The sequence below is a fragment of the Dermacentor albipictus genome, chromosome 5, assembly GCF_038994185.2.
Source record: "Dermacentor albipictus isolate Rhodes 1998 colony chromosome 5, USDA_Dalb.pri_finalv2, whole genome shotgun sequence".
NCBI classification, from domain to species: domain Eukaryota; kingdom Metazoa; phylum Arthropoda; class Arachnida; order Ixodida; family Ixodidae; genus Dermacentor; species Dermacentor albipictus.
In genome coordinates, this window is record NC_091825.1 from 36,864,881 (window position 1) to 36,936,969 (window position 72,089).

Consider the following 72,089-nt stretch of genomic DNA (forward strand, 5'->3'; position numbering starts at 1 on the left):
GCCCATACCATTGTCGCGACTCTGACAATGCTATCCTGCGTCTCTACCTTAAACGGTAAAACATGTTTTCACTGGTGATTACTCTGACCGGCTTTACTGAAAAAGTTTACCCAAAGGCAATAAAAGCAGACTGCTGAATATCTAATACAAATATGCGCACCAATACGTAAAGCCTAAATGAGCTATTGAACCTGGAATTGCGCGCATCAACCACTTACTACAACCCCTAAACAAAGTGGACACCGTTCATTGCTATGAAAGGCTTAGTTGTGTGCCCGTAATCAGACGGAATAATGTAAATATAGCAATCCAAAATTGTTAAGTCTGAATGATATTTAGGTAATGTTTCTCCACTATAACATTAATCGTTTCGAGACAATGCCGCCAATACTTCCTTGGTATTTTATTGCATGAAATTTATCCCAGTATTAGGTGCTCAGGACAGCTGATACGGCTGCCACCCGAGGTATCATAAAAATCTATTGACAATTTCGATTGTCTTGTTTATGATCTCCCTTATAACAGTCTCAGCTACGTTTTGTATAGCGTCTTTGAAAATTGTAGTGAACGTGTCCAGGAGCGTGTTGACGGCGGGGTCAGTCAGCTTCAATGCTTTCAAGTGAACATCGAGGCCCTGCATCGTTTTTATCTGGAATGACTTCAAGGACAACTTCGCTTTGCTTGTTCTGGAAAAAGAAAAGAGCTATATTAGGATGCTTCATGCTGCGCGCAGTAAACCTAAAGAAAAGGCATGATCATGCGTATACTCAAAAGCAGAGGCTGCAATTTTCTTGATGAATGTGATGAATTCATGTGATGAATGTAGTCACGAAACCTCTGCTTGCATTCCGCTTGAAGGGGCTCCAGCCAGAAACCCTGTATTACGTCAATCCTAAAGCCCCACGCACACATATTTATCCCATATATTTCCATGTGAGATTTGAAAAATACAGCGGTTCAGTTTTCTCACTCATGTGACGATAATCGGCACTTGACGTAGAAGTGCCATCTACCTTAGAGCACTCGTTATTGAAGACGCAATTGTTGTTGTTGATAATTTGAAGCACTTTCTGCGATCGCTTACGTGAGTTCATCCTATAAGAGCATCTGTTTGTCATGTAAGAGACCATTCGGTTTCTTGCATAAGACTGTGGCGGAGCGCCGGTCACGCGCCATCTTGATCACATAAGCCATATGTGAGTATGTTCGAATGCAATGTCCAAGCACCCTGTAATTCGATAGTGCTGAAGTTAGCTGCCGTTACGGGCCCACCCTTATATCTCTCCGTGCAGTTTTCCAAGTGAGACAGATGTCTGGCACGCTCCTTACTACTGACTGCATTGCTATGAGCGCTTTGTGACGGGTTACGAGCACAGCCAATACCAGAGACCTGACTGGGACTACCAGGGCTCGTCACGAACACACCGGGCCGACTACGCCGTAAATAGCAATGAGGCATCGTCGGTTGCCCACCAGCAATTGATTGAATAGCTCGAAAGCCTTCTGACTCACCGTTACCTTCCCGCTGCCTTTTTAAATTACGCATATGATGCATTGGCCCAACACGAGACCAGCGCACTAGACCTCACACAAAAGACTAATTAAACCATGAAATTTGCGGTTCCTGCTAGTTAAAATCAAAAGTTCTTTCACTGCCAGCCTGACAGAAACGACGCCATGCTGGACCGATTGACACACTGCAAAAGGAAGAGCTAGGTTGGCCACCATTTGCGGATGCAGCACGGTAGCAACGCAACAGAGGGCCAAAGCTGTAACCAAGGCAGCAACTGCTAATTGCAAAGTGAGCAGAAAAGTTGTCAATCTAGAATATCCCAGCGATAGTCAAAACTTTACTGCTTTTGAGCACAGAGATACCGAGGGCTCCGTCATCAGCCCAGTGTTCACAGATAACTTGCCTGTCGTTTGAAAGCATTTTGTGTTATACAGAAACGGGACCAAGAGCAAAGGTAACTACGGCTAACAGAGGCTCCTGTTTCTGCTCTAGGTACAAGAAAACTTGGAGGTTTAGACTACGACCAAGAACGTCATGGCCTAGCCCTCGTATTCCAACAGCCAGAGGTGACCTAATAATGTCTGCTAAGAATCTTGGCACACCGATTAATGTTACGAGAGCGGACTTCCCCGACAACCTTCGTAATCCTGACGCAGTATTGACGCAAAGTTACGTGAGGCATGCACTTTCGAAACCATACGCCTGAACTCATTGAGCTAAAATCAAAGTACACAAGCCTGTTTCTGAACCACGCTATACCACTATCAGTGTGATTGAACAAATTGAAGCTGCAGTGTACACGCCACTTTGTGTCACCGTTTTTCGTTTTTTGTGTATCGCAATGTCCACATATAGGAAATGTATCACTGAGGATGACAAACAAGTCTTTTTTGCGTGTAGAATCGCCGAACTCGCGGAAGGGAAAGTGATCTAGACTCTTACACTCTTCAGTCAGGAGCACAATTGCCTTCGTAAAAGGACGGCGGTGTCATTAATATAAGAAATTATCAAATTAGCTGTATGCTTGCCATATTTAGATTTTTTTTCTCCATTCACGTCGATGATCGTAGATCACTAGCTGTGTAGGTATTATTCTAAACTCCCATTTACTAGTAGTTTGCAGCTCTACCGAAGGTACGAGGCGCACACAGGCAATATTCTTGGTCACATAAAGCAGTTGCGTGCGAAACTGTGAATACTGTCAAGATAACTGCGTTTAGCTTTTGCTTGGTTCAAAAAAAAAAACATTACAGCAGTAGCTTACATTTATGGACCTTCTCGCATGCACGCCGTATACAGCGAACTCAGTTGCCATTGAGTAGATAAACGATAAACGATTGAGTAGATAAAAGATAAACGGTACACGGTTCTTCGGTGTGTTGTTTTTTTTGGTGCAAAATCTTTTCAGTATGCAAGATCACCAACTAGCCCAGCAGTTAACTCTTCTAAAGATAAACGACCCTCGATGAATATTGGGTTTTTCTATTTGGTAAGGAGTGCAGTGGCTCCCACCGTGATGAAAAGGACCTGTGAGGAGCAGTTTGCGTCTGCTTAGATATGAACAACAGCTCCAACACATTCTCCTACAGCACAAAGATTTCTTTTCGTCGCTTATGCAACACTAAAAAAAGTTCGTCAAAAGTCATTTCGCGGTGACTGTCGAACATATTGCGTTGGCAGTAGATGAATATTAGCACACAACGTATTGCCGCCGCCGTACTAGTGGGACTTGTCTTTCGCGCTTCCCTGCCTACACTTAGTAAAATCTTGCACTGCCCCCACCAAGCCTAGGGAGGTTTCCTAGATGCATGCGGCCGCGGTGCTAGAGAACTGAGAGCATCGTCATTAGGCAATAGGGCTCCTTTGTCGCACTTCTTTCTATGCACAATGCACCATCTAGTTGTGTTGCCGAGAAGTCAGCGCGTGGCCACCGAGACGAGAGGCATGACACGCCGGTGCCTGAGAACGTTAAGTGCTCCCTCGATTTCATCGCGCTCACTTTTTTCATTGATGACCGGTGCATACCCAGGTTATTCTAGGCGCCACTCACTAAAACGCAATGAACGACGTTCATCGAAAAGCGGCATATCCCTTGCAAAAATGACATATGGCTGTCTATAGAAAGTCTATAGACATTTTATAGACGACCTTGCCTTTCTATAGATTTGAACTTTTGTTCATACAAAATCCATAGACTGTCTGTAGGCGAAAGTCGAAAAAGTTTCTATTTCTTTTTGTCTATTCGCAGTCTATAGATGGTCTATAGAAAAAGATAAGATGTTTGTTTGTTTTTTGTCTACTGTCTCTCTCTAGACTACCTATAGACGAAAGTCGATAGAGCCTCCATTGATATCTCATTACTATTCCTCTATAAACTTTCTATAGACGAAAGTCGATAAGATTTCTATTTCCTTTTGTCTATTCGCTGTGTATAAATGGCCTATAAAAAAAGTTGATGCGGGGTTTGTTTCTTTTTTGTCTACTTCCTCTCCATAGACTACCTATTGACGAAAGTCGATACAGCATCTATTTATTTTTCTCTATTATTTGTCTATAGACTTTGTATAGGTGAAAGTCTATAAGATTTCTATTTATTTTTCTGTATACGCAGTATATAGACAATCGTTACAAAAAGTAGATATGGTGTTTGTTGCTCTTATGTCTACTTCCCTACAACAGACACCTATAGACGAAAGTCGATACAACTGCATTGGAAAAACTTTAATAAAAGTCCTGCAGGACGCACGTCAGCGCGCAGTGGGCGTCTCCCACGCAGGGACCGACAGTCGATACGATCTCTACTTATTTTCGTCTACTGTTTATCTATAAATTTTATATAGATGAAAGTCGTTAAGATTTCTATTTCATTTTGTTTATTTGCAGTCTATAGACGGTCTATAGAAAAAAGTCGATAGTCTCCATTTATTGTTGTTCATTCGTCGTCTTTAGACGAGAGTTGATAAGATGGATATGTCTTCTCGTCTATTCCCACTGTCCGTTACTCTTCACACACAAACACACACTCACACACACACACACACACAAACACAGACACACACACACACACACACACACACACACACATATATATATATATATATATATATATATATATATATATATATATATATATATATATATATATATATATATATATATATAGTACCCTGTAACCATGCGCAGGTACCGGTGGATAATACGGAGCTGCGTTTGATATAATCCACTGAAGTTGTATACTGCTAAGATTGCTGTAGTGCCCATTTGTGGACTATAGTATAAGCATAGGGTATGGCTCGGCATTTGGTGACCCCATGTTATGATCTACGTAGTCGCTTTCAGCAACCCCAAGACAGCCTTTACAGTTGTGATAGCATGACTTTTGCGGCAGTGCAATAAAGAAAGCAGATAATAGATGTTATGAACGCCAACTTTAGCTATAAGTGGATTCTAAACGGGCATCAAGCTCACAGCACAGAGACTCGTAATGTTTGTAGCTGACAAGGCGGAATTTGTGAGTGTGCGATGAGTGTATGCGTCGTGTGTCGTCCGATTCTGAGATATTTTTCCCATTGTCTTCATATCTGGGATGCATCACTATCATCGGGCGCTTTTTTTTTACTGATATCTTGCCCTGCAAACTCACGAAAATTTCTAATTCACTGAAAATATGTGCAAAATTATCTGAGCCAACCAGTATTTCGCAGGCACTGTGCCTGCGCGGACACGCACATGAGTACCTCATTGCCGTACTGATAGCTTTGAGCTATCATTGGAACGAAAAATGTGCACTAACATACGTGCGGGCATCACACTTGGCGGTACGCGGGAAGATATGCTACAAATGCGCTCTATTACTCATCGTCGCTGGCGATAATGCAAGCGCGTCAAGGGCACAGCAGCGGCTTTTACAAATAGCGCATTCATCTGTGTGCGCGTTCCAGTGCGCGTTCCAGTTCCAGCTATCGCAGCGGCATCATCTGAAGAGAGGACCCGCTACGAACATGTGTGGCTAAAAACATGCAAGACAACATCTTTTAGAAAACTTAGGACTGCGTTGGTGTCAAATAAAGGTTCTGGGCCGAGTAGCATTACGGGATGTAGGGGGATGTGCTGCCGGTATGCTAGGGAAAAATGTTTCCTTCTTTCAGATTCGGCTGCCCGACACTCCAGGAGGACGCGGAGGACGGTCAGCCTCTCCCCGCATCTACCACAGGTTGGAGGATCATTTCCAGTGAGTAGAAAGTTATGCGTGCCAAACGTGTGTCCTATTCTGAGGCGACAGAATACGACATCTGTTCGCCGTGATTTTGTTACGGAGGGCCAAGAACCTAAATTTGGCTTTATTACGTGCAGTTTATTATTTACTTCTGCGTCCCACATACGTTGCCAGTGGTTTCGCAGTTTTCTTCTTAAGAAAGGCTTCAGGTCTGTGACAGGGACCGAAGCAGTAGGAATAAATGCATGGAATGAAATGAATGTGGCCATCTGGTCCGCTAGTACGTTTCCCTCAATGCGCCTATGCCCAGGCACCCAGAATATAATAACATGTAGGTTAGATATACATGCATTACACAGTACGGAGTAGAGTTCATTAATTACCGGATTTTTGTGGCTACAGAAAGACATCAAGGCCTTCACAACACTAAGGGAGTCCGTATATATAACTAATTTCTGGAGTTTGATTTATTTATATGCTTCGCGACCATCAGCAGTGCGTAAGCCTCAGCCGTAAAGATACTAGTTTCCGGATGCAGTACGTCGGTTTCCGAGAAGGATGAACCGACGGCTGCATAGGACACCCCGTCGTGTGACTTCGATGCGTCTGTGTAGAACTCCGTGCAGGAGTATTTGTGCTGGAGTTCCCGGAAATGCATTTGGATTTCAATCTCTGGAGCGTCTTTTGTAACTTGCATGAAGGATATATGGCATTGTATCAGCTGCCACTCCCAAGGAGGTAGCAGCTTGGCTGGATGCATTGGGCGAAGCTCGAGTATTGGGACACGCATTTCGTCACTAAGCTCCCTCACACGCAGCGAGAAAGGCTATTTTACGGAGGGACGATTATGGAAGAGTGTAGCATATGTCGTATCGTTAATGGTATTAAAACACGGATGCTGAGGATTGGAGTGGACTTTCAAAAAATATGTTTGGCTGATGTATGTTCTCTGCAGATGAAGTGACCACTAATTTGATTCTGCTTATAAGCTTTCAATAGGACTTGTTCTGAAAGCTCCAGTGGCCAGTCGGATTCCTAGATGGTGGACCGGATCTAGCATCTTTAGTGCGCTCGGGGCTGCAGAATGATAGATCACGGCACCATAGTCCAACCGTGATCGGATGAGGCTCTTGTAAAGATTCATTAATTTCCTGTCGCTGCCCCATGTTGTTTGGGATAACACTTTAAGTAAGTTCATTATTTTGAAGCATTTGACCTTGGGGTACTTTATGTGTGGAATAAACGTTAATTTCGAATCAAGTATGATGCCTAAGAACTTGTGTTCTTTGTTCACAAAAATTCGCTGACCATACATTTCGATACTGGGTTCTGCAATGAGTCCTCTCTTTCTTGTGAAAAGCACAGAAGAACTTTTGTTGGGGTTAACTTTAAATCCGTTTTCTTCTGCCCATTTGGACACTTTGTTCAAGCCCTGTTGAACTGGCCTCTCACATACAGTAAGGTTGCAGGATTTGAAACCTATCTGTATGTCGTCTACGTAAATAGAATAAAAAATGGCTGGCGGTAATGAAGCACGAAAGGTGTTCATTTTAACGATAAAGAGCGTGCAGCCAAGTACACTTCCTTGAGGTACACCAGTTTTCTTTATAGAAGGTCGCGACAATACATTGGCGACTTTCACGCGGAATGTACGGATGGACAAATAGCTTTCTATTAGGACGAGCATATTGCCACGGATGCCAATTCCCGACAAGTCTCTCAAGATTCCATAGCGCCACGTAGTGTCGTACGCCTTCTCCATATCGAGGAATACGGATAGGAAATATTTTTTATGTAGAAAGGCGTCGCGAATGTTTCCCTCAATGCGCACAAGATAATCGTTTGTGGACCGTCCTTCTCGGAAGCCACAATGAAAGGGATCGAGGATATTGTTGACTTCAAGGAAATGTGCAAGTCTGCGGTTAACCATTTTTTCAAAAAGCTTACAAAGACAATTTGTAAGAGCTGTCGGACGGTAACTTGCCGCCAAGGAAAGGTCTTTACCCTGCTTAAGAAGAGGGACCACAATCGCTTCTTTCCATGTGGATGGGAGGTTTCCCGTAGCCCAAATAGCGTTGAAATGCGTGAGTAGTGTAAGTTTGGTGTCAGTGTGTAAGTTTCTGATCATTTCGTACATGACTTTATCAGGTCCCAGTGCAGAGCTTTTACATGTGGTCAAAGCAGCTCTCAACTGTGCAATACTGAACGGCCGGTTATAAGGTTCATTCTGTCTCGATTTTCGTATTATTGGCTTACATTCTTCTATTTGTTTGTATTTCAAAAGGATTGCGAATAATGGTTTGAACTCGACACGCTCTCAAAGTGTTCTCCAAGTGTGTCTGCCTGATCTTTCAGTGTTTCACCTTGTGTGTTCACCAAAGGAAGTAAATATGTTTGTAGCCCTTTTATCCTATTAACCCTGTTCCAGACTTTGGCCACATCTGTATAGGAGTTGATACCAGATCAAAACTTCTGCCAACTCTCTCTTCTGGCTTGTCGGCGGGTTCGCCTGCCTTGGGATTTTACTTTTTCAAAATTGATAAGATTCTCCGCAGTGGGGGAGACGCGTAGCATCCCCCACGCTTTGTTTTGTTTCTTACGAGCGATCCTACAATCGTCGTTCCACCACGGGACACGCCGTTTGCATGCCAATCCATTTACTCGTGATATACATTTAGTTGTGGCATCTATTATGAAGGCTGTAAAATATTCCACGGCAGCATCTATTCCTAACGAGGACATGTCATCCCATGATATACTAGTTAAGTTTCTGAATTTCTCCCAGTCTGTTGTCTCAGTCTTCCACCTAGGCGCCTGTGGTGGATATTCGTCTTCTTTAAGTGTTCTTAATAGTACGGGGAAGTGGTCGCTTCCGTAAGGATTGTTCGTAACTTCCCATTCTAGTTCAGGCAGTATGGACGGAGAAACTATGCTCAGATCAATTTAAGAAAACGTATTATTTGCAAGACAGTAATATGTGGGTTTTCTCTTCTGGTGCGTGCCTTCTGAATAAGTAGAAAGGAACTGTTCAACAAGACGACCTCGCACATCTATAAGAGAGTCGCCCCACAGGGAACTGTGCGTATTGAAATCACCAAGAACAATGTAACGTTCTTGCAATTGATCAATAAAGGATTGGAATTCATGCTTCGTTAATTTGTAATGTGGGGGTATGTAAAGAGAGCTAATGGTGATGAGTTTGTTTAGGAGTACAGCTCGAACCGCCACTGCTTTGAGAGGCATTTGTAGCTGTAAATGTTGACATGCAATGCTCTTATGGATAGCAATGGCAACACCGCCCGATGATGCGACACCATCATTGCGATCTTTGCGAAAAGGTATATACTGTCGGAGAAACTTTGTGTGTTTCGATTTAAAGTTTGTTTCTTTAAACACAGCACTTTGGGATTGTGTTTGTGGATTAGTTCTTGAACATCATCAAGGTTTTAAGGAGACGTCTGACGTTCCACTGAATTATCTGTGTATCCATATTGGAAAGAAATAGGTGCTGTGTGTACGGAAACAGGTAATAATTAGAGAGATTTCAGAGATTAGATTACAGAGCTCTTTCGAGGCCCTGTAACCGGGGTCTTGCCCTTTCTGGAGCGTTCGAGGGAGCCTCGCCGCTCCTTAGGCGTTTGGTGCGCCTTCAGGACAGGTGTAGTGTCCATTGCCTCTAGTGAGGCTCCAGACACGTGCTCCTGCGAGCGAGAGGTTACTAGAGAGGGCCCTGCCTTGGAGGGCAAGACCCCTGCGCCCACCAGCCTGGAGGCCGATGGGGCTCCCTGACAGATTTGGCTGCGCCGGCTGTTGGCGGCGCTGGGAGGGCCCTGGGAGGTTGGGGCAGCCTCGGCTGCGCCCACCTTCGGGGTCGATAGTCCCTTCTGCTTGGTTGGCGGAGCAGCGCTAGCTGCAGCCACCATGGGGGCAGATGGCGTAACTGCCGACTCACTGCCTGTGGGACCGACAGCCGCTGGAGGCCGTTGTGACGCTGCCCCCTGACGCGCCACTTCGGCAAAGCTTTTCTTTGGCAGGTATGCTACCCGCCTGCGTGCCTCTTTGACGTGTGGGAGTTCCTTCGGTCTACCGGGGCGCAGTCGTTGCTGTGCCTAAGGCTCCGGACTTATTCGCCATTGCGAGGAAAACCTCTCCCCTCATTTCCCTGCCCCTCGACCCGCGCGCCGTTTTCCCCGGGCGCCGCGGCCGCGTCCCGCGACGTCATGCTACGCGGCCCTGCGATTGGGTCGTGGGGCGTGACGTAGGGAAGAAGCCCCGACTGGGGACGATCGCGGTGCGCGGGGGAGTCGGGCTGCGACAGGGACAAGCGCCGGTCACGAGAGGCAAGCTGCAAGGTACGTGAACGACCAGCTATTTGTGTCCCCAACGCCCCGGCCTGGGGACGTTCACGTGCTTTGTTAGCTTGCGTAAGTGTGACTTGCTGAGTGGCTTTGCGTTCCGCCCTTGCGGTAGTCGCAGGCGCTCAGTGCGTCACATTTTGCGTGTCCGAACCGTCGCAGACCATTGTCGGTGACGGGAAGCGCTAGGTAGCGTTTGCGAACGCATTTCGGCCCGCGCGCGTAAACCATTGTTCGACGCGGCATGTAACCCGCCTTCCTCGCCATCGGGAACCGCGGGCGCCGAGTGTACTCCGTGTGTTTGGGTGCAGTCTGGTACATGTTGGCCATTGGTGATCAATAAACGCCTTAACTGTCCTGGACGCCGTGTGTTCCTGGGAGAGCGCCCATGCGTACGGCCAGAGCCGGCCAGGTCTTTCGGCTCGGTGCTCGAACCTGCGGTGGGTCTATCGCCGTGCGTCGTCGTGCCGCGTCGTGAGGCTTCACTTCTCGGGGGCCACTTGGCGACGCCGTGCGCGGAGACGTACTGTGAGCCCACATTTTGGCGCCCAACGTGGGGCAGTAACTGCCTTTGCATTGCTGCGGTGCGTGACGAGCCGGAGACCCGCTTGATCGGCCGGCCGTGCCATGTTTTCCAGCTTCAAGGAGTCGTCATTGTTGACGACTCTCGCGAATGTCGCCCTGTTCGATTACTCAGCCGATGCTGGTGTCGAGCGTGGAGGCACAGCTCAACTCCCAGAGCACGAAACACGGAGTGAAAGCTTAGTTGGCGCAAACCTACCAGATGCGTGTGATATGTCCACGCCGCTCCACGACGGGCGTGGATCTCTCAATGCAGCGATAAGCAACGATGAGCTTGCCGCCATGGAAGAGGGGAGACTGCCGCGAACCCCACCCGCATTGAGGAGCTTCGCGGCTGTGGCCTCCACCACCGACGGCGAGCGCGGAGGGAGTAGGGGGTTACCGCCTGCCGCGAGCACCGTTGTGCGAGGTGGCGAGGTGGCCTCGAGTCGCGTAGGGTTGAGCGAGGTACCGCTAACCGAAATGAGGGGAGGGTTGCAGGTGCCCCAGCCTGCCCAAATCCCGCCTGCAGACGCTCCTGATGAGACGAGCGCACCGGACGCGAGGGCGTTGCTTGGCGAAGCCACGCGACTAATTGAGTCCCTTTCGAGTGCCCTCCGGACTTCCTTGGAGTCGCCAAGGCACTCGCGGCCGGTGGTTAAGCTGGCAGTGCCCACATATCGCGGGTACGCGGATGCGGTTAGTGTCACAGACTTCCTTGACAGTTTGGCGCACTATCAGGCAGCTGTGGGGCTTGATGACCGCGAAATGCTGGCTCGTGTTGTGCCGGTTGCTCTTACAGAGCGAGCAGCACAGTGGTACAGGCTTTCCGGCCACCGCGCAACGACGCTCGAAGATTTCAAGGCGGCTCTCCGCCACGAATTTTTGCCTGTCGACTACTATCGTAGAATGCGGCGCGAGCTCGAGTTGCGGACACAAGCCCCGGACGAATCACTCCTCGAGTATGTGCGAGCGATGGAGGAGCTGTTCCAGATGGCGGAGCCGACGGCCTCCAGCGACGAGAGAGTCGAGAGGGTGATAAGGCAGGCTCACCCAACCTTTGCGGCCTACCTGCGCGGAAGTCGGTTCCGTGATCTGGAGGACATGGCCGCCGAGGCCAAGCGTATACAAGGCGACCTGCTGGCCATGCGTGCCTACCGCCCTCCACCGCCCGCAAGCGAGGCGCTAGAGCCGCGCTGTGCATGGACGGGAACTATTTTCCGTTCACGCCAACAGCAATCGCCCGCGCATTCCACCTTTGCGGTGGGCTTTGAAAACCGGCAAGCTTGGGGGATCAGCGAACGCGCCTTGGATCCTCATGCATACGCGCGGAGCGCGGCCAGTGCGGAGCAAAGGCCCAATCCGCCCCCTCAAATACGCCAAGCAATCCGCAGCAGCGCGCGCCCAGCGGAAGACGCATGTCCCGAACGGCCTGAGGGCAGCGCAGCGGGCGGAGGAGGACGACCGGGGCAGAGTGCTTTCAACCGCAGGAATGCGCGCGGCGGAGCCCGCTGTTTTGAGTGCAGTGAGCTGGGCCACATTGCTCGTTACTGCCCCAGACGCACCCTCCAGCAGGGAAACGGGGATGGGGGTCGGGCGTGAACGCACGTCCGACCGAAGTGATTGTCGCTCCCTCCGTGTGTCGTGCGGGCTTTCCCGCGGATGCATTCGCGCCATTCGTCACTGTCACTATTGCTGGTCGCGAATTTGCCGCGCTCCTCGACACAGGGGCCAGTGCGTCTTTGTTTGGCGACGATGTTTTGACCCTCTTGCAGCAGCGCTTTGTTCACTTGCGCGAATGCCGAGCAACTTTTAACCTAGCCAGCGGCTCCGTTCCCGCAGGCGGGGCAGCGAGGCTGTCTGTTCGTTGGGATGGTCGAACGAGGCGCCATCGCTTCATTCATTTGCCTGGCTTGAGTGTTCCCGTGATTCTGGGTCGTGACTTTCTTCGTAAGACCCGTATAGTGGTAGACATTGCGAACGGAGGCTATAGGGTGGGACCGTTGTCCCCTTTGAGGCTTTTCGCTGACCCTGCGGCATGTGTCGCCGCGGAGCGAGTGGCGGGCCCGCACGGCGCGCTAGATAAGGGGGTTGAGCCCTTTCTGGCGCAGTATTCTGCGTGCACTACCGCTCAGATAGACGTGCCTGCGCGAGGTGGCTTGTTCCACCCTTTGATCGCCCGTGCGGTAGGGCTGGAGCTCAAACAAAAATCTGACATGTCCGAAGTTCTGTTCAGCTATGACGACCTGTTCACAGAAGACCCAGGTTGCACTGACCTTGTACGCCACAGGATCGAGACTGGGGATACGCGTCCTTTGAAGTGCAACCCCAGGCCGGTTAGCCTGTCCAAGAGACAGGCTATCGATGGTGTGCTTAACGAGATGCTGGCGACCGGTGTCATCAAGCGTTCCGATAGCCCCTGGGCATCTCCTGTCGTCCTGGTTCCAAAAAAAGATGGTAGTTTCCGCCTTTGCGTTGATTACCGTCGACTGAACGCACTTACCCGTAAAGATGCCTATCCGTTGCCAACCATCGAGTCAATTGTGGGCAGCCTAGGTTCAGCGAAGTATTTCACGACTCTGGACGCTGCTAAGGGCTACTTGCAAGTAGAGGTGGAACCCGAGGACAGAGCAAAGACCGCCTTCACGTGCCATCGTGGGCTGTTTCAATTTGAGCGAATGCCGTTTGGTCTGTGCAACGCCCCAGCCACATTTCAGAGGCTAATGGATCGGGTTCTGGGCAATGCCAAATGGTCCCATGCCATGTGCTACCTCGACGACATCGTGATCTATTCCGAAACGTTTGAGGAGCACATACGTCACGTTGGGGACATACTTGGGAGGATCAGGTCAGCGGGCATGACGCTAAATCCGGCAAAGGCACAAGTGGCGCAAACTCGAGTCCACTTGCTGGGGTTCACCCTAGGAGGAGGCTCCATTGAGCCGAATTCGGAGAAGCTCCGGGCTCTCCTGGATTTTCCCGCCCCCAAAGATGTACGCGGCCTCCGCCGCTTCCTCGGAATGGCCAATTTCTACCGGTCATTTATTCCATCTTGTGCGAAACTCCAGGCACCGCTGACAAAGTTGTTGGGGAAGTCTGTGGAGTGGCGTTGGGAACCGGAGCAGGAGCAGGCATTCCGCGGCTTGTCCCGAGCCATCGCCGAGACAGCTCGCCTCAGATTGCCTGACCTGACCAAGAAATTCGTCGTTCAGACGGACGCGAGCGATTTGGGATTGGGGGCGGTCCTCCTTCAGGAATTCGATGGTGTCCTGCACCCTCTGGCTTTTGCTAGTCGGGCGCTGCTCCCTGCGGAGAAGAACTACTCCGTGACGGAAAAAGAGTGCTTAGCGATTGTGTTTGCACTAAGGAGATTTGACGTCTATTTAGACGGCACGAAGTTCGTCGTGCAGACGGATCACAGCGCGCTCAGCTGGCTCATGAGGCTTCGAGAACCTGCGGGTCGGCTGGCACGTTGGGCACTTCTAATACAGCACTACGACATTTCGGTGCAGTACCGAAAGGGGAGCACGAACGTCGTCGCAGACGCGCTTTCGCGTGCGCCGCTTCCCCACCCGGCTGATGCCGGAGGCGAGCGGCGAAAGACGGAAGCCGCCGACACGCCCGCCTGTGCGAGCGGTGAAGTGGCCGAGGAAGAGAGGGAGACCGTCTTCGGGTCCCCACCTATAGAGGAGACTGCGGTAAAAGAGGTTTTCGGCGTTGTACAGCCGGGCGGTGACGAGAGTTCTCCATCAGTGGGGGAAATAGTTGTAAACGAGCCAAAGGGGAGCGTTGTGAATAGATCGACCGGCACTGGTGGTAACTTAACCGTTCATGACTGTGCCTTTAATGAACACGATGTCACCGCGCATGATGTTCTCGCACGGGTGCAGAAGGAGTTAGCCGCAGAAAGACAGCCGCGTACCACGACACCGGAGAACGAGGCCTTTGCAGTATCTCCAAAAGGAAGTAATGGAACCGGCTCTCACTCTGGAGGGACCGCGATTATTTTCAGCCGAGAAGAGCTCCGAAAGGCCCAGCAGGAGGATTCATTTTGCAAGGAAATTGCTGGTAGAGTAGCGGAAACGGAGCGTCGTAACGTTGCTGGTGTTGCAACGAGCGCAGAAGTACCCGGGCCAGCTTTTGTTGCTGGTACTTCCGAAGATTCCTACCTGCTGAACCACGATGGGCTCGTGCTTAGATATATCGCTACCGAGGATGAATCAATTAACCCGTTTAAGGTGGTGATACCGAAAAGTCTGAGGCGCGCACTTTTGTACTACGCTCATGATGAACCGCTGGCTGGACACCTCAGTGGCTCTAAGGTCTTTGCAAGACTCAGCCACACTGTCACCTGGCCCGGTATGAAGCGCGACGTTTTCCGTTATTGCCGGACTTGTCACGTCTGTCAGGCGGTGAAATCTCGCGGTGGCCGTCCGCCGGGTTTAATGAAGCCGATTTACAGTCAGCGGCCTTGGCAGTTTGCTGCCTGCGACTTAATTGGGCCTTTTCCAAAGAGTAAACAGGGCTTTCAGCACCTTTTGGTAGTGGTCGATCACTTTACAAAGTGGGTGGAGCTATTTCCGCTCCGCAAGGTGACGGCTCGGGCAGTGTTGGATAAGCTAATGGAAGTTTTCACACGCTTTGGATTTCCGGAGCGTTTGATTACTGACAATGCGTCTTACTTCACTTCTCGGGTGTTTCGTGAGACGTGTACATCCCTTCAGATCGAGCATCGCCTCACATCGCCCTACCACCCCCAGGCCAACCTCACGGAACGCTTTAATCGTACTGTGAAGTCGATGCTCACGGCCTTTGCCAGGAGCCAGAAGGATTGGGCAGACCACGTGAACGAACTCGCGTTCGCCATTCGGACGGCGCAAAACCGCTCAACAAGTTTCTCCCCCGCTTTCCTCATTTTTGGCCGTGAACTGGCGAATCCGCTAACCATTGTTACGCAGCGCCGAGCAGGGGTTGAGAATGCGCCAGGGGACCTTTCCTCGTACGCAGCGCAGCTTCGCTCCCGGCTTGCCCGCGCTTTCTCTAGAGCAAGGGACAGCTTGGGAGCCGCCCGAGCCCAGCAGAAAGCTCAGTATGACAAGAGTCATCGCGACGTCTGCTTTCAGGTCGGTGACTTGGTGCTTAAACGCAACCACGCTCTTAGTGACGCCAGCAAAGGGTTTTCCGCAGCGTTGGCTCCTAAATGGCTGGGGCCTTACCGAGTGGGGAAACGACTTTCACCACTTGTGTATGAGCTGACGGATCCTCAGACGGGGAGAACCAGGGGCCGCGTTCACATTGCCGACTTGAAAGCCTACCATTGCAGGCCAGTCGAGCCGGCGCCGGAGCCCAGCGATCTCGGGTGTTCCGGGGAACAGGGTACGTCCGGTGTTTCCGACCGCTTTCGGCCGTCGCATCGATACCCCCTCAGGCGACGACCACCATTGTGAATTCGCCCTCGCGTTGCCAGACCTTTCTGGTAAAAGAAACGCGTTACTCTTGCTTTCTGCCTCTGCGAGCGAGTGTTTCTTTCCTCTCGGGATTTCCCGCACAGAGGCCAGCGCGCCACGGTTCCAGCCCGCCCTAACTAGATGTCAAAAAGTTTGCCCGTTTGTTCAGTGCTTGTATTTCTTCTTGCTTGAATAATAGGTTTAGCCTTCCTCGTGTGCATAGCCTTCTTTTCAAAGTGCCCCGCTTCTTACCCCGCATCGCCATTGTACGTAGCTGTAGAGGGGCGCTTGGTGCCCTCATTCTTTTGTTGTCTCGTCTTTGAGACTCGCCGCGTAAGTGTCCGGAAAGCGGGGGCGTGCGACCACGGGAGCGTCAGATGAGGGGAAGGTTTGAGACATTGGACGCCTCAGACATTGGTGTTGCCTGCGCCCGAATCCGTTGCAAGCCCTAAGGGCACGTGTCGCGGGTGCCTCGTGTGTGCGCGTGCAAAAGGGGACGAAAACCACGTCCAGCTGGCTTTCACCATCGCTGCTACCCCTCTCGCCTCAGACATTGGTGTTGCCTGCGCCCGACTCCGTTGCAAGCCCTAAGGGCACGTGTCGCGGGTGCCTCGTGTGTGCGCGTGCAAAAGGGGACGAAAACCATGTCCAGCTGGCTTCGCGACCCTCCATCCTGTGCCCCCCATCTCTGCTCCTCGTTGTCTTGAAAACGACTGGCGTCAGCATTTACTACTCCTGCTGGCACTGCTGCTGCCGGTGCCCGGAACTGACTTCCCGCTGTCATTCTGTCTCGACAGTCGCCTTCGTCGGTAGCTTCGAGTTGCAGCGCACTCGTGCTCAAGATGGACAAGCCGTCTGCCCTTGTCGCCCCTAGGAGCCGCCGCCGCAGCCGACGCCGGCGCTGGGTGGCACAGCCAGGCGCTCCAGCCACAAGGAAACTCCCTGCTCCAACGACTGTCCCGCCTGCCACAGCTACGGAGACCAGTCCAAAAACACGGAGTGTGGCCACCTGGACGTGCCAGGGGGGTGTATCGGCACCCCTCTGATACGTCCCCATTCGGTGAAGGCATGGCCCGCGCAGCGCAGAGTGGAGAGGTGCCAGCACCCAGTGCCCTATCCTCATTAGGGGCACACGCTGACTCTAACGGACGCAGCCGCGGACGGCGCCCACCTGCCTGGGGTTCTTTAACTTTTTTTTAGTGTTTATTTGCGAGTGTGTGTCTCTGTGCGTGTGTGTGTGTGTTCGTGTAGCAGATATTACATTTATTCTGGGGGTATTCTGGGGCAGTGTGCTGTACAGTTTTTCCTTTGAGTTATATGGTTGTGCGCGATTTTCACTGGGTTTGCTGTACGTGTTAAATATCTATGCTATTAGTGTATCTGCCCTGATTACATTGTTCTCGTTTTCTTTAATATGTGTTTAAGGGCTGGAACGGAGGCAGGACGTTAGCCGTCCTTGCAATATCTAGTGCTGGCTGATACAGGGGACTTTTCCTTTGTGTTACATGCCGCCGGCTTATTTCTCAGCTGGTAGGGACATTTAAGGGGAGAGGGATGTGGGAGTTCCTTCGGTCTACCGGGGCGCAGTCGTTGCTGTGCCTAAGGCTCCGGACTTATTCGCCATTGCGAGGAAAACCTCTCCCCTCATTTCCCTGCCCCTCGACCCGCGCGCCGTTTTCCCCGGGCGCCGCGGCCGCGTCCCGCGACGTCATGCTACGCGGCCCTGCGATTGGGTCGTGGGGCGTGACGTAGGGAAGAAGCCCCGACTGGGGACGATCGCGGTGCGCGGGGGAGTCGGGCTGCGACAGGGACAAGCGCCGGTCACGAGAGGCAAGCTGCAAGGTACGTGAACGACCAGCTATTTGTGTCCCCAACGCCCCGGCCTGGGGACGTTCACGTGCTTTGTTAGCTTGCGTAAGTGTGACTTGCTGAGTGGCTTTGCGTTCCGCCCTTGCGGTAGTCGCAGGCGCTCAGTGCGTCACATTTTGCGTGTCCGAACCGTCGCAGACCATTGTCGGTGACGGGAAGCGCTAGGTAGCGTTTGCGAACGCATTTCGGCCCGCGCGCGTAAACCATTGTTCGACGCGGCATGTAACCCGCCTTCCTCGCCATCGGGAACCGCGGGCGCCGAGTGTACTCCGTGTGTTTGGGTGCAGTCTGGTACATGTTGGCCATTGGTGATCAATAAACGCCTTAACTGTCCTGGACGCCGTGTGTTCCTGGGAGAGCGCCCATGCGTACGGCCAGAGCCGGCCAGGTCTTTCGGCTCGGTGCTCGAACCTGCGGTGGGTCTATCGCCGTGCGTCGTCGTGCCGCGTCGTGAGGCTTCACTTCTCGGGGGCCACTTGGCGACGCCGTGCGCGGAGACGTACTGTGAGCCCACAGACGATATATTCTCTTTTAACTTTATCGTTACTATTTTTTTCCTTCTTCCACGAGGGGCACGACAGTGAGTACGCGGCGTGCTCCCCATCACAGTTCACACAGTGGAGAGAGTTTTGACATGTTTCAGATAGGTGTTCGTAGGTACTGCACTTCGCACAAGTCTGGCGGCCTGGGCAGTTCTGTGAGCTGTGGCCGAATCGCTGGCACTTAAAGCACCGTAGGGGATTTGGGATCTACGGTCTCACTCGGATTTTCACATATTCTGTCTCGATAGTGCCGGGTAGGTTGCTTGAGCCAAATATAAGCATTAGGTGCATCGTATTGATTTCTTTTCCGTCACGTTTTATTTTAATTCTCTTAACATTGATCACGTTCTGATCATTCCGTTCAGCTTCAGACAATTCGAGCAGATCAGCATCCGATACAATGCCACGGTTAGTATTCATAGTACGGTGTGGGGTCACTGTGACTGGAACACCCGCAAAAGATACAAGCTTGGACAGTTTATCATATTGTTTCTGATCGCGGAGCTCTAGGAGAAGATCACCGCTAGTCATTTTCGATGCTTTGTATCCAGGACCGAAAACTTCCGTCAGAGATTTCGAGACAACGAAAGGTGAAATCATTCTCACCCTCTTCTCAGGCTTATCAGAGTGGATGAGATGAAAGCGCGGAACGTTCTGTGTACGATTGCCAAAAAACTTAAAGGCATCTTCGGTGCGCCCTCGTTTCTGAGGGCGATCAGTAAGTTTGGGGAAAGAAGTTGCCATGAAATATAAAAATTCGGCAACAGCGCCGACCGCCCACCACGGAGCCCAACGAGGGGACGCGGCAGAGCTTGCATGCAAGTCTGCACGACGCCAGTCGTACGCCGCCACTATAACCAAATATGGTGTACGCAAGGTTGGATAGCCACAAAGGGTTCACCCTTGCCGCCAAGAAGAAGGAAGTAAATAGAAGAAAGAAGGAGACAGGAAAGGTGGAAAGTAAGAGAAAGACGAAGGTTTGAGAAGAGAGAGACAGGAAGAGGCGACTACCGATTTCCCCCGGGTGGGTCAGTCCGGGTGTGCCGTCAATGTGAAGCAGAGGCCGAAGAGATGTGTTGCCTCCGCCGGGAGGCCTTAAAGGTCCAAACACCCAGCATCGGCTCAATCTCCAGGATCCCCCTTTCCCCAGACACGGCTAAGCCGCACACGGCTACACGCGGGAGGGTCCGACACCTCGTGTGCTCGGGTACGTGGTGTCGCAACACACCAAACGCCTGCTTGCGCAGACGCCCCTGCGGGGTAGATAACCCAGCGATGATTCAAATAATTTAGGGGTCATTACACTTGTTATACCCTTATCTACACACCTAAGAGATCGTAACATGTTTTAATTGATAAATGACGATATCAATACGCCCCCATTCATGTACATTCTACTGAAAGTGTGGCAACTGTATTAATCTGGAAGTATGAGAAAAGAGACTTTGCAGACTGTTCTTAGCGGAAATAAATTACCATGCTTAACGTGATTGTTCAAAACTGCGGTCACTATGCTGAGCATGTTTGTTTGGCAGAGGCATATTGCATTGACGCCTGAAAAATGTGCACAGTCCAGCCAGGTATCTTTATTTCAGCAATTATTTTCATTGGAATCGTTTTAGATTGTCGGATTTCTTTTATTTTGATGAGTACACTGTGTGTCACATGAACCTTTCATGAAACGAAACGTATTTTCGCTGGCACCGGCGACCAATACGGTTGTCTAACTGCTAATCATAGTCTAACATAACAAAACATCAAGATGGTACTCATTCATATTGCCATGTAGTCTTTAGTCAGAGGTAAACAAAGTTAACTAGAGGCATAAGTAGTCGGAGCAAATTATATAGACAACTACTATTGAATCGTAAAAATAACTCTTTGAATAGTTTTCCCTCAGATTGTTGCATTTGCTTTACGTGTATTTCTCTCTGTCCTTGTCTTCCATGCTGTACTCGTGTGGCCATCAATTACGAACTTGCCCAAGCCCTTGTCAGCTTTATTAAAGAAGACTTTAAATTCAGTTGAACCTAATACTGCATGTCAAATGACTGACGTATTATTCGTTTTATCTATGTATTATGAACTGGCAGTACTTGGCGAGCAATAAACCACAATATTTTTTGTTGCAGTTAAGATGCGGACGTAATAGACTGCCAGAAAATTTTTATGAAAACAGCCAGGGAAGGCTTCGGAAAAGATCGGGGAATTTTAAGATAACCACATAGGTATGCTGTATTGTTATATGTCATACAAAGTTTCCAGAGAATCTCTCGGTTAACTATATTTTTAAAACGTTTCGCCTGATAAAATTTGGAGGAAATTGGCCCCATTTATTGAAAAAAAAGAATGAAAGTTAAGCATACTGATATGGCATTTCCCACTCAATTTGCACTTTTTGCGTTAACTACAATTCCTGAACCTTGAAACTCTAGAAATTTACTTCATCTTTGAGAGCACCATAAATAATTTATTGTGATAGCATTCATTCAAACTATAGTATCAGTGTTGTTTCCTGGAGGTCCATATCTGTCGTGCAATGATACATAGTGCTCGCTTGGTATTTCGGGTGCTCATGTGGTATACCTAACTTGGAAACCTGTTAGCATGCCCAAGAGGCCACATTACCTGCAACAAACTAGGTAACCAGATTAATACAATAAATCCATCTGCCTTCTCTTGAAGTTATGGGCAATGATCTATTCATTTATGAGTATGATAAAGACATTTAAATGTGTGTCAAGCTAAATAAATTACAATCTTTTGCATGATACTGTGAGTACTCCAGTCACGTCTTCTGAGCATATTCCTGTGTACGGGCATGTTTAACTGCCAGCCAAAAAATTTACAGACACTGTAACTGGGTAATAAATAAATAAATAATATAAATAAATAATAATGATAAATCATTCAATAAATAAATATAATAAATTTACAGACACTGCAACCCCAATAAATATAGAGATAATTTAGGAATAGTCGTTAATGCATCATATATGAACTTGTCATAAAAAGGAACATATTATTGCTCGCACGAGCAGCAGTTGTGACTGTTTAATTGTTCACCATACCATAAAATAAAACATTGTATAATTGTACTGATTTGTATTGACAAGCATCCATTAGTCATAGCTAAACCGCATTAAGTATTAGATAGTTTGAGCAAACATATTAGGTTACTTAATTAACATACAAAGAATATACACTTGTTATTTTTGCCTCATATTGCTGCATCTACTTATTTGCAGCATAAACCTGCAGCACCTTTGGGTCTAATGACACAAAGGTCAAGGCCGGCCTGGCGACCATGCTTGCCAAGGGGAAGTAGTGTAAAAACTTTGTCTCTTTCTATAATAGCATAAGACAAGTATTTTAAGAAATTCATCTATTATATCTTGCAATAACAACAGTTAATTCATTGCCGATGAATTTGTTTTCTTTTTTGCACTGCATGATTCAGCACTTCAATTCTTTCTGTTTATGCAACATATATGACAGTACAGCTGGTTGAGGAGCATTGGTAATCTACTAACGTTAATGCATCAGTGCACATGAAAAGCAGCAGGTGCTCATGCATAAATACATTAGGAAGGTTTTGCTATCACAGGTAAACGAAAATGTAAACTAACTTGTAGATAGCAGATGGCTATGGACTTATGACATTATACACTCTTTGTAGACTTTGTAGACACAGGCATTTTATATAATGTCTGTGTCCATAGACTGTCTGTAGATTATTAAATATTAATGTTGATAAATGTCTGCAGAATGTCATAGAAACGACTGTATAGGAATAAATAGTTCTGTTTTTGTGAACTGAAGTCTATAAAATGCCTATAGACAAATGTCTATAGGTAAGCTATAGACACTTGCTTATAGACATTTTGTAGACTTAAGTCTACAAAAGTACAACTGTATATATAGTTCCACTTTCTCAGACTGAAGTCCATAAAATGTTTACAGACAAATGTCTATAGATAATCTATAGATATCTGTCGATAGACATCCTATCGACTTCACTTTACAAAATAGAACTTTATAACCCTATACAATATTGTCTATAAACAGTCTGTGGAGATTTGCCTACAAACGTGAGTTTTCATTATTCTATCGACAGTCTATGGACTGTTCTAAAGGAAAAGGCTATAGATAGTCTATAGACCTTTGTCTATAGACATTCTGTCGACAATTGTCTACAAACACGAATTTTCATAAATCTATAGGCAGTATATAGATAGTATATATTCATCATCATTATCATCATCATCATCAGCCTGATTACGCCCACTGCAGGGCAAAGGCCTCTCCCATACTTCTACCCCAGTCATGTACTAATTGTGGCCAAGTTTTCCCTGCAAACTTCTTAATCTCATCCGCCCACATAATTTTCTGCCTACCCCTGCTACGCTTCCCTTCTCTTGGAATCCAGTCCGTAACCCTTAATGACCATCGGTTATCTTCCTTCCTTATTACATATCCTGCCCATGCCCATTTCTTTTTCCTAATTTCAACTAAGATGTCATTAACTCTCGTTTGTTCCCTCACACAATCTGCTCTCTTCTTATCCCCTTAAAGTTACACCCATCATTCTTCTTTGCATACCTCGTTGCGTCGTCCTCAATTTAAGTCGAACCTTTTTGTTAGCCTCCGGGTTTCTGCCCCGTACCTGAGTACTGGTAAGACACAGGTGTTATACACTTTTCTCTTGAGCGATAATGAAAACCTTCTGTTCATGCTCCGAGAACGCCTGCCAAAGGCACCCCAGCCCATTCTTATTCTTCTCATTATTTCATTCTCATGATCCGGATCCGCGGTCACTACCTGCCCTAAGTAGATGTGTTCCCTCGCCAATTCCAGAGACTCGCTACCTATCGTAAACTGCTGTTCTCTTGTTAGACTGTTAAACAATACTTTAGTTTTCTGCAGATTTATTTTTAGACGTACCCTTCTGCTTTGCCTCTCCCGGTCAGTCAGCATGCTTGAAGAAACGAGTGCTACGAAGACACGGACTAAAAGAGGTACATGTGCATCGGACAAGGTGCTACACGTTCCTCTTTTAGTCCTCGTCGTTGTAGTGCTCTTTTCTTCAAGTATGCAAAACTAACTCGCCTACATCAAACTTCTGCTGCAGTTAGCATGCATTGCAATTGGTCCCCTGATTTACTAAGCAAGGCAATATCATTAGATAATCACTAGTTACTAAGATATTGTCCATTACATCTTATATCCACAATTCCTCCCTATCCAAGTCTCTCAATACCCCCTGTAAAAACGCTGTGAATATCATTGGAGAGATTGTATCTGCCTGCCTAACGCCTTTCTTTATTGGGATTTTGTTGCTTTCTTTATGGAAGACTACGGTGGCTGTGGAGCCGCTATAGATCTCTTTCAGTATTTCTATATACGGCTAATGTACACCCTGATCCCGTAATGCCTCCATGACTGCTCAGGTTTCGACTTAATCAAACGCTTTCTCGTAATCAATGAAAGCTATGTAGCGTTCCTAGTTAAAGGAAACAGTAGAATTAAAGCACTGCTGTGGAACTGGCGTCCATCTCGTCTACATTTATTTCTCACTTTTCTCTTCTCTTCCTCTGTCCCCCCGGTTCCCGCGCTTCTTCATCTTCTATTCGAAGGCTCATACCGCTTCACCCTTCAAGGTTTCTTTTGCTAACACCTCCTGGGGTAATACTTGAAAATGTTTCCAATCGAAGCACATTCAACTGAGCCCCGTTCACCAATGTACCACACAGTCTTCAATATTCCTTTCTGAGTGGCTGTCTTTGTCACAGAGTAAGGACCATAAAATTTGGCACTGGATTCTCTTACTCCTTTCCTAACTAGGATGAGGTCGGTGACTTGAATGTCTGGGATAGCTGAGCAATGTCTCTTGTCAAAATTTTTTTTCAATCGTTTACGTTACCTATCCTCCTGTGATTTTTGTTTCCTTTCCTCGACGATCTTGAGATTTTCTAACAGCCCCAGTTCAAGGTCTGCTTGAAGAATAGGGGTCTCTCCTGAAGAAGCGAACTGCGGGCTGCATCCCAAGCCACTGGTGTAGGAGCGATGTACACCCTGATCCCGTAATGCCTCCATGACTGCTCAAGTTTCGACTTAATAAAACGCTTTCTCGTAATCAATGAAAGCTATATATAAAGATTGGTTATATTCCCCACATTTCTGCATCACCTGATTCATAGTGTGAATACTGTCTATTGTTGAGTAGCCTTTATGGAATCCTGCCTAGTCCTTTGGTTGACAGAATTCTAAGGTGTTCCTGATTCTATTTGCGATTACCTTAGTAAATACTTTGTAGCAACGGACAGTAAGCTGAAGGGTCTATAATTTTTCGAGTCTTTGGCGTTCCCTTTCTTATGTATTACGAATATGTTAGCGTTCTTTCATGATTCCGGTACGCTCTAAGTTATGAGGCATGGCGTATACAGGGTGGCCATTTTTCCTGGAACAATCTGCCGACTATCCTTCCACAAATTTGCGGTTACTTGATCCTCCCCAGCTGCCTACCTCTTTTGCATAGCTCCAAAGGCTTTCTTTACATATTCTTACCTTTGGGATTTCAATTTAGTCTAGACTATCCTCTCTTCCATCATCGTAACGATAACGACAGTCTAAAGAAATGTCTATGGACAGTCTATAGAATTCATAGAGAAATGTCTACAGACTGTCTATAGACTTTTTATAACAATGTTTGTAAGGTATAGCCACTGCATTTGTGGCGAACCCTGCCAATGAATCAAATTTGCGGTCCTTGATGAAGTCTTTTGACGTGGACTCGGTTCCGCTCGTCACATACCTGGTGTCGGGTATGTGACAGGAAAGAATATGTGCAATGTGTGCGGCGTAAGAAAAGTACGAGTTTGCAGTTGGCGCCACAATATTTCTCTGATTCCGAGTTCTAGGCAAAGAGAGAGGTTGTTACATTAGGCGCTGGTGCCTGTAATTTGTGCAAATTTCGTGGAATATGACGAGTGTGTCTTTATTGGTGTGCTGTCCGGAGTCATAGTGTTCTAGAGTTGGGCCCGAATTTACTACCACTCGGTCCGTGAATGCTCGAGCAGCTGTACTAGCCATTTTGTTGCCTTGGAGTCCTTGATGTGCTGGAGTCCATACGAGAGCGGTGACGTTTTTCGGTGGGTGAGCGACAAGTAGAGAGTGCGCAAGGCTGTTAATGTAGCCGCTACTGAAGTTCCGGATAGCAGTCTTAGTGTCACTAATGATGACATCTCAATCAGGTAGCCCTGATGCGAGTGCAATGGCGGCCTCTTCCGCGTCTCCCGCGGAGGTGTCGTCTGTTGCTGAACAAACAGTGTTGTCCTAGTTGTGTACGACAGCTAGAGCATAAATATGTCTAGTGATGTAGGCTGCGGTGCCTACATAGTGGACTACTTCACCCTGTGCATAGCTCTGTTGCAGTGCCTTGGCTACAAGTTTACGGTGTTTGACGTGAAATTCAGGGTGCATGTTTCTGGGTAGGGGCTCGATGAGGTATTGGCCGTGTATGTTCGGAGGAAGTTGATGTCGCTTGCTTTCGTTGAATGGTGGAGCATGATGTTGTCTCAGGTTCTCACGCCCAGCTTCATTGGTGGTGAGTCGATGGAATTGCGATGGTAGATGTGCGCCAGCTAATTCTTGAAGGGTACTTATAGTGGTTGTGGCCATCAACGTTTGTGGGAATGCTCTAATTGGAACACCAACAGCGACTTTGTCAGAAGAGAGCTTCGTTGAAGTGAGGCACGTATGTATAGATTCCGCCATATTCAGTGACCCAAGTTGTTCCAAAAGTTGAGATTTAAATCCTGCTAGCACAACGATCTGATGTGCTAACCAACCGACCACGAACCTCCCAGAAACACGCATAGGTTGGAAAACAATTAGACATATATATTGTAACGCCGTGGATTAGACATACATATTGTAACGATGTGGATTCACGTTTCACGTGAATTTCGGGGTGCATGTTTCTGGGCAGGGGCTCAATGTTTTTTTTTTTTAATTATGGGGTTTTACGTGCCAAAACCACTTTCTGATTATGAGGCACGCCGTAGTGGAGGACTCCGGAAATTTCGACCACCTGGGGTTCTTTAACGTGCACCTAAATCTAAGTACACGGGTGTTTTCGCATTTCGCCCCCATCGAAATGCGGCCGCCGTGGCCGGGATTCGATCCCGCGACCTCGTGCTCAGCAGCCCAACACCATAGCCACTGAGCAACCACGGCGGGTAGGGCTCAATGTTGTATTGGCCGTGTATGTTCGGAGAAAGTTGATGTCGCTTGCTGTCGTCGAATGGTGGAGCATGATGAAGTTGCCTCAGGATCTGACGCCCAGCTTCATTGGTGGCGAGTTCGCCATTCAGCCATATTTCGCCATATTTCGTGAGCCAAATTGTTCCAAAAGTTTGTTTGGAATCCTGTTAGCACAACAGTCCGAGGTGCTAACCATCCGACCGCGAACTGCCCAGTGACCCAGATAGGCGGAAAAACGGTTAGAAATAAATGTTGTAAATACGTGGGATCGCCAGGGAAGCAGAACAGAACCACCAAATAATAGATTTTATCAGTCGTCAAAGAAAAGCAACGACTTCTTCCTCTTCAAGCTTAACCTGAAAACCTGCGCGCCTTCAACCGCGTCCCCGCTACCCGCTACATACCCGCAGTAATATAGTTGCGCAAAATACAGTTGTCCCATTTGTTCCCCCTTTAGTTAACATAATCGTCTCGATGATAGAGGCTTGAAAAACAGCGATAACAAACTGCGCAGTCTTGTCAGGCTTTATAGTACTCTTTCACACAAAGCACGTGAACGACCTCGGGTAAATGCCGTCGGCGGTTTCAACAGTAAGAGCCGTCTGGAATGACTTCATAGTTGACGTCACTGATGCGTCGGAGAACTACGAGCGAACGTAGTGTCTGCGCAGGAGTTTTCAGAGAGCCCAAGCGGATGAATCCAGAGTCCAGACGTACACTTTGTCGCCGATGTTGTGTGTTGCGGGTCTGTGCCGAAGGTTGTAGCGTCTGGCGTCACAGTCCTGTTGTTCGTGGATTCGCAGACGCGCAAGCTGCCTAGCTGCCTCGGCTCGCCGTGTTATCTATTCAGCACCCGTACCATTGTGTTCAAATTCATGAGGAAGCATTGCGTCTAATTTTGTCGTAACCTCATGGCCGTAAACGAGACTGAAGGCTGTCTTGTGAGCGGTCTTTTGAGGAGCCGTATTGTATTCGAAGGTGACATAAGGTAAGACCGCGTCCCAGTTCTTATGCTCTACATATACGTACATGCTTATCATATCAGCCAGTGTCCTATTGAGTCTTTCCACCAGTCCGTTCGTTTGGGAGTGATACGACGTTGTCTTCCGGTGGGGGGTACCACTTATACGTAGAATGATATACAAAAACATGGCCATGAACGCAATAACTCTGTCCGCGACGGCTACCGCGGGAGCGCCATGCCTTAAAACGATGTAATAAATAAATCATGCCGCCTCATCTGCTGTTGCCCGTCGCAGAGCACCTGTCTCGGCATGTGTAGTGAGATCATCCATGGCGACGACCATCCACCTATAGTCGGTAGTAGACGTTGGGAAGGGGGCCAGAAAATCCATGCCTACTTGTGCAAATGGTGTGGCCGGTGCTTGAACAGGGTACAGTAGGCCGGCTGGGTCGACGGATAGCGGTTTGCGCCGATGGCAATCGAGGCAAGCCTGAACATAACGTTTAACGATGCAGAAAGTCTCGGCCAGTAGTAGTAATTCTGCGGAATCCATGACAATGTGCCCAAGTGTCTGCACTTGGCTCGTTGTGGCAGGCGTGCAATATTTCACGTCGAAGCGGTGACGGAACAACGAATACGTAGTTGCTGCCGCTAGGTGCGAAGTTCTTTTTGTAGAGCACGTTGAGGCGCAAGCAGTACGATGCCAGCCCTCTTGCAAATAGCCTCAGTACGCTGTTGGTTTGTCCTGCCAGGTAATAAATAAGCGGCAGCAATTCAGTGTCATCCCGTTACAGGCGTGTAAGATCGGTAGTGTTGACGAGTCCCAGAAAGACAGCGTCGTCATCGTCTTGTGCTGCCGCCTCAACAGGAGACCGAGAAAGACTGGGGGCGTCTGCGTGCCGTTTTCGCTAATTGTATGTGATAACAAGGCCCAACTCTTGGAGTCGAAGACTCGAGCATGCGAGCCAGCCGGGAGGATCTTTCATGTTATTGAGCCAGCAAAGTGAATGGTGATCGCTAACGACGGTGAAAGACCGACCGTAGAAATACGGAAGAAATTTAAGAAATGCCCGCACCATTGCGAGGCATATTTTTTCGGCGGTGAAGTAGTTAGCCTCGCTTCGGGATAGTGTCCTACTAGCATAAGCGATGACATTTTCGCTGTCGTCCGGCCATTGTACGAGCACCGCTCCTAGACCGACATTAATAGCGTCTGTATTCATTATCGTCGGGACGTCTTCATGGAAGTATGCTTGCACAGGAGGCGCTTGCATGCGTTGCCGGAGCTCGTGAAATGCACGTTGCTGGTCTTCGTCCCAAGTAAAAGGGATATATTCTCTGGTGAGCTGTAGTAACGGCCATGCCACGCGCGACGAATCCGGAATAAATCCCCGGTAATATGTCCAGGGCGCGAGAAGGCATCGTGATGTGGTCGGAAAATTAGCGGTGGCAGCAATTTTCTCCAGATCAGATCAGACTCCTTGGCTACTGATGACGTGACCGTGAAAACCAAAATGGCACTGCTCAGGCTTAAAAGTGAGAACGGCAAAGCGTAGTGCTTAAAAAACAGTTTTCAGCCTCGTAAGTGTTCGTCGAACGTTGCGAAAAAAAAAGGATCTTGTCATCCAGCTACACCAGGCATGTTCGTCATTTGAGTCCAGAGAACACAGTGTCCATTAGAAGCTGAAAAGCACAAACCGAAGGGAAGTACCTGAAATTCACAAAATCCGTCACGCCTCGCAAAGTCGCTTTTCTCAGTCTCTCTCATCCACTTTGATCTGCCAATAACCGCTTGTCAAGTGCATTGACGAAAAGTAGCACGCGTGTCACAACCTATCCAAGGAATCACTATACGTAGCAGTGTATAAACGCCCTTCTTTGCGACCTGATAAGCTTCCGATAGTCGACGCAGAAGTGCCAGTTACCTTCCTTCTTTTTCATTAAGGTAGAGGTGACGCCCAAGGACTATTAGACGTGCGAATAACGCCAACTTCCAGCATCCTCTTCACTTGTTTTTGTATTGCTTCGCGCTACTTTGAGCCACACGATAAGGATTTTGTCGAATGGGTCTGGCGGCGACGTCGGTAATGAAGCAGTGTTTGGTAAGTGGCGTTTAACCAACTCTTGACACAGATGAGAAGCAGGCCTCGTACTGATTGATAAGATTAAGAAGATGGTTTCGCTCAACGGCCGTTAACGTCGGATTAACGCCTACGATAGGCGCAGTTGCGTGGATTGCAGAAGCCGCCTCCTGCGCTAAGTGGCAGTCTTGCATTTGTGTTACTTCGTCAAAATAAGTGACAGCAGTGCCTGTAACGATGTGTGGACGCTCCTTGACAAATTTCTTGAGCAAGAGTTTGGCGCTCTCGTCGGTTACATTGATACGTGCTCTGGCAATGGATATGCCGCAATTCAGTGCTGGCGCATTGATGTGTTCAGCGACTGCAGTCCCATTCTGCATGCTGTCACAGTGCACGGGTAGGAGAGATCAACTTCGCCGCAAAAGTTTAAGGTCGTTCGCGGCAATACATAAACGAGGTTGTTGCTTCTCATGGGTGATATTATCTAAGCTAGTGGCAAACGTGACGCTTTCGTCACGGGTGTTAATCACGGCGCCGTACTGACGTAGGAAATCCATGCCCAATATAAGTTCTTTACAACACTCAGTAAGGATGAAGAGGGTGGCGACGAAGGTTTAACTAGCCATTAAGATTCGGGCCGTGCATTTCTCAACAGGTGTCATCAACTGACCTCCGGTGGTTCATATGTTTGGCCCGTGCCATGGCGTCTTCACGTTCCTTAGTTTGTCGGTGAGCTATAAGCTTAGCATTAAAAACTGGGAGCCAGTGTCAACAAGAGCGGCCATTTCGTGGCCAGCAATGCGAACGATGAGGTCGGCGCTGATGGCGTCAGTTACAACTTTCGCCGTTATATCCATCGTTTTCTTTGTTGCATTCGGCGTCTTCTTCGTCCCCAGTCTTCACGTCATTCGTCGATAATGGGGGATGTGGAGAAGTACTGGCAACCTCATCCGCAGAGGTCGATGCGGCTAGTTTTCTCGTCGTGGGCTAGGGGACCTGCCCTTGGTGGCATCGGCACAACTGTGACGAGTTGGCGAATTGTAGTGCGCAGGAGATGGAGAAGGAAAACGTGGTCGGGGCGTCGTCGTATTTTGCGTCTGACTGCTCACATTAGCGTTGTTGTAGGCGCGTCGACCGTCATACAGAGAATAGGCATAGTTGGCAAGACAGCTTGGGTATTGAGCGGCGCGATAGTTCTTCCATTAGTGGCAAACTCGATAGATGTGCTCAGCTTTACCGCAGTGGTAGCACACTGGTCGACGGTCAACGGTGCGCCAGAAATCCGTTTTCCGACGCAGATAGCAGGGCGGCAACTCCCCGTGGAGCCACGGAGTGGCGTGCGCATGTCGAAGATATGGCATCGTTTGTGCTGGCGTGATCGGTGGGATTTGTAGAGTCGACGGGGTGACAATATCGATTCTGTTTGTAATATAGGCGATGTTTAATTGTGTGCTGATTGGACGGCGAACAGCCTCCGCATAAGCAAGGCACCGCGGCACGTTACCACATTGTACAAACAGCCTGCCGGACTTCTTCCCGGGCCACATCAGCTACAAAAGATGACTGGCGCCGGTTCCGTAGGCACAGCAACAAATCCGAGCTGCAGAATCTCTTCTCGAACATCCCCTCGAACAACTTCATGCAGAGGTCTGTCATTACTCGCAGCTAGTGCGCAAGTGTTCGCGGCCGAGTTACTCATGTCATGCTGGTGGTATCGTTGCTGTAGGGCCCGTTGAATGGCTGTAGCCTCTACAGTGAACTCCGCCACTGTTGTCGGTGGATTTCTCACAAGGCTGGCAAAGAGTTGCTTTTGCACTCCCGGCAAGAGATACTGCAGCTTTCTTTCCTCTGGCATGTCGTGGCCTGCCCTACGCAAACATTGGCCATGCCTTCTGAAAACATAGCAATGCTCTCGTTGGGTTTCGGAATGCGGATTTCGAGGAGACGCTGAGCATTTGCCCTCCTCTCGATGCTTGTAAAGGTATCCAGCAGCTGTGTGCGGAAATCTTCCAACGCGGCTAAGCTCCTATCCCGGTTGACGTACCTCGTACGAGCATTGTCCTTTAGACAGAAATAAACACTCGAGAGGTTGTCCTCCAAGCTGGTATTTGGGTTGTGCTTGGCGACGTGCTTTAACTGGTCTAGCCAATCTTGGACGTCTTCAAAGGCATCACCATGGAAGCTCTCTGGAACCATAAGATTCTGCAGTGTTAATTGCGATGCAGCTGCGGTCGCGATGATAGTTGTAGGAGGCAACCGATTTTAGAGGTTTCTTGCAGGATACTGGACTCAGGCGTTAGGTCTAGCAGGCGACGACTGAAGCGGTGGACCGCTGTTTTGATGTGGAATGGAGATTCCGGGCTCGATCGTCGGTTTCTCGAACGGGTTCTAAGCAAGAAGAATACACAGCACCTCTACCAATGTAACGACGTGGGGTCGATGAGGATGCGAAGCAGTACGACCGAGAAAAACACTTTATCAGTCCTCAAAGTAAGCCAACAACGTATTCTTTCTATCCACGCTTAACCCAAAAATCCGCGCTACGTCAACCTCGTCTCCTCTGGCACATCATCATCATCACTACCATCATCATCATCATGATCATTATCATCATGTTTTATATCAACTACAGGACGAAGGCCCCTCCCTGCGATGTCCAATTACCCCTGTTCTGCGCGAACCGATTTCAACCCGTGGTGATATAGTTGTGCCAAATATAGTTGTGCAGATAGATAGATAGATAGATAGATAGATAGATAGATAGATAGATAGATAGATAGATAGATAGATAGATAGATAGATAGATAGATAGATAGATAGATAGATAGATAGATAGATAGATAGATAGACAGACAGACAGACAGACAGACAGACAGACAGACAGACAGACAGGCAGACAGACAGACAGACAGACAGATAGATAGATAGATGGATAGATAGATAGATAGATAGATAGATAGATAGATAGATAGATAGATAGATAGATAGATAGATAGATAGATAGATAGACAGACAGATAGACAGATAGATAGATAGATAGATAGATAGATAGATAGATAGATAGATAGATAGATCCTAACACTGCGTGAACTAGCGAAAGGATGCGGACATATGATCACAAAAATTGGAGACAGATCACATAGCCAATAAAGAATGCGCTCGACTACTACAGTAAAGTCCCTGCTTATTAAAGAAACAAGAGTAACAGTTCATCAGGCAATAAGCTTATGAATAGCTTCACGTAGGAATTCTTCAAGCCGTCCAGTGGTTCGCGAGCATCGCAAGCAGTTTATTTGAAGAAGAATGATGACTACTGAGACAATGCGTAAATTATGACCGCGTTAAGGAGTCAAGAACAATGATTTATACTTTCCCATGGATAGGCCACATGCTATTATATTGCCGAAGAAAACGTGTTTTTTGTGTGTCAGCGAATCTCAAGATTGTTATTGGCAAGTCGATGCAGCGATGCATCGAGCTAAGGGTGACTTTATTAGGGCACGAAGCCTCTTCGCCTTCTGGTCATGCCACTCGTACGGCCACAGCGTCCACAATATACCAGTGCGTCTTGAGCACGGCGTTGGTAGGATTGACATGGCAGACTTGCCTTATCTACTTAGATGAGGCCATCGTCTTTAGCACAAATATTGGAACTCATACCAGGCCATCTTGAATAATGCACAAGCGAATTACATTAAAAGGACTCACTCGAAAGACGCAACACTGGCACTTCACTTAAGAAGAGTTGGTTCTGGTTGTGTTTTGTGTTAAATGGCAAACCTGAAAGACTCATCTGGCCTCCTTGCACGATCAATTTACAGCCTGAGTATATTGTATAGTTGCTTGCCGTACCTCTATTGAGCCACCGCCGACGCACAAACTGGCAGACGACAGCTACGTGGTAACAGCCGCAGGCGATTTCGCCGGACAGCAACAAGGAGACCCATTAACGAACACCCCGCTAGCACTTCGAACGAGAGACCAGTCTCAATCCTTCTACGCTCATGGATCAGTTATTTTTGCGTTCCTTGCGTAGCGACGCCAACGCAAAGCTATCACCGGTCCGCGCCCACTACTTTCTTTTTGTGCCCACACCATCAATGTGGTCAAATGGCGCCTCTAATTGTCCCTGTACGAGTATTCGGGAAAAATACTACTCGACACATGCGACACTCCAGCCACGTGTTACGTGGAGATAAATTGGCACCACCAACTACGGAGAGCACCGCCAATAAGGCCCACGGAAGGCCTAAATCTTGTCAAACCCGCTTTTCGGCCCCCATTGAAGATTGGAGTGGGCGAGAGTTCGCGCGCCTTCGCGGGCGCTTTGCAAAGCCAACAAACGAAAATCGGTCACAGCCAGTCAAGTAACAGACTCTTAAACACGGCCTAAAGAGGTCAACCGCGGTCTTGCTATGTAAAAAAATAATGGGGTTTTACGTGCCAAAACCACTTTCTTATTATGACGCACGCCGTAGTGGAGGACTCCGGAAATTTCGACCACCTGGGTTTTTTTAACGTGCACCTAAATCGAAGTACACCGGTGTTTTCGCATTTCGCCCCTATCGAAATGCGGCCGCCGTGGCCGGGATTGGATCCCGCAACCTCGTGCTCAGCAACCCAACACCATAGCCACTGAGCAACCACGGCGGGTGTTGCTATGTGCAGTCGACCGATTCTATACCAGTACCATGCTAGCGTCGGCTGGCTACTGGGTGAGTGCCGTCTAACGGCGCGAAGCGAGGAGATCAGCGAGAATAGCGCATGCGCTCCAAGATCACATGAAGCACGAGTTTCTTCTTTTAGGCTCTTACTACCAGCAGGACACAATTACTGATTAATTTGGCGCAAACTTCCCGACTTATTCAAGAAAGCAGGAGCGTGTGCCCCTGGCTTGCGCCCTTTGTTTCTTTCTATTTTTAGTGTGTGTTTCTCTAGTGCACATGCACAATATTGATGAACAAATTGTACAAAGCTGAAATGCAACTGTATCTTAGGGGCAAGAATAAGTAGCGCAAGAGGGCACTATCAACTTTTCAATCTACTTTCGGACATGGCGTAAGCTTCCGCTTAGTTAAATGCGACAGGGCCAGTGCAACAAATGTGGGAAGAGCTTAGCTAACGAAACTTGCACTTGCAACGAACGTCGTGCGAATGCGCTACTCTTCCTCACGTCGTCCCTTCACGCTGTTAGAAGGCGCTGACCGGCCGGTCATTCGACGCTCGCGTGATACTGTTGAACTGTACTGTACGTCGACTTGGAATGCGAGATGTGGGCCTCAGTCTTCCCGCATATTTGCGATACTCACGATAGAGCGCTGCGACTAATAGAGATATCACCGCTCAAACTGGTTAACTAAAAGATGCGCGAAACGATTTTTTTCCGCCAAGATGACAAAAACTCGCATACAAAGACAATCTCTCAACGTCACCAGCTAAAGGATAGACAGTTGGGCGAGTTGATACGGTAACATGATCTTGGCTAGTAGCGCAAAGTAAACACAAACACTGATGTTTTTTACCTTGTCATGTTCTTATGCTGCGGTTTTAGCCACCACCTATATATATATTTTCTTCGTTTTAATAAATATTTTTTTGAGAGCGCTCGTCCTGTCTGCTCCTTTCTGTGTCCGTGTTCACTTTGCGCTACTAGCCAAGATCATGTCACCTGCTACTTCAAGCCTACTGCAGACGCCCCGAAGCCTGAACACATGCTTATCTAGCTATGAACCAACGTATGACAGTGCTGTCTTACACGACGCTGTGCAGAATAGAAGCCCCGTCACCGCGATTCCATTCGTGTACCAATACGTCAACCAGCATGGATCGAAAAGCATCTGTGACAGTGTTTCGGGCAATAGAAGGTAATGGGGCATCTTTGCAGGCAGGCTCAGAACATAGGACGAAACGCTGTTACGTAGTCACAGCAGCACCTCACACGACCCAATATCATCCACTGTATGGTCTAAGCCATTGTCAGCGCACTAGCAAACTGTGGGACTTATGTTCCGGATTTTCTAGCTTGGGTTCGTATTCAAAATCCCCAAACAAGCTTGAAGAAAAAGTTCCAGTACCAAACTGCAACCGCTTATGCTTTATCTCCCTCAGTATAACTGATGCCTGTCGAGCCGTGCTTTTTACATGGAAAAAGCACGTACAATGCAGCAACTGTATCCTTCCAATGCAGCAGCTGTAGAGCTCCATTAGCCAAGCGCAACAATATGATGTTCTCAAAGAAGAAACGCACATTAGGACGCATTATTTGCAACCTTTCTTAGTGTGATAGCGGTTACGCTCAATTTTAGGTTCCTTGATAGAAGTTCCCCAATATGCTCGCGATAAATTTTAGGTGTAAGAAAATGTACTTACTCCTCAATGTCCACCACAATGCGTGTACAGTTGACATCCACCAAAATATTTACGTCCGATGAAATGAGCCCCATAGAAATGGTCGTTGTAAAATTGACGGCTAGTTGCCCCGTTCCCATGTCAACTTGAACTTCGAGTCCTTTGTCTTCAACCGAGATAGAATTGGTCCCCGTTCTCCTAACAGTACTCAGTCCTGTAAGGCTGCCGTTGTGTAATGTGATGCCGCCAAGCATTGGAACTTCAAGGCACACGTCCGGCAACTGCAGCGGGTCCAGCTTCAGTGTTTCCACAACCAGACGAATAATTTTGACGAAGGCTGAGGTCGTATCCCCTGATTGGCAGCCATCTGAAAATGAAGGTAAATGGCGCAAAATATTGCTCCAATAAGAAGTCCACATTTTCTGCAATGTTCACGCTTCATGTTCACGCAGCGAAAGAATTCCCACCTGGAAAGCCTATGTCTTCTATGAGAGCACCGTCTCATCGACTAGTGTTTCTTCTATTAGTGTTATTGGCGTTGCCGTATATTACCCTTTATTACGATTCCCAACGGCTGTTGAGCGGCTTCACGAGTAGGAGCGTTAAATTTCCTAGGCAAAGGCATCTGCGTCACGTCTGCGCATGATCCTACGTGCAGCGCATACTATAAGTGAGAAACAAAGGAATAAGTCGTGCATTTGATCGTTCGTTAATTTTTAAATAGTAAAATATCGAATATCCTTTTATCCTTTGTTGGTATTCTTGATGATTTCTGCATCTTGATACGAGTTTTTTGCACCGTAATGCAAATACCTAAGACCTTCGTGTTCTTGTTAAGATATTGCTGGGTAGACATTCACTAGTTTTACTAGTTGTACATAGCTATAATATAAAATGAAACATTCAATGAATGACGCTAAATCTATTGGTACACAATGCGAATGCCTAAATGAATTATAGCTGCCAAATTATACTTAAGATAGAGTAGCGATGACTCTAATTGCTCTCGCAAAGTGCGTGAGATCAAAGCGCTAGTCCAGGGTTCCGATTCCATTTCCTAAGACTAAAAGCGAACGTATTACAGATCATCGTAAAGTGCATTTGGGTTTTTACCCATTGTATTTTGTAATTGTATTTTCTAATGTGCATGCAAACCTTGCTAAGGGTGATCATTTGAATTCTGCTACCCTTGCAAAGCAACTACCGCTACCAGTACCCGAATATGGAACATTGAACACACTGGTTTTCTTCCCCAAGCTCGGCGCGGGCCTCGAAGTAAATCAAATTTTATTCCACCCAGCAGTCTACCTGCGTGGAGAAAAAGGAGACGGCTGAAGGTACGCTGTCACCCGAAGTCATGCCACCCGGGTGCCACAACAGAGTGATACGGCCGCGTCTATGGTTCGGTCTTCAAAATACGACGCCATACTAGAAGACCACATATTGAACAGACGACAATACCCACCTTCACACAAGACCCTTTCACGCGAAGGCGCAGTAACATGGCGGCAGTTACAAACCAGCACATACCCCCATTTAAGCACACTACACGCAATGCACCCTACACTGTATTCGTACAAATGCCTCTTTGTAACGACTACGCCTCCATATATCACACTGCATAGGCGCGCCCCAGCGTAAAGGCAGGCCCGCAAATAACCAACCCTACAACCAAGCAGTGGGAAACCATGCTGACTAGCTCGGACCCTCGTGACCAGCAGCAAGAGCCGCAGGAGCCCTGGACGGAGGGTGCCTCCCCGTACAAGCAGAAATACACTTCCTTGTGCCCTTTTCTTTTTTCAATAAATGCTTTTCCTCCTCCTCCTCCTCCTCCTCCTGTGCGGTCTCCAGCATCCGGAAGGATTGTCCTCGCAAAGCCCTATCACAGCAGAAATTACTTGGGCAATAAGAATACAGAAATACAAATGCATGGTTCGTTATACATACACCTACATATCAAACAAATAAAACAAAGAAATACGATCTACAAATATAAACGTCTACAAACCATTCTGTAATGCCCATGTTATCAAGAGTTCCCACGTCAAACCTTCTGGATCAAATTAGGTCCACTGGGCAATTTATGGCTTATCTTCTGATTTGTATTACTTGTTGGCAACATCAAAATTTCCCATGAACACCTGTATAAGTAAGGGTAAACAATCTATGTCGGTTTTGACCGTGCGAAGCTTAATGATAAGTTCACTTTGCCTTGTGGTATGATAGACTAACCCGGTATATGCTTCAATTGCACACGTTAGCAACCGTGATAACCTAATATTCTAGAAAAACCTCATTTCAGATTTCAGACTTATTACAAAAATATTGTGCCTTTTAACAGTTTAAGAACAAGTAGCAGGATAGAGTGTCCCACTGTTAAAAACTGTCTGGGGGACACCCGATACATATGAAACGTATGGACATATAAATTGGAATGTTCTAGATTTCCCGGATTGCTTGTTCAATGTATGGGTAGATTGTACAAATTTTCGGATGTTGTATTTCCTGATCTTGAAGCGTAACAGTTTGAGTGTGTGGTAATATAAAGCGTGACATATGAACAGTTTCATTTATACAGGCAAAAAATTGCCGCATTGATTTACTATTCCCATTACGCTTCAGATTTTAGAACAAATGTGATCTACCTGCTCATCCTGCGACAAGTGCTTAAATATATTACGCATAGTATCGTGACCAATTTCTCCACTGTAAATTTGACGTGGGCCCAATGCAATGCATTCTGGTAAAAGCCTCGATGTAATAATAGTCCAACCAGGATTCTTTTCTTACTTAAGTTGACGATTGTTCTTATAGACCAGTATTGGAGCCTCTAAAATGCACAATTGGCTGCAGGAATTATGCTTTCTAAACATTTTCAGGATAAAACAGTGCACTCGTCAGCATAAATAAAAAATTTTCCTTTGCGTTCTTAGGTTGCAATCGAGCAGCATCACCGGAAATAGGGTTATGTGTCTTCTTGGTTGCAGAAGCCTTGTGTCTTTTCTTTTAAATGAGATACATTTATAAAATAGGCATACTGGTTCAATATTTCGGTAGATTATTAAGCTTTTTTATTGAAAGCAGGAGCATGTGACATCCTCCAATTAATTCATATTTGGCAAATACCATTGTACAGGTGCTGAATTCACGTCTCAGATCCTTTTTAGAAGTCTGTGTTTCATCTCATTGTTCTGACAGTATTTCTACTACTGTTAAAATGCAGAAAAGACATCCGTAATGCTTTGTTGACATGATATCACTGAAAAATATGTTTTATCATTATAAAGAAGTTCAGATGGGAATTTTCGGACATATTTATTTCTTTATCAATGTATAATTTCTAGCGTGCCAACACTATATATTAGAGAATATCTATCAACACTATCTATTTGATTTGAGAACTGTCACATGGTGTAGCTCGGGTGTGCGATAGCACAGGAGCACGCGCCAGTTTCTTTCACGCCAAAGACTCAGGAATGCAATGGCTGAATTTATAACATTTGATTTTCTTCTTGCATTTAACGCATAAGGTATCGTTGAATGCACACGAACAGTCAAAAATGACGCCATTATGTAGTAGCCTTTGTGCAAGTATTGATGAGAAGATTGAAGACAGTACCATTTCCGCACCTTTAATTCCCGCGCTCCAGATGAGGTAAGGCTGGTCTTCTTAGATACTATCGAATCTCCACAACACAATCCAGCCACACATAGCGCTCACCTGATTTTGCAGTCGTGCATGTAATGAAGAAAGCGAATGCCAGTTGCACTAGAATCATTGGAAGCTTGGAGTTGTATCTTCAGTTCCAAGACAAGGCTGAAATTGGAAAATCGTCTGCAGTTGTACGCAAAAGAAAAAGAGCGTTCCCTCCTCCATACTCTCTATTGCGCCGAATCAGAACTCGGATTATACTTTTTTTTAATAAGTGACTGTGGACAGAAAATGCGCGCGTGTTTAACCAAACGGTTGACTCGACCTAAAAAGGTGTGCTGTACCAGGTATTCCCACTAAACAAGCCTGTCAAGGCTGTAAAAATTGAGGGTACATTTGAAAGGGTATGTGAAGGTTAGGTGGATACGCAGTTGAAAGGAGGTTTTTATTCAAACATTCTAACGACTGTGCGTAATATTTTGAGCATATATATGCTACGCTGCTTTGAAAAAGATTTTTAGACATTGCAACTGTGAGCTTTTATACTGAACACAGCCTGTCTCCAATATTGCATTCTTATTTTAAGGAATCACGGCTGTACAAAACACTGTATTGCGTATGTTCTTATAATGAACCACGTGTTGGGATGTTTATTTTCAATCTTCCCGTCAAACTAACGATCTTCAAGCAGCAAAACTTCCCTTCCTCCTTTTATTCGAGTTAGGAGTCACCTACCAGCGAGTGGTGTTTCTAACAACTGTGTATTATGCGATGGCATACATTACTGCATGCTATATGGGACGAATATAGTGAATTGCCCAGTTGTAAAAGTTTGGTTTGTATTTCTTGATTTTTTAGACGCCTCACCCCCGTAATTACGCCTGCTCAGCGCTCTGGAGTTGGATTTTTTGCTGAGATTCACAAGTAAAATGTCGATGCAAAAAAAATCATAATGCAGAAATGTGCCGCTTGTTGTGCGAATATTGCTGTTCCAAGGCTGTATTTTGTGTCTCAAATGTTGACTTGACGTAATAGTTCTGCAGAAAACCGCAAGGTGCAGAGAAGTAATTAATAAATGGAAGATAAGACATCCACCCGTTCGTACCAATTGCTACAAAGGAAACCCTACGGGTTCCTCGAAAGAAAAGCCTCGAGAGTAAGAAAAATTCTTCCTGGTCCGGGTCTGAAACCCAGGACCACCGCCTTCCTGGGGCAGCTGCACTACCCTCTGAGCTTACCAGGCGACTAGCAGATGGATTTCCCTTTTAATAAATGTTTACTTATAGTGAACTGCCTATTCTGTAGCGTGACGTCACTTACTGGTGTTCGTAGTTCAGATCTTAAACCTCTACAGTAACCTTCTCAAAATAATCTACCATCACTGCCTAGAATACGAAAAAAACACAGTAGCAGTGTAATCAACCAGTTACAAGGGCGCGTGAGCATATCCTCAATGTGCTGATTTGAGCCGCCGCTGTTGGAAGAGTTGTGCGGGTACTTATGCGGCTAGCTTTATTCCGTTAAGCTGAATTAGCGCGTACAAACTCTAACCATTCTCAGCAAGCTAAATGACGCAATAAACATTATAAGACAAAACTGAAAGAATATCCACCCAGCAGAGGACTGGTAGGTTTTAACTAAATGTAAGGAACTCTGAAATATATTCAGGTTTCAGAACTACTATCGAAAGCCACATTTTACATTGCGATTTTCCTTTTCTCTGCTGTGTTACTCAGTGATTTTCGTATACCTACAGCAAAGCATTATGTGCATCAAGAGGCAGTTCTTGAGAGTATTTACAAAATCTTTTTCTAGAAAAATTAACGAAGAAATATGCAAAATTGAAGATAGTCTTCTTAACAAAGAATATATCACACTAGGTCAGCCTTCACTAAAAAATTGTAGAAACGGCATTTTCATGAAGATGCCGTACGCCAAAGAAGTAGGAACCACCATCAATATTATTTCAACGGATAAAATTATCCATGAGCATTATTGTGGGATGCCGAGAGAAAAGGTCCGAACCACAGCAGTCACCCAAAAAAACACTCCATCTACTACTACGGATACCTGTAGTATCAAAGCGAACGGTTCCTCAGCTATTTCGTGGTATTACAGCTAATTAGTGGTAGGCACATGCTATTGAATATGTGAGTTGCGAGGAATATTCATCGCTGAATGGCATATAGGTCATTGAGGCGCGTGTGCGTTTCTGCGAGAGCTGTGTTGGATCTAAAAGTCTACATGTCACCTTCGGTGACACTGCGTTGTGTTTCCGTGTTGCCTGCGTTTGCAGTTACGAGGCGTGTTCGTTGCCTAATTATTCTGTACGTCTAACGTCGAGATGCGATGCTTCATCCCTCTGGCACCCACACCACATGAGGAGGCTTCGCTTAGATTCATTCCGAAAGTACGTGGAATCTGCGTGATATTAAAACGAGTAATCGGAGAAGCAGTGGCGGATACAAAGGGGGGCGGTAGGCGTGTTCACCCCGTCCTAAAACCGGTGTCAGAAGCACCTCCTCTCCCCCCTAGTATACGCGGTCCGCGTCCTTCGTGAGCTTCTCTGCTCGAAATAGGCCATGTTCCTCAATGCCTGTGCTACCTCTGAGCCCAGATACGCTTCTTCACCCTGTATTACGATTCAGCGTTCATTTCAGCGTCCAAGTGCTTGCCAAAGAGCAGCACATAAAATCCGCTGCAGAGAGCCGCATTCAGCATATTGTCCCCACACGCGAATATTTCGTAAATATCGGCGCATGTGCATCCGGTGGAGACTCCGATTAGAAAACGTTTTGTAGCTACCAGCTGCGTTTGTGGCAACCAGCAGGCCGGACCAGAAAGGTTTAACGAAGACTCCAAGGGCGGGAGCGTTACGTCACTCCTCTTCTTCTCTGACTTCTCTCGAAATGAGTCGTGCTCATGTCCCCGTAGCATGTTCTCATTGTGTCGTCTTAAGGCTCATCTTCGAGCTCGCGGTGAGCTGCGGGCGATGCTTTCTGTAAGAGCCCTTTCCTTCTGAGCAGGCCGTGCGGTGTCACTTTATCGTTCTGGTTTCATCAGGAAATAGAACCAGCTGAGTTTGCGTCTCGCTCCACCTCATTCATCACAGGCAATAATCTTCGCAAGTGGCCACCCTACAACTCGGCTAGCCGGACGGAATAGGCCCGCTCCCTCCCCCCCCCCCCCCCGCCCCCACCTACTTACGGCAGTCCTGAGCTTACCACAACAACCGCCTGAGCTTATCATCTCCCCATGCAGACGAATACTTCGCACCTCCTATCAAGCACGCTGAATCAGTTGACTACTTAGAAACGAGTGGGTGTTCTCTCCCGCACGAAATATCTCGACTTCCGGTGACAAAAATTGCACAGGGGATTTGCTGAGCTCTGAATATCCTTCACAATCTGAATACTATGCCGCACCGACTAAGCTCGCCCGGCTGCGTTCGGATCGCGCGTCTACAGCACCTATTTTGATTGACGCAGCCAAAGCAGACGGGCGAATATCGTACCTAGATCGCAACGTACGCGCTTTATAAGTTGCCGTCACTTTTCCGCCAACTTGGTATGGTGGTTGATCGCAAGTCCCAAGCAAATTTATTTCGATAACGTGGTTCTAAGGGCCCCATTGTACACGCGCAACGCTTCCGATGGCTTAAACAAGCAATCGACTTCTTAGCATGTACTTGAACAAAAGTAATGAAAGTCTTCGCCCATCGGTGTTGTCACAAACCATTCGCAGATATATTTGTGCCACCTTTATAACGCATGGCTGTTAAAACTGCTTCAAATACCAACACTACGTATTTTATGGCTCCTGTACTGCATACCTCCGTTGGGACATACGTGATCTAGTATTTTAGTGCTTCCCCACCACGACAGCTCGTGCGGTCGAGTGATATGCATTTTGAAACACAAAACTCGCAATTACGGCGGGTCAATGTACACCCGAAGTACTGGACATCAATGTGTTAGTTTGGTTGCAGCCCCAAAGTATTACCTGCAAAATGGAGAGAGCAAGCTCACAAAATATCGGTAAGTTCTTCACTCTTGCTTCCAATAAAGCTCTACAAATTGCGGTCTAAGCCACCGCACATGCCACCTTGTCTGTAATCTTACCAAAAGCTGCCACGGGACAAAACATACTCGAACATCTGTTTTACTCCAAGGCTGGCATCATGTACCATATCACCATCTCTTTCCACCCTGCCATGTACCCAATATACCGAATATGAATTCCAAAGATTGTTCGTCATATCCTCGGAACCCTTCTCGGGGACGTCGGCCTCTTTCTAAGGTGACGCTCAATGCGACATCATAAAGTTTGGTGGCGATCAAGTTGATGGTTACTCCAAACGGTGTTCGTTAGAAACCTACTGGTGCGCTCCGGGTAACTACAATTTTTTTGGCTTAATTCACAGGAAAAGCGACAAAGATGAGAAGCGATCCTTAAGCCAGTCCCAGTTAAAAAGTTCAAGCGGATATGCTCTCCGATTCTCGCAGGGGCTGGTACTGCAAGTATCACGCTTGGTCACAACAGTTACAATATGTGGCTTCCAAAAACAAATTTCGCCGTTCATGAACTGGTTAACAAGACACACGTACTTTGCCAAGCAGCTGGACAAAGATGGTGATCTTCGTGCACATGAAAGCGACAAGTGCCGCAAAGCGACACAGAACGAGATAGACCACCTCGCATCTGTCCGCGGACCTGAAAAAGATGCCGTCAATGAAGCCTGCATTCAGCATATAGATAAAGTGAGCGACAACCGAAACGGCCTATTTGTAATCATAAAGTCGATAATCTTTCTATGGTGCTGAAATATACCATTTCATGGACATCGAAACGACAGGACCTTTATAGAGCGGACAAATGAGGCGGCATTACCTTCGAATGAGGACATTTCCCGCAATATTCTGCGCTTTCGAGTATGAAGTCGGGACCGTGAACTTCAGAAGCACCTTGTCAGCAAACAGTTCCGAGCCCTGTCGACGATCCAGAACAAACTAATCAAGTGATCTGCATAATAAAATATTATGGGGCTTTACGTGCCAAACTCACTTTCTTATTATGAGGCTCGCCGTAGTGGAGTGTTCCTGAAATTTCTGCCACTTGGGGTTCTTTAACGTGCATCTAAATCTAAGCACACAGGTGTTTTCGCATTTCGGTCCCATCGAAATGCGGCCGCCGTGACCGGGATTCGATCACGTGACCTCGTGCTCAGCAGCCCAACACCATAGCCACTGAGCAACCCACGGCGGGTCATGTGCTCTGGAGATGAGGTTTCTGCTACACTTATCCAGTGGGTGCACGTGCGAAGAGTCTACACCATCATGTTCGATAAAACAACCCATGTTGCTCGCAAGTTGCAGCTACATTTTGTACAGTGATATGTACGCAAGAACATGGCACGAGAAGGCTTCGTGCAATTCGTCGACCCGTGCATTGACAACGATGCTGTCGACAACGGCGTAAATGAATCCATCCTGAGAGATAAAGCATGCGGTGAAAACGTCCTACAAATGCTGAATGACTTAGGAATTGAACCTCGGCAGCCGCGTTGGCATAGCGACAAATGGCTGCAGAGTCATGGTGCCAGAGGTACGTGGTGCCATGTCCCAAACAAAGTGGTGTGCCCCAAATGCATTTTACTCCCTGTGCATTGACCGTGCACTTAACTTGCCTTTATCCAAGTCGCATTGCGCTCAAGCTGCAAGAAACACAGTAGGAATTATAGAAGAGGTAATTTCCTTCTTCACCGCGTCACCAAAACGAAGTAGTGTACTGAGAAGCACACTTAGCCAAGAACACTAAGGGCTTTCTTAGACGAGATGGGTTGAACGGCAATACGGTTTCATACATTTTGTAAACTCACCTGACTCCATAGGTAAAGCTATCGATGCTGTCGGCACCGGGAGATAATTGAAAAGCACTGCAATATCGAGGACGCTCCGCGTCGCTCAAGGCGATAAAAAGTTGAAATCGGCAATAGCTTGCCTCTCGGACATATTGGCGCACTTGCTCATATCCAGTCGCCTCTGCGAAAATAAATGTGTCGATGCGCTAACAGCAAGCAACTCGATGACAGACATCGTAGATGCTCTAACTACTCAGGGAAAAAAAAACTGCGTAGAGGTATTCACACTTCTCCACGAGCAAGTCTTTGCGATGACGAATGAAGGTGAGACAGAGCTGAGGCTACCTCACATCACGATGAGACAGTGCCACAGGTCTCACACTCCGGCGGTCAATCTAGAGAGCTATTACAGGATGTCAGTATGCATCCAAGTAATGGATAGTGTATTCGCACACTTTAAATGGTGATTGTATTGCATCACAGCGCAAGACGAGGCAACAGTAGCAACGTAGATTGTCGATTGAGATGGCTCACTCATTAAAAGGCATGCTTAGGAAACTGCAAGTATTAGTGAAGCTGAACTGCGGCTGTGGTGGGAAATCGGAAGCGCGAAAGCGAAGGCGTGGACATCCCTTCGACCGCTGCTGAAGCTCTCCACATGTAAGACGGTGACGTCTTCCTGTCGATCAAGATACTTTTGAAAATACTGGCCCCTCTCCCTGTTAGCATTGCCAGACAAGAAAAGTCTTTCTCCACACGCCATCGCTTAAAAAACACGGCTGCGACCAGGGATAAGTGCCACCCGCTCGAACAGCCGGGCCTTGTTACTTAAGCACATATATACCTATGTTGACTGTAAAAAGCTTTTAATCACTTCGATAACAGAAATTGTAGATGATGAAGGTTGGAACTTGTGGTGTAACGCCACTTCAAACGGACATTTTAGCGAAACTGCTTAAATGTAGCATGCTCATGTTGCCCTTCTCTGGTAATTTATTTGTTTCAGAATTGATTCTACACAGTCTATTCCTTGAACTGACATTTCTTCATTTTTGTTTGTGATTAAACTTTCTTGGCTATAGATTTTCGCATGCTTTGTCTGATTGTTTATTTTGAGAAATGGTAGGAATACGTTTTTCGGGCGTACGTCATCGATGATTTGCACTCCCTTAGTGAACCTCATGTACTGAAAGTGAGAGAGGCACAAAGGAGAGATGCCTCGACCTGCACCACTAGTGTATCGCAGGTGTGAAGAGAAAGCCGAATTTAATATAAAAAATGAGGGAAGATATCCAAAATGTTTTTTTTTAGAGAAATAAGAAAAGAAAGAAAGAGGAAAAGAAGAGAGTAGAAGATAGAAAGAAGTAATGTTCATCACCGTCGGCGAAACCACAGCAAGGGAGCGGGTTGGTGCGGGATTCATTGATCAATTATTTACGTATATGTTTCTTCATCTTGAATACAATGAATTCTTGAGGCTTGCTTGCCTCGGAATCTTGAGGCTTGTTGCTTGACTTGCCCTTGACTTCAGGGGTCTTGCGTCAAGTTGAGTCGAACCTTTTCTCCTACTCTTCTTGGTGGTAGTATGAGGTTCTCTATTTTTCCAGATGTAAAACGATTGATGTCCTGCTTCCATTCTACGGGGATTATTCTATAATAGCTTGGGAGTGGAGCAAGTGATCCCTCGACTTTTCCCAGGTGATTAAACTAGGTAAGAGTGAGTTGGTACCCGATGCCGGACGAAAGTACGTCTTACACCTAGCCCTTCCGGGGGTCGGTTCTCCTTCCGTGAGGCATCCGGTCTGTGTATAAAGTAAATTATATTTACTTCGATGATTACTTCATCGATGATTTGCACTCCTTTAGTGAACCTCATGTACTGCCGAAATTACAGTCAAATTCGATATGCACGCTGTGGAGAATACGGTGGCGTAGGTATAATTACAGGTGCACTTCGTTCCCTGAGCTGGAGTTATTGAGATGTATAATCGCTATTTCATTTATATTGTCGCGTTTTGGTGGTATTTTATCCTTGCACTACCATCATGTTCACTGTGCAGCGTTTACAACAAGTACTAAAGTTTGATGAATATTGCATAAATATGTCACTGCTACATACTTTGCTTTGACTTTCAGGCTTTTAACTGATCTTGCGTTTGGAAGCATTGTTACGTAAGAATGCTTCGACGATTTTGTTGACTGCTTTAGTCTTCATTCAATGGGCATGATTTGATTATTGTTATTTTGTCACTGTGTAATTCTAGAAATGGTGGCGATGTTGCCGTGATTTTTTGTCTTCAAGTTTTAAAGTACAATTCTTCTGCATGCGAGTAACTTTTCCAGTCTTTATTATGTCTTATAGTAAATGTACAATATTTGTTATCTTAATAAAATTGCATGTAATTCGTTTATCGCGCAAAAATTAAATATACTTCATAAGTACAACGCTCTATGACTGTCATGTAATAATGTTTCATACCACCCTGCGTAAGTATCTATCTAAAAACGCATCTATTAAGACACGAAGATGAGTACTGCCTCACTATTACAATTGCATTGTGTTTGTTTCCGGCATAATACGTCCAGAATCAATCTTCACCGATATAGAGACTTGGCGCAAAAAGATTATGGAGATATCTGAAGCTTGGTCCCTTGTAAAGATTTATTTCGCAGAAATCTTTATGGGTGGTTATATTGAATAGAACGAATGAGTGCGATGACTGTTAAAAAATTCACATTATTTATATTGTGGCGGGAGTCTTGTAATAGCAGTAATATAATAAAATAATAAAGAGGGCCCTCCTCCTCAATATCACTTCGAGCAAGTGCGCCTCCTCCACCCCTAAAATAAGTAGCAGGATCTGCCACTGCATAGAAGCATCTATTCTCCGTACAGTACACGGGCGGCTGTGCGACCATTTTTGTCACGCTGCAGCCATGCCGAAGTCGTCATGCTGTCTTCGTCGTTGCGCTGTCGTGATTACAGTGTAATCGTGCTATTCGTTCAAACTGCCGTCACTGTTTCGTCGCCCTCTTCACCGCCACAGCACAGTCGTCCTCACGCCCCCACTGCCATCGTCGCCATGCAGTCATGTGATCCACGAAAACATGTCCACAGCGCTAGGGGCCGCCATCACCAAACGCCATTACTGACGTCTGCATCATAGTACGGGAGTTTTGCCAATATCTACATTTTTATATCGGCAAACTTCATCAGATATTTGCTTAGCTTCCCAATCATATTTGATGACGCCTGCAATAATTTTGATAAACAGAGTGAGAATTTACGTGCCTCTAGGAGAGATGGTATCAATATATGAGGGTAAAATTTAACGCTAATAATGCCACTCACATACCCATACTAAAAATTCCAAGTGTATGTTCCGATGTAAATGTGCCAAAAGTAGTTGTATTGAGTAGAATTGCAAACCACTCAGGGTTTACAAGTTGTATTCGGCCACATTAAATACTGGAATACGCGTCTTTTTACTTGGCAAAGGAGTGATCGACAGAAGGGTTTTGATTAAGCAGGAATGCGTAGGAAAGTACACACGCTTGAAGTCACCTTTTCTATTTGTGCAAATGTCACGTACAACAGCTCTCCAATAACAATGAAAGTAAATCTAAAAGAGATCTACGGTTAGGTCAATTTGAAGACAACAAAGACACGAAAGCGTTTCTTCACTACCTGTGTGATATAGCAAACGAAGCAATAGAAAAGGGGTGATAAAATAAAGAACATTCCTGGTTGTTTTGGAGATTTCAGAAGCTGCAGCTGCTTGTGTGATGCACAGAGCACATAAAATGGGTTTTGAAAAATTGGCTGCTTTTCATGACAACAAGCAACCAAACACCATGTAAGAGAGCCGATGTGTAGGCTCAGTTACTGGGCAAATAAATAAGCAGAAATTGACCGATCGATATGAATCAACAACACCAATTGAATACCTTAAAAAATTGTTCTTTATTTAACAAAACTCTCTTGGTGAAAAGACGAAATTGATGCGAATGGAGGGGCCTATACAAGAGCCATAGAATGAAAATTGACAAACTAAGAAGCTAGCCATTTGTAATCAAAATCGATTTGAAACCAAAGGCGCTTAGGCATTGTCACGGTGCCACGAGAGGGACAAAGACTACGATAACCAACAAGACGAAAGAGGGGACATAGTAGGGCTAACCTAACGTTCGGTCATACTGGTTGTACCGACCATATATTCTGCAGAGTAAACATGGTCCAAATTAACCTCATATCTCTGCCCGTTTCCTTTTTGTGGAGGTGCGGGGTATTGCAGAAGATGGAACTCTGCAGCACACTTGTCCTCGGCCATCCTACCGTGCTGATAGACGACCAGGCCACTAGATTAAGCACGGAGTCAGCACTTGGCGCACCTGGGCCATCAGCACCCACGTCACCGCAACCGTCAGTCATCTTGCCCCATCCGCATGAGCGCGGCACCTTCTCTGGTAACGGCACGGACAAAGTGGACATCGAAGAATGGCTTGGCATATGCAAACGCGTCGCTGCCCACAACCGATGGGACCCGACAGTGATGCTCGAAAATCTTCTCTTCTACCTCCAGGGACAAGCAAGCATCTGGTATGACAAACACGAAGAGGAGTTGGCCAGCTGGGACGTATGCAAATAAAAAGTTTGCAACCTCTTTGGCAAGCTTGCTGGTCGCAAGTGCGTTGCTGCGATGCTGCGAAAGACCTATCCTGTAGAGCTCAGACAGCTACCTTGTCGTACGTTGCGCACATCCTTGATGTCCTCGCTCTTTGCTGCCCCTTCGATGCTAGTATGCCCGAGCCTGACAAAGTGAGGCACTTTCTGAAAGGCATCGCCATTGATGCATTTAACTTGCTCGTTTTTAAAAACTGCTCGAAGGTAGACAAAATTGTCTTTGAGTGCAGGCGTTTCGAACACGCAGAGCCGTCGCATTGCTGGACAGTTCGTGCGGCTTCCCAAAACTGCCGCTATATTTTGGTGCGAACGCGCTCATTCGGCCCTTGAATCGTCCACTCCAGATAGCGTTGCCCGAATTGTGCCGTGCGAAATTGAGGCTGCGTCGCCATCTTCTTTCGGCGCCTCTCTGAGGATACGAAATCGATGATTTTCCTCATCCAAGCAGTTATCTGCGAAGAACTGGCCAGCGCAGGAATTCAGCCATGTGTGCTCCATAAAACGCCCTCCGGTTAGTCCTGCCCCTCTTCATAGACCTCCACCGATGTTTTGACGCTATCGAGATCCGGCCCAATGGCGTGCGCCAGACGACAAGCCCATTGCTTCCACTGTAGCGGCGTGGGGCACATTTTTCGCTTTTGCCGTTATCGTCAGCCCTTCATTTCACGCTCCACGTTCTACTACCGCCAGAATGACTGCTAGCGCCAGCCATTTCATCTTCCAAATGATCCGACATATTGCGACGACCTTGACAGAAGTGACAGCCACTCGATGCAATTATATGCCACATGCTAGGCATGTTGTGTGGCTACCGGAAGAAGACAACGACGAAGGTGCCACGAAATATTTACAGAAGATCTATAGCGTCGACCAAAGTCTTTTGTGGCTTTGTCTGCGACAAACAGGTGCAGGTGCGGGGTACGTGTGTGTTCTCTGACCCCCAGGAACTCGAAGCCGACAACCTCCGTAAAAGCCAACGGCTTCAAGGACAGCCTCCGGAATACGGCCTGCAAGATCTGCTCAGGATGTCCACCGTAACCGCAAGCCAAACACAGGAGACATGCGGTATGGGACAGCCTCCTGCATCGCTGGTTCTCCACACGCCACTCTGGCCGCGGCCTTCCATGGTGAGCCTTTTGAGGACGTGGAAGACTGGCTCGATGACTTCGATCGTGTGGCTGGCGTCAGTTATTGGGATGAACAGACAAAGTTAAGGAACGTGTACTTTGCCATAGAGAAATCTGCCCGAACATCGTTCGCTAACCGCGAGCCATCCATCACCACCTGGCAAGAATTTCAGTGGTAGATACGGGATACGTACAGCAGTCCCGCAAGAAAAGAGTGAGCAGAGCCAGACCTCCATAGTAGGGTTCAAAAGCCAAATTAAGTGTAGCCATGTTCCTAGAGGACATGTCGCGGCTTTTCAAGCGTGCCGACCCTGGCATGACAGAAGCGAAGTAGCCTGCTGATGCGTGCAGTGAAAGAGGAGCTGTTCGCTGGACTGATGCGAAGGCCGCCAACTACAGTAGCTGAGTTTGTCAGTGAAGCGACAACAATGGACCGAGCCCTTCAGCAACGCTCCTCGGTCTACGATTGCCAAATCAGCCTGGGATCAGCATCTTCTCCCGTTGTCCTGTAACACCGATGCACTTCGAGAGCTTGTGCGTAGTGTCGTGCGTGACGAGCTCGATCGACTACAGAGAGTGCGATTTCAACCGACCGGAACATCCCTCACAGACATCTTCCGCGAAGAAGTCCGCCAGACTGCTTGTGCCCCACTGCTTGCGCACTGACTTATGCGCAAGCAGTGGGGCTACCTGTGCAACCCGTGAAACACCGTAACCCGCCTTCTTCTGAAGAACAGCTGTGCCACTTCCAGAGCTGAGGTTTACATACAAGTATGTACGGGTCCACAAGTTCCCGAATCAATACACGAAAGTGAGACGTGTGGCGCACACCTGACTATCAGCCACTCTGCTTCCACTGTGGCGAAGCGGGCCACTTGTACAGTGACTATTACTACCGAAGAATAGGACTCCAGGGCTATCACTCCGGCGCTCGTCGCCCTCGCGAGGGAGAGCGACCGAGAGAAATGCAGCAATATCTGGCCGGTCAGCCTTCGGCGCCGAACGCGCAGTTCCCACTGGTTGAACAGTCCCTGCCAATGACCCGATCTCCGTCTCCGCAGAGGCGCCAGTCACGATCACCACCTCCTCGACGATCGGCGTCACCTATAGCCGCTACACTGCGTTCTCCGCGTCTGTGGGCAACCGGCCCACGAGCCAAGTTGGGGAAACTAAGAACAGCGACCTCCGGGGGTAGGGTCGTTGTCCAACGCACTTCGAAAGATCCTCCGATACGACACCCAGACGACGATGACAACGACGACTGCGTACCTTCGGCAGCTTCCTTCGAAAACCGTGAACCTGTTTCAGCCGACGTGCTCATTTGTGTTGATAACCACCCGCTAACCGCTCTTGTCGATACTGGTGCCAATTATTCTGTTATGAGCGGACAACTGGTTACTGCACTTCGCAAGGTGACGACACCGTGGCCAGGACCTGAGCACCGTACAGCCGGCCGTGACGTTCTCACGCTGATCAGCAAATGCACTGAGAGCGTTTAAATTCCGGAGGCCACATTTGTCGGTTTATTTATTATACTGGCAGAGTGCTATAAGCAGGTCATTCTCGGCATGTACTTTCTTCGGGAATACGGCGCAATCATAAACCTTCACGAGTTGCTTGTCAGTTTTTCCAGCGAACACGCAACTCACTGGGACGACTATCACCAACAGTCCACGGTGTTACTCGTTTCACGTGACTGCGCTAGTTTATCACCCCTGAGTACTGCGTTGATCATCGTAGAAACAGACGATGATCCTCCCCCTCTCGGAATCGTTGAAGGCAATTTGTCAGCCTTGTTGGCTCAACAGGTTTGCGTAGCCTGCGGCATGTTGCAGCTGTCGTCACGGCCTGCTCAGATTTTAGTGAGCACTTCCAGTCGTGAATACCAGCACTTCGCCCCACGAACTGCCATCGTTTATTTGGAAGCAGTCAGTGACTACCCTGATTGTTTACCTGTAGAGCACAATGATGGAGATTCTAACTGTGACGTACCGGCGAACAGCAAAATTGATGTGAATTCTAAATTATCAGGTGAACAACAAGATAGCATTCCAAGCCTTTTGCTGCCTTTTGCGGACTGTTTCGCTTCAACATCGAAGGTCAACCAAACGCCTATTGCGAAACACAGAATTATTACAAATCCAAATGAAAGACCCCTGCGCCAACGTGCCCATCATGTTTCTCGCAAAGAGCAAGATGCCATCCGAAATCAAGTCCAACAAGTGCTCCCCGACGACATCATACAGCCCTCCACTCGTCCATGGGCGTCACCTGTGGTTCTAGTGAAAAAGAAAGACGGTACTCTGCGTTTTTGCGTTGACTATTGCAAGCTTAAGAATATTATGAACAAGGACATTTATACCCTTCCCCGCATCGACGACTCTTTGGACCGCCTTCGACATGCTCCATACTTCTCATCGATGGACCTCCGCAGCGGCTACTTGCATACAGAGGTTGATGACTGTGACCATGGGAAAACCGCATTTATCACACCTGACGGACTCACCAATTCAAGGTCCTTCCTTTCGAATCGTGCTCTGCGCCTGCTACCTTTCAGCGCACGATGGACACGGTTCTATCAAGTCTCAAGTGGCCGTCATGCATTGTCTATTTAGATGATATCGTTGAGTTTTCAGAAAGTTTTCAGAAACACCTCCAGCGCTTACAAGCAGTCCTTGACGCAATCCGTACTGCTGGCCTGTCTTTAAAGCCTGAAAATTGCCATTTCGGGTATGTTGAATTCAAATTTTTAGGCCATGTCGTTAGCTACGAAGGCATTCGACCGGACACCCCACAAAACCATTGCTGTTGCTTCGTTTCCAACACCTTCGAAGACACAAGAACTCCGCCGTGTTCTAGGGCGTTGCGCATATTATCGAAGCTTCTTAGCTAACTTTTAACGGATATCCGATCCCTCGCAACGGGTAAGAAGTATAATGCTCCGTTTGTCTGGGAGCAGGACCAACAAGAGGCCTTCTGCGAACTCCAGGAACGTCTGCACACACCTCCAGTTCTACGGCCCTTTGACGAAGACAGTGACAACGAGTTGCACATGGATGCCAGCAACGTTGACCTTGGTGCCGTCCTCGTACAGTGGCAAGATGGAGCCGAGTGCGTCATTGCGTACGTAAGCCGCGCTTTGTTTCCAGCTGAAAGGAACTATTCCACTACGGAGAAGGAATGCTTGACCGCTGTGTGGGCAAATGCTAAGCTCTGACCATATTTGTACGGCGGATCGTTTCGAGTTGTGACAGATTACCATTCATTGTGCTGGCTCGCCAATCTGAAAGATTCATCTGGCCGTCTTGCATGCTGGAGTCTCCGCTTGCAAGAATACGATATGACGATAGTGTTCAAGTCCGGGCGTAACCACACCAACGCCGACTGCCTGTCACACGCTCCATTTCAACCAATCCCATTCGACGTTTTTGAAGAGGACGCATTTCTTTTCGTTATCACGGTATCAGACATCAGCAAGCAACAGCACGATGATTCAGAACTCCGCCTCTCATCAAATACCTCGAGAACCGTTTACCAGAGCCGCGTCTTATGTTCGTCCGCAAGTTATTGTCGTTTTTGCTCCGCGATAGCGTCCTCAACAAATTGGCTTTTCACTCGACCGCAACCGCCTGCCTCCTTGTAGTGCCGTATTCACTACGTGAGGACTGCCTGCAGGTCTCTCACGACGAGCCATCTTCGAGCCACTTGAGATTCGCATGAACGTTTTCACGCATACGCCAAAAGTACATCTGGCCTAACCTTCACCATGACGTAAAGCAATACGTGAAGACATGTCGCGAATGCCAGAGCCGCAAGACACCACCCGTGCGCCCCAGTGGTCGTCTCCATCCCGTGGAATCTCCGCGGATCCCTTTACAGCAGGTTGGCATAAATTTTCTTGGATCATTCCCCATGTCGAGGGCTGGTAACTGGTAATTTCTGTTGCCACAGTCTGCCTTACACGTTACATTGAAACCCGAACTCTCCCAGGAGGCACTTCTAATGGTAGTGCGACCTTCTTTGTACATGGTATCGTAGTCCGCCACGGTGCTCCAACAGTGGTTATAACGGACCGGGGCACATCATTTACGGCGCAGCTCACAGAAGATATAATGATTCCCAGTGGTACAATTCACCGCAAAGGCACTGCTTACCATCGCCAGACGAATGGGCTCACAGAATGGCTAAACAAAACGATCACTGATATGGTTTCCATAGCACCACAAATTATTTTTCAGCTTTCTCCTAGGCAGCGCCCATGCGACGAATTGGGGAGCCCAGTGCGGGAGACTAGTGGCCAAATTTCAATGGGATTACAACGCGCCAGTGCCGTCCAACCAACCATCAACCACATTAAGCTCTGCCATGGCCCCCTGCTATCTCAATATGTCCTGAGGTAATGAATGGTAACAGTTTCACGAACAGAACAATAGGCTGTTTGTTCGCGGCTCATAGGTTTCCAGAATAATATCAGCCTCCGTTAAAATTGTTGTGCAATATGAGTCTCCGTAAAATTATGTGTACAGTTTATTATTCCTGGCCAACGTTTCACAATGGATAAGCGCCGTGGATGAAGGTCAAGTGTGGGAGACGGCGTGAAGATGTAGTTACTGCTTAAAAGGGTCGGCCAGCCGTCGTGCCGCGGGAGCGCCAGCTAGAGCGGCCGCTCAGGTTGAGTGCCTCAGCGTGCCCTATTCTTGCGCTACATGCATGCGAGCCGTGTTCTTCTTCACCGGCTCTAGCAGTCATATTGGCGCTCTTACAGCCTCCCCCCCCCCCCTCCTGGCGCGACTAAAGGATGTGCAAAGGGCACGTGTACAGAAAGAAGAGAGACTGCAAGCGTGCGGTGATAAATCGAATCAAGGTCCGTGTTATGGCAAAAGGCGCAGGTGGCTCCCTGGTCCTCATAGTTGAGAGTGTTTGGACACAGGGCAGATTCTCTTGTGCGGTGAGGATGTCGTCTTGCGTTGTCGACATCTCCGAGCCCAATGCGTTGCGATTGAAGCAGAGTTGCGTCGAGCAGAGGGCTACGGAAAGGAGATGCTGCCGTCGTCGGTACTATCGGGTTCACGCAATCCGAGAGAGCTGTACCAGAAAGCACCAGCAGCTAGGCTGTGAGCGAGGCAGAGCAACGTTGATGCTGCAGCGCGAAATCATTACCTGCCGCAGGTTCTCCTAGACGCCGGGACTGGTAGAAGTCGGAGAACCGAAAGAGGACCGTCTGACAGCTTTCTAATTGGGTGGAGATAACGCAAGTGTTGGTCACTAACGTTGACGTAGAAGTGATTCTCGAACTGAAGAAACCAGGTGGAAGAGCTGGCTCCTGCAAAACTTAGGCAGGCCAAAATACCCCAGTAGCTGTGAACACAGAACATTCGAAGGCTATCCTGCTGTTGCTTGGGACGAAGTCTCGAATGCTGATAGCGTCAGGGTAGCGATAATTTTTTAACGCATCGCTATAGTCGTGCTTGTGACGTCACTGTGCCTCCGAGATTGCAAGTTGCACCAAGAGGAGCCGGTGGAAGAGCCTCTGAATTGGTGATGAGTGAAGTGGCTCCCAACGGTAAAGCTGTGGGAACCTCCAAGGAAGGAGAGCGGCGGGCTGTTATGCAGTCGAATGCACTTGCATTTGGCTGAGTGAATTCTTCAGCAAGAGCCGCCTTTGAAATGCGGAGGAGTCTCACTGACAAAATACAAGTTTGGTGCTTGGGCCATCGCGTGCTGAGGATGGGTACGGGCAGACGCCGGCGATATGGGACGAAAAGACGCCTAAGGACGTGGTGGTTCAAATGGCGATAGCTCTTGTGACTGAGCGCTCGAAGTGGCGTAGTGAGCAAGGACGGTTGCCCGCAGTCCTCGTACAAGCCGGTGCCGGGAGTGAAAGCCGGAGCCTGGAACGTAGCCGCAGGCTAGAACCTTGTGGATACGGAAGTGGCTGTCCAGCTGGATGAACCTGACACCCCGAATGTTGACACAAACTTCCCGGATGCCCTGGAACCGCGGGAAGTCAGCCAGACTGCGTGTGGCCCCGTCACTCTCGCCCTGGTAGACTCGGTGCATTGACGCGGCCATGGCTGGGCTAGGTCGTGCAGTGTCACCAGTTTGTCGGAGGCGGCGCGAACTGTAGCCCCAGTACATTTAGATCACCCAGCGGTGGTGCCGCGGGAATCCTGGGGTGGCCCTACCGTGGCCACTCAGGTGGAGTGCGCCAGTGTGTTGTATACTCTGGCTACGTGCACGTGAGCCGTCTTCTTCTTCACCACCTCAGGATGCGATAGTCGCACCGCAAACAGATTAATCGGGTGCTAGCGGGGCTCAAGTGAGTTGGTTGAAGCATTGGTTGAAACATGGTTGATTATTGGCTGAAAGTGCTTTGACTAAGACATAAAGCTGTCTTTTGCACCCTAATAACGTATTGCGCAAGAATTATTTTAGGAGAGGCACGGGAGAAGAGCAGTCACGGTGCTGCATGAGCTTAGATGGCCTTTAGAAGTTTACAAGGCGCTAAGATCCAACCCATTCTAATTATGCTTGACTTTAAGCAGGCCTTTGATTCAGTATGGCAACCAGCACTCCTGGACTTTAACTGTACCCTCATAATAACACAGTACAGCGCGAACGAATCAGGACAAGGAATAATTTAACACACACAGCGTTGTGATGTCATAAATTCCAACCAACTAGCCTACTAATGTGTTTTAGCTAACCTTGGCTGAAACGTTAATAAAACCAACATCCTTGGCCTAATACGTTGCACCAGAAGGAATACCAACTGACATACAAAAAGAGAGCCTGTGAGAGTTAATATGCCATAACAATTGCAGGTTCCCAAAGGTTTCCAATAAAGCCACTTCACAGGATTATATTTATACATCTAGCTCGTTAGCTTTGTTTGTGACCTGGAGCTCTTCTTCAATCCCATGCTGATTACAGAGCGATGGCAGTGCAGGTGTACAATGCATGAAAAACTCAAGGAAAACACACGTGGCAAACCGCAAGTCGCGGTTGAGTGGGCGATGAAGGCCACATTGTAATTTGCTTCCAGAAAATACTTTTATGACATTGACAGGTAGTTGGTAACAGTGAAGGGCATGGCAGCAATGACTATGTGTCACAATACTTGGACCTTGTTGGGAGAACTTGTGCCCCTAAAAGCAAGTTACATTCAAAGCACAACGATAGCGGTGGGAACACTCGGCGATTGTCGAAAATTTGCCATTCGGGTCAAGCCCGTCGGCTTTTATTCGATTCGTTGAAGGTTCAAGTTTAATCACGGGTGCTCGTTTGCCTTCCAGAAAGTACGTACAACACTATTCGCGTCGCACGTAAAATCTGATCGCACAAGGTTAAGCGAGAACCTAAAGACCAGATAGAACCAGCGATAACATTTGTTTAACGACCTCCTGATCATGCATGTGCATCTTGCGCTGAGCGATAACAGTAACCTGTTAGCGGGTGAAAGGTGGTCCATGCGAAAACGATAAAGCAGTACGCATCCCAATATTTCGAAGTGAAAGTCCACCCATCAGAAGTAACCCGCCCAAGGCACTCACAGGTACTGTACTTTAGAATGGTAATGTACTTTAGAAACCAATAATGCTCTGAGGAAAGTTTGTACAAAAATAAATTATGGGGTGTTACGTGCCAAAACCACTATCTGATTATGAGGCACGCCGTGGTATGGAACTTTGGAATAGTTTGTACTACCTGGGGCTCTTGAACGTCCACCTAAATATAAGTACCACGGGTGTTATCGCATTTCGCCCCCATCGAAACGTGGCCGCCGGGGCCGGTATTCGATCTTGCGACCTCGTGCTTAGCCGCCCAACACCATAGGTAAGTTTGTATTTCCCTGATTTACTCCACCACATCCAGTTCTCAAGAATAGTACAAAACATATTTCTCACTCAAAATTATATTGCTCAATTAACCTCACGTTCGAATCAATCCATTCGTTTTCAGAATATTATACATACAAGTATTACTTCCGTGAATATTCTTAAATGCTCCACTTTGGTGGCGTGGTTATGGGTAACAATTCTGATGGAAAACGCACAATCCGTAGAGGGAATACCGCTGTTATCGCTAACAGAAGCACATGAATCCATGAGAATGGCCGCAACTGCCGATAGTTAGCAAAGCAGCTCCCCGAGATTCGGAGGAGTTGGACCGCTTAGTTAAGAAATTTTGCGTTGCTTCATTAAGAATTTCATGAGTTAGATGTAGCTGAGGCTGCGAAACTCACCCACACAAAAGGCACACGCATCTATACGGATGAATCCTACGCTTTCCTCTGAGCACGGGCTGCCTTTTTCATATTTAATAAAATGGCATTCGGCGATCCTTGTTAAATTTGGAATGGCATCAGCAACGAACTCATATAGGTCAGAGCCACTTAATATGTCAGATTCAATTGCATACTAGGAGAAATCCAAAACAGCACCTTTTTTATTTATTGTGAATGTCAGTCGCTCTCGTGGTTGCGAAATACTTTCAGAGTAGACACTAAAAGTGCGTATAATAAAAGGCAATTAGAGAAACTGCCACAGAAGAACAAACAAAATTATTTCATTTAAGAGGACAGCGGAGGACACCGGGTAATAAGCCAGCACTTACGCTAGTGATAGCTGCAGCCGCGATATCTTCACTCAGACCTTCGGTAAAAAACTAAAACCGGTGGCGAGCATCTATATTCAGGCAATAAAACTTCGTTGGTATGCAGAGCAGCATGCAAATACCTATGATGCCGAGCTTCATCAATAGGTGGTCAATGTGTACGACACACCTCATCTTTTCTTACCTACCAGGCAACCTATAGACATACTAATGCGACAACAAACATTTCCATAGTGTTTACGTAGATTTGGCTTGGTCCATAAAATGGAATGTCCGTGACTTAAGTGCAGAGGTATACACTGACTTCTCACACTCTACACAAGAGTATATTTCAACAAATTGAATAACTGAAATTGAACAAATTGAATAATTCGAGAGCTCCTGTAAAGAAAAAATGAACTCGGATAAAGATACGCGTGCCATTTTGGCGAGAACAGAAATATTACCACCGAAAATAATACCAGGGAGTATGAGGGCCACCTGACGTACCTTCGAATTGCTTTGACATTTGCAGAGACAATTGCAAATGCTGCGCATCGAAGATACAAAGCATGGACGTTGGCGTTCACCGACGTTTTCTAGCGCTGACAGCGAACGCCAATGTGGTTGCTTGTTCGAACTCTTTGTCAACGCTGGCTTTACACGTGCACCCACCGCTGTCTACCCACTTCAAGCTGAGTGAAATAGACCAATGCAGAAGGTTGGACTACTGGTTACGGAAGAGAGTAATATCACGCGAATTATCGCAACACACGCACAAAAAAGAAAAAAAAAAGATGAACTGCACAGAGAGCGGCAACGTACCAATGTATGTGCAAACGTCGAAGCTGCGCCAAGAACATGTAACACCCTTGCCCGTGATTTTTGTGCGGCTTCGCCCGTTTACAAACGAATACATGACAGTGTTAATGGGCTCCGCGAATTAATATACACTGCTCGAGGAGTAGGTACACACAAGCGTTACCCTATATTTAGCTGCACGGCCTAGTTTGCCGAGGAGAGCGCTCATTGTGGGCTGCATTTTCATCGCTATTTGAGCTCAGTTTCTGCTTTATATACTACCTGATGCCATCAATGTGACATGTTTCACTCAAGCGCGAACCACTGTCGTGAGCAGGCGCACTAAAATATGTTTTCCAGGTGCGTTTTCTATGCTAGTGGGCGGTCCCTGGAACCGCCGTGTGTGCGCACGATGGGGCGTGTCCGTCTCTGCTGGAAGCGCAAGGGCAAGACCCCAGTCAGACCACAAGTGCGGTGGGCTTGACCTGCACCGGGCAGTCTCGGGCGCTAACAGTGGTGGAGGGGGCCAATTATTTGCTCTGGTGCCCCTTCCCCCCACCCCCTAGAAAACAAGGAGGCCCTCTACGAATAGAGAGCGAGCACGATTGCACAATTAGATCCAATGGCCCCACTAGCTATAACTTCAGTTATGCATGCAATCTTTTTAATGCGTGAAGAAATGTGATTTGTGTTCCATGCATTCGTCATGCAATTTCTGTGCGTGCCCATACTTGTTCTGCAGCACTCTCAAGACAATTCGTGTACCATAATATGGATGCGCCCCTGATACAGCGTATGCAAAGCTTCTATTGTGTCCGAGTCAACCTAGGTTAGGGCCTGTATATGACTGTTTCTTCGGGCTAGTCCCAAAGACAATGCAGTTTAAAACAACTAGCCAGTAAAACGAAGAAAAGTGCACTCTCGACAGTATCGTACATGACGTCTTCCCGAATTAAATTACCAGCAAGCAAATCGTTAGGTGCACCTAATAATACATGCTAACCAAATCATAAAATCGTTTGGAAGTTGATATCGTTAAATGAAGTCTTCGTGAGCGACTTCGTGGGGAGATTGTGGTATATGTGTGTACAATAGAATTCGTTTTGAAAGCCAAGAAACAGCGACGTCATTTGATCGTCGACAAATAGATGTTTATTTTGATTTCAATGTTCTCAATCCCTTGTGTCATAACAACAGGAAGGACGAGTACAAACGGTAATAATTGCGTACAAAAAAAGAAAACTTAATTATAATATATATTAATCATCATCAGCCTATTTTATGTCCACTGCTGGACGAAGGCACATCCCTGCAATCTCCAATTCCCCTGTCCTGCGCCAGCCGATTACAAATAGCGGCCGCGAATCGCCTAATTTCATCGCTCCACCTAGTCTACTGCCGTCCTCAAATGTTTTTCCCTTCTCTTGGTACCCATTCTGCAATCCTAATGGTGCAACGGTTATCTAAGTGCCGCATTACATGTTCTGCCCAGCTCCATTTTTTTCTCTTGATGTCAATTAGAATATCGTATATGCACGGTTGCTCTCTGATCCAAAACAGCTCTCTTTCTGTCTCTTAAAGTTATGCATAGCAATATTTGTTACATCGCTCTTTGCGAGGTCCTTCACTTGTTCTCAAGCTTCTTTGTCAGTCTCCAAGTCTTTGCCCCAAATGTGAGTACTGGTAAAATGCACTGATTTCGCACCCTCGTTTTCAATCATAATGGTAAGCTTCCAGTCAGGAGCTCACAATGTCTGCCGTATGCGATGCAATCCATTTTTTTCTTCTACGAATTTTCTTCTCATGATCAGGCATCCCTGTAATTAATTGAATTAGGTAAACAAACTCCTGCACAGACTCTAGAGGCTAACTGGCGATCTTGAACACTTCTTCCCTCGCCCGGCTATTCTTCGTTATCTTTGCCTTCTGCATGTTAATCTTCCACCCCACTCTTACACTCTCTCTGTGATGGTTGTCAATCATTTGTTGTAACTCGTCTGCATCGTTGCTGAATAGAACAATGTCATCGGCAAACCAAAGTTTGCTTAGATAATTGCCGCCGACCACTACTCCTAAGCCTTCCCAGTTTATTAGCTTGAATACTTCCAAGCACGCAATGAATGGCATCGGAGAGATTGTGTGTCCCTGTCTGACAACTTTCTTTATAAGTATCTTCCTGCTTTTTTGTGTAGATTTAAGGTAGCTGTAGAACCTCTGTAGATCGTTTCCAAGGTATTTGCGTAAGGTCTCTGTACTCCTTGATTACGTAATGCCTCTATGACTGCTGGTATCTCGATTAAATCAAATGCCTTTTCGTTATATATGAAAACCATATAGAGAGGCCTATTGTACTCTGCGGATTTCTCGACAACCTGATTAATGACATGGATTTGATCCATTGTACAGTATCTCTTCTTGAAGGCAGCCTGTTCCCCTGGTTGATTAAAGTCCAGTGTTGCCCTTATTATATTGGGGTTTATTTCGGTGAATATATTATATAATACTGGAGTAGGCTAGGGGGCCTATGATTTTCAATTCTTTAAAGTATGCCTTTTTGTGGATTAGTGTAATGTTTGCATTCTTTCCCATTTTTGGCCCCTTGCAGTCGATAGACACTTCGTATGAAGACCCGCCAGTTTTCCAAGTATTATGTCTCCACCGTCTTTGAATATCATCATCATCATCATCATCAGCCTGGTCACGCCCACTGCAGGGCAAAGGCCTCTCCCATATTTCTCCAACAACCCCGGTCATGTACTAATTGTGGCCATGCCGTCCCTGCAAACTTCTTAATCTCATCTGCCCACCTAACTTTCTGCCGCCCCCTGCGACGCTTCCCTTCCCTTGGAATCCACTCCGTAACCCTTAATGACCATCGGTTATCTTCCCTCCTCATTACATGTCCTGCCCATGCCCATTTCTTTTTCTTGATTTCAACTAAGATGTCATTAACTCGCGTTTGTTCCCTCACCCAATCTGCTCTTTTCTTATCCCTTAACGTTACACCTATCATTCTTCTTTCCATAGCTCGTTGCGTCGTCCTCAATTTCAGTAGAACCCTTTTCGTAAGCCTCCAGGTTTCTGCCCCGTAGGTGAGTACTGGTAAGACACAGCTATTATACACTTTTCTCTTGAGGGATAATGGCAACCTGCTGTTCATGATCTGAGAATGCCTGCCAAACGCACCCCAGCCCATTTTTATTCTTCTGATTATTTCCGTCTCATGATCCGGATCCGCAGTCACTACCTGCCCTAAGTAGATGTATTCCCTTACGACTTCCAGTGCCTCGCTGCCTATTGTAAATTGCTGTTCTCTTCCGAGAATGTTAAACATTACTTTAGTTTTCTGCAGATTAATTTTTAGACCCACTCTTCTGCTTTGCCTCTCGAGGTCAGTGAGCATGCATTGCAGTTGGTCCCCTGAGTTACTAAGCAAGGCAATATCATCAGCGAATCGCAAGTTACTAAGGTATTCTCCATTAACTTTTATCCCCATTTCTTCCCAATCCAGGTCTCTGAATACCTCCTGAAAACACGCTGTGAATAGCATTGGAGAGATCGTATCTCCCTGCCTGACGCCTTTCTTTATTGGGATTTTGTTGCTTTTCTTATGGAGGACTACGGTGGCTGTGGAGCCGCTATAGATATCTTTCAGTATTTTTACATACGGCTCGTCTACACCCTGATTCCGTAATGCCTGCATGACTGCTGAGGTTTCGACAGAATCAAATGCTTTCTCGTAATCAATGAAAGCTCTATATAAGGGTTGGTTATATTCCGCACATTACTCTATAACCTGATTGATAGTGTGAATATGGTCTATTGTTGAGTAGCCTTTACGGAATCCTGCCTGGTCCTTTGGTTGACAGAAGTCTAAGGTGTTCCTGATTCTATTTGCAATTACCTTAGTAAATACTTTGTAGGCAACAGACAGCAAGCTTATCGCTCTATAATTTTTCAAGTCTTTCGCGTCCCCTTTCTTATGGATTAGGATTATGTTAGCGTTTTTCCATGATTCCGGTACGCTCGACGTTATGAGGCATTGCGTATACAGGGTGGCCAGTTTCTGTAGAACAATCTGCCCACCATCCTTCAACAAATCTGCTGTTACCTGATCCTCCCCAGCTGCCTTCCCCCTTTGCATATCTCCCAATGCTTTCTTTACTTCTTCCGGCGTTACCTGTGGGATTTCGAATTCGTCTAGACTATTTTCTCTTCCATTATCGTCGTGGGTGCCACTGGTACTGTATAAATCTCTATAGAACTCCTCAGCCACTTGAACTATCTCATCCATATTAGTAATGATATTGCCGGCTTTGTCTCTTAACGCATACATCCGATTCTTGCCAATTCCCAGTTTCTTCTTCATTGTTTTTAGGCTTCCTCCGTTCCTGAGAGCATGTTCAATTCTATCCATATTATACTTCCTTATGTCAGCCGTCTTACGCTTGTTGATTAACTTCAAAAGTTCTGCCAGTTCTATTCTAGCTGTAGGGTTAGAGGCATTCATACATTGGCGTTTCTTGATCAGATCTTTCGTCTCCTGCGATAGTTTACTGGTATCCTGCCTAACGGAGTTACCACCGACTTCCATTGCACACTCCTTAATGATGCCCACAAGATTGTCGTTCATTGCTTCAACACTACGGTCCTCTTCTTGAGTGAAAGCCGAATACCTGTTCTGTAGCTTGATCTGGAATTCCTATATTTTCACTCTTACCGCTAACTCATTGATCGGCTTCTTATGTACCAGTTTCTTCCGTTCCCTTCTCAGGTCTAGGATAATTCGAGTTCTTACCATCCTGTGGTCACTGCAGCGCACCTTGCCGAGCACGTCCACATCTTGTATGATGCCAGGGTTAGCGCAGAGTATGAAGTCTATTTCATTTCTAGTCTCGCCGTTGGGGTCCTCCACGTCCACTTTCGGCTATCCGGCTTGCGGAAGAAGGTATTCATTATCCTCATATTATTCTGTTCCGCAAACTCTACTAATAACTCCCCTGATATTCCTAGTGCCTATGCCATATTCCCCCACGGCCTTGTCTCCAGCCTGCTTCCTGCCTACCTTGGCATTAAAGTCGCCCATTATTATAGTGTATTTAGTTTTCACTTTACCCATCGCCGATTCCACGTCTTCATAGAAGCTTTCGACTTCCTGGTCATCATGACTGGATGTAGGGGCGTAGGCCTGTACAATCTTCACTTTGTACCTCTTATTAAGTTTCACAACAAGACCTGCCACCCTCTCGTTAGTGCTATAGAATTCCTGTATGTTACCAGCTATATTCTTATTAATCAGGAATCCGACGCCTAGTTCTCTTCTCTCCGCTAAGCCCCGGTAGCACAGGACGTGCCCGCTTTTTAGCAGTGTATATGCTTCTTTTGGCCTCCTAACTCCACTGAGCCCTATGATATCCCATTTACTGCCCTCTAATTCCTCCAATAGCACTGCTAGACTCGCCTCACTAGATAACGTTCTAGCGTTAAACGTTGCCAGGTTCATATTCCAATGGCGGCCTGTCCGGAGCCAGTGATTCTTAGCACCCTCTGCTGCGTGGCAGGTCTGACCACTGCCGTGGTCAGTTGCTTCATAGCTGCTGGGGACTGAGGGCCGGGGTTTGATTGTGTTGTTCATATAGGAGGTTGTGGCCAAGTACTGCACCAGGGTGGCCAATCCTGCTCTGGTGAGGGAGTGCGTTACCGGTTCTGGTCACCGGGATCAGGCCACACTCCAGGCCTGTTTATGCAATTTTATCAGTACGCGGATTATTTTTAATCCGGTGGAAAATTGCCGGCACCGGGATTCGAACCACGGACCTCTTGCACGTGAGGCGGGTGTTCTACCTCTACGCCACCGCTGCACCGCCAGTTTTCCAAGCATTATGTCTCCACCGTCTTTGAATATATCGACTGTTATTCCATCTTCTCCTGCCGCTATTCCTCGTTTCCTGCCTTGCAAAGCCCTTGTGATTTCATCGCTAGTTATAGGAGTAGTTTCTGTATCCTGTTCATTGTTGTTTCTAATGGAGGTATCCTGACTCCTCTGGGTACTATGCAGGTCAGTATAGAATTATCCCGCTTTTTTTACTATATCTTCGAGATTGCTCATGATATTAGCCTGCTTATCTTTCAATGCATATATCTTGGTTTGACGTACGCCAAGTTTCTTTCTCACTGATTTCTGGCTGCGTCCATTTTTTACGGCTTCTTCAGTCTTTTGCACGTTATAGTTTCGAACATCACTCATTTTCGCCTTGTTGATCAGTTTCGACATTTGCACGAATTCGATCTTACCTCTTGAGTTGGACACTTTCATTCTTTGTCATTTCTTAATTAGGTCCTTTGTTACTTGAGAGAGCTTGCCTACTGGTTGCCTTGGTGCCTTGCCTCCCACTTCAATTGCTACCTCTGAAGCCCGCCTAGCTACGGTTCCAGTCATTATTTCTATGTCCTTTTCATCTCTTTGTTTTAAGGCTGCATATTTCTTTGCAAGTACCAGCTTGAATTTGTCTGCTTTTACCCTTACTGCTTCTAGGTTGACCTGTTTCTTCTTGACCTATTTTACTCCTTCTCTATTCACATTGAGATAAATTTTAGCCCATACTAACCTGTGACCACTGCACTTTATCCTACCTATCACTTCTCCATCCTGCACTATACTGGGATCAGCAGAAAGTATGAAGTCAATTTCATTTCTTGTTTAACTATTAGGGAACTTCCAGGTCCACTTTCTGTTGCTACTTATGCTGAAAAAGCACTTCATTATTCGAAGCTTATTCCTTTCCGCACATTCTACGAGCATCTCTCCTCCAGTGTTCCTAGAATCGATGCCGTAGTTGGCAACTGCTTGTTCATCAGCCTGCCATTTCCCCACTTTTGCATTGAAGTCGAACATCACTACAGTATACGGAGTTTGAACTTTTCTTATCGCTAATTCAAGATTTTCATAAAACTGATCTGCTAACTCATCATAGTGACTGAATGTTGGAGCGTAGGGTTGCACTACATTTAATGTATACCTCCTACGCTTGATTACGACTACAGCTACCCTCTCATTGGTGCTGTAGAATTCTTCAATGTTGCACCCTATATCCTTATGGATTATCAATCCTACTCCGTATTGCTTCTTATCTGGTAGGCCTCAATAGCAGAGAACATGGCCGTTATTCAGCAATATATAAGCCTCACCAGTTCTTCTAATCTCACTAAGGGCGAAGTTGTCCGAAACAATGTCAGACACTTCTTAAAGAACCCTGCTAAGCTGTCCTCACTCGACAGATTTCGGCAATTAAAAGTTGACAGAGTGAGTTCCAGAAATTTTAACACCCTGTGCTGCGTCTGAGTCTCACTGCCGCCTTGGTCAGGCGCTTCGCAGCTTCTGGGGACAGATGGCCATGGGTTTATCGAAGGAATAATTTGGGAGGTAGTGGTTGAATTGTGCACCATAGAAGCCAATTCCCGTTCTGGTGAAGGATTGTCTTTGTTGAAGCTTAAGGCGCCTTCCTTATTTGGTTGTACCTGGATTAGTGTAGCCCCACTCGCTCTCGACATCTTTTGCCGGTGTCAAGCGTCACTCTACGCCTGCGGCTGTTGTGCTTATGTAATCATAATCGCCGTATAATCAGCCCATGCGGAAGAGAAGAAAGAAAGGAGGAAGCGCACCGTGTCTTCCGTCACACGCGAGGCACGCAACATTGCGAGGCACTGGAGGGATAGAGAGGAAGAGGGGGGGGGTATTCACAAACGCACCTCGACTCGACCCTCCATTCTAAAGGCTCCTTGATGCGGTTTCGAGTTTCACAAATTGCCCTCCTCTCGAAATGCGCCTTGAGTGCATTTCGAGAGGAGGGTATTTATTAGAGGAGGGTAGGAGGGAGGTCGATTTCGGTACCCTTGCAGCTACTTCGGATCACTCCTTGAGTGAAGTTAGCGCGTAAAGATGGCGGCCTTCTTATCTGTGGCTCACCTCATCAGCTTTTTCGGATGGGCTCCAGTTGCCTCCGTAGCTTTCCTTTGGTTAACGATGCTCCGCATTTTCAAGGGTTTCGTTTTTGGGACCGGTGCAATCCACTGGAGCGCTTCGGCAATGGAATTATTCCACTGCGGCGCTGAGACAGATCGGCCGTCCTGTCAAGAAGACTGCGAGCTAGTGCAGTAACTGTCGTATTACTCCTGGCATGTGCCAGTTGTTGACTTGCATCCAGGTATTCATCGTGCGAGTGCTCCAAAACTACTATTGGCGCGTGAACATTTACGTGAATTAGTAAAGGCAACGCGCAGAAGACCAGGACTCAAGAAGAACACAAATGACAGGACCGGCGCCGGTCCTGTCGTGTGTGTTCTTCTCCTTGAGTCCTGGTCTTATGCACCTCGCCTTTACTAATTCAAAGCATGAACCAACTAGCCCAATTGAGAGTTTTACTTGAACATTTACGTGTTGCTCGCGGCTTATCGTACAAGGCCGGGTCAGTTCAAGCACGGCACGATACATAACTGCGACGGACTTCACAGCTACGAAAAGAAAACAACGACGAAGATTCCTGCGATTAGTGCGTGTATTGCCTGTGTGCGTGTATTGCTTGTGCAAGCGCAGGCAGTCACGCGCATTCGCCCGGTTTGTACTAGCGTTGATCATCACTGCCTTCGGTAATCCAAGGACGGCGAAGCACACCGCAGGAAGGCGATAATCTCTATATACTAGCAGGTGCGTTCACTTTAATTTCTTTTTTCAGTTTTCTTTAATTCCATGCAGCTAGCTACGCTAGGCAAAACAAAATAATGTACTGTAATTTTGCGTGGACCATGTGCAGTACGTGGAATTTAAAGTCATAACCAATAATTACGTGAGCCTTCCTTCAAAATATTCAGTTTAATTAGCTTATCATGCCTATGAACATCCGAGCCCAACGAGGAAGTGGCCAGTTATGAAATGGCATTCAGAATTATAATTGGCATGTATACACAGGTGAACGTGAGATTTTACTTGAGTAAAAAAAACACAATATATATACACGAGAGTATACTTTTTGCACATCGCATTATTTTTTATTGTGATAAACAAAAGATGGAGCAGTGCAGTGACAGCTCCTATAGTACAGACATTGCTAGCAGGTGGTAGCAGATACATCTTTGTTGCGAACATTCCAGCTCTCTAGAGGGTTCATTATGTGTGTTAGATGGCTGTATGCCGGTCTGGCTGCGCAAGCGTCAAACCAGATGAAAAATATTTCTTTGCAAGTATAAATAAAAAGAGTATGAGCTTACTATAGTAAAAAAAGTCGCGCTCTAGAACATAAGAGCCTTAAGCAAATTTAATTAGTACGAAAATTAAACTAAATAAAACGAATACAGTAGCTAAGCTTCTTTGCATGCGCCTTAACATTGCTGTATGTTAATCACCAACCCCTTGTCTTATACAGGTACCTGGCTGCCAACACTAGCACGCAGAGCAACTGCCTTTTCAAGTTTGCGGTGTGTGATGCGCTTGTATTGGTGTGCAAGTGAAGAGCTCCAGTTAATGTGTCCAGCTGCACTACAATAGTTGTCCCAATATTCTGGCTAACATGTCTATCCTACCTCATCTGACATCTTAGCAGCTGAAAAATCACCACTAAAAGCAGTGTGACTGCATGCATTTGCCTTCATAGACACGTTGTAGCGCAAGTGATTGTGTTTTTTATCCAGGTTGTTTTCTTCAGCCATATTTATTAAAATAGCATGTGCCCCTTAATAATTTCTCGTCAATCCAAGTGCCATAATTTTTTCTAAAACAACTTCAGATTATGCTCCTTTTTTGCAGTGTCATAGTATGCAAAAATAGTTTGAACTCTTATCATGCAAACGGAAGCAGTAGTATTGCTTACAATTATATTCTAGTATAAAACTCCGCCTGTATTCTAGACAGTAGCCTGTCGGGTGTAGGCACCCAACGGCGTGTAATGGTAAACCCCTGCAGAATATATGTTGTTTGTGCTCTGGTTCTAGCTTCAGGTTAAGATGAATTATGAGGGTCGCAACAATTAATTTCTTCCATTGGATAGGGATGCCAGCTGACTTCCATGGGGCTTGCAGAACTTCACCAATTGACGGAGGACCAAAACGCAGGGTAGCAGCGTGCCTTGTAGGATCCCAAATTAGGCCAAATGATGATGCAGATTGTCACAATGACGATCCTGAAAAACACAGTATGGAGTGCATTACTACCGTTACTTCAGACAAGTTGCGATTAACCATAAAATTAGATAATAGTTCTAAATGTACACTAGCTCATGCTAAAGTAGCTTCAGCATACTAAAGTGCTGGCTACAAATGCTACAAAACTGCTGCATCACAAATTTTGGGCAGTAAAAAGGTAACATCGCAATCGCAACGCATCATGGGCAACTGATGACTTCACACATCATAATCATGAGTATATGATCTCCAAAACAAGTTTATATGATAGTTGAACAGGAATAAAATATGCAATTATTTCATTATGGTGTAGCTGTGTCATGTTTGTGGTTCGAAATAACACAGTGTCCATTTCGCCCTTTTCTCAGTGTAGGGAGACGTAACATCAATATTATTACAAAGTTGATGAAAATAACTAATCTCTAATTACCGGGCACGTTAGTCAAGTACTTCTTGAGCACCTAGGTTCTTTCAGGGAAGCGGGCTGGTGCAATTACAACAGGGCAGACACCGTATCTATCGATGCTTTCAGGTCTGCCACAAGCCTTGCTGCGCAGCATAGACATTGATTTTTTTAATCAACTTGTCCTTCCAAACCACACATCCTGCTCCAGAATGCCAAAAATGTTATGTACAATTGTAAAATGAGTATATCGAAGCAACGGGAATGAAAAGATATAGCGCAACTAAAAAGATGTGGCACACAGCGTGAACTTAAAGCACAGCTTATTGAACGTGCATCAGATGCTACCACATAGCACAGTGATAAAGGTAAGAAAAAAAAACACTAATGCTGGCATGAACTACCGACAAGGGAATTTTCAGAAGATTAAACCATTGCGTAACGTGTAGGTGAAGTTAGGAATCACTGGAAATGCAGGCACCAGTGCTGCTTCATTGACTATGTCTGCTACAATTTCAACAAACCGACAAACCACCACTGTTTCTAAAACAAAGTACAGGACTCAAAAACACTTTTCTTCAACCTGCCGGTGCTACGCACTTAACCATATGCATTCTGCCACATGTATACTAT

The 72,089-nt window shown here is 46.9% G+C and overlaps 1 long non-coding RNA gene across 1 annotated transcript; it reads right to left on the bottom strand.

Annotated features, from left to right (window-relative positions):
- Positions 1-36,188: 36,188 nt before the first annotated feature.
- Positions 36,189-59,813, bottom strand: LOC135909536 (uncharacterized). Its single transcript, XR_010566728.1, has 3 exons — positions 59,730-59,813; positions 39,883-39,978; positions 36,189-36,528 (listed from the first exon to the last, which is right to left on the bottom strand). It is a non-coding gene; the product is annotated as an uncharacterized lncRNA (long non-coding RNA).
- Positions 59,814-72,089: the final 12,276 nt, after the last annotated feature.